Genomic DNA, 72,089 nt, shown 5'->3' on the forward strand with positions numbered 1-72,089 from the left:
TATATATGGGGAGGTACAAGCTCCAACTCGATTTTACAGTGAAAACGGCAGGCACTTCAAACCGGCACTAGGAAACAGACTGAGAATCCAGAGTAAGTGTTTCTCCTGCAACCCGTTCCCTTTGTGCTGGATGAACGAACGTCTCTCCACATGCTCAGTTCTGAGAGATAAGTGTGTGTGAAAGCCGTCATGCACCTAGCTTGAAGGGAACACAAAGTTTCTTTTCAGTTGCCAACTCCACTCCATACATATATATGGGGAGGTACAAGCTCCAACTCGGTTTTACAGTGAAAACGGCAGGCACTTCAAACCGGCACTAGGAAACAGACTGAGAAACCAGAGTAAGTGTTTCTCCTGCAACCCGTTCCCTTTGTGCTGGATGAATGAACGTCTCTCCACATGCCCAGTTCTGAGAGATAAGTGTGTGTGAAAGCCGTCCTGCACCTAGCTTGAAGGGAACACAAAGTTTCTTTTCAGTTGCCAACTCCACTCCGTACATATATATGGGGAGGTACAAGCTCCAACTCGGTTTTACAGTGAAAACGGCAGGCAATTCAAACCGGCACTAGGAAACAGACTGAGAAACCAGAGTTAGTGTTTCTCCTGCAACCCGTTCCCTTTGTGCTGGATGAACGAACGTCTCTCCACATGCTCAGTTCTGAGAGATAAGTGTGTGTGAAAGCCGTCATGCAGCTAGCTTGAAGGGAACACAAAGTTTCTTTTCAGTTGCCAACTCCACTCCATACATATATATGGGGAAGTACAAGCTCCAACTCGGTTTCACAGTGAAAACGGCAGGCACTTCAAACCGGCACTAGGAAACAGACTGAGAAACCAGAGTAAGTGTTTCTCCTGCAACCCGTTCCCTTTGTGCTGGATGAATGAACGTCTCTCCACATGCTCAGTTCTGAGAGATAAGTGTGTGTGAAAGCCGTCCTGCACCTAGCTTGAAGGGAACACAAAGTTTCTTTTCAGTTGCCAACTCCACTCCATACATATATATGGGGAAGTACAAGCTCCAACTCGGTTTTACAGTGAAAACGGCAGGCACTTCAAACCGGCACTAGGAAACAGACTGAGAAACCAGAGTAAGTGTTTCTCCTGCAACCGGTTCCCTTTGTGCTGGATGAACGAACGTCTCTCCACATGCTCAGTTTTGAGAGATAAGTGTGTGTGAAAGCCGTCCTGCACCTAGCTTGAAGGGAACACAAAGTTTCTTTTCAGTTGCCAACTCCACTCCATACATATATATGGGGAGGTACAAGCTCCAACTCGGTTTTACAGTGAAAACGGCAGGCACTTCAAACCGGCACTAGGAAACAGACTGAGAAACCAGAGTAAGTGTTTCTCCTGCAACCCGTTCCCTTTGTGCTGGATGAACGAACGTCTCTCCACATGCTCAGTTCTGAGAGATAAGTGTGTGTGAAAGCCGTCCTGCACCTAGCTTGAAGGGAACACAAAGTTTCTTTTCAGTTGCCAACTCCACCCCATACATATATATGGGGAGGTACAAGCTCCAACTCGGTTTTACAGTGAAAACGGCAGGCACTTCAAACCGGAACTAGGAAACAGACTGAGAAACCAGAGTAAGGGTTTCTCCTGCAACCCGTTCCCTTTGTGCTGGATGAACGAACATCTCTCCACATGCTCAGTTCTGAGAGATAAGTGTGTGTGAAAGCCGTCCTGCACCTAGCTTGAAGGGAACACAAAGTTTCTTTTCAGTTGCCAACTCCACTCCATACATATATATGGGGAGGTACAAGCTCCAACTCGGTTTTACAGTGAAAACGGCAGGCACTTCAAACCGGCACTAGGAAACAGACTGAGAAACCAGAGTAAGTGTTTCTCCTGCAACCCGTTCCTTTTGTGCTGGATGAACGATCGTCTCTCCACATGCTAAGTTCTGAGAGATAAGTGTGTGTGAAAGCCGTCCTGCACCTAGCTTGAAGGGAACACAAAGTTTCTTTTCAGTTGCCAACTCCACTCCATACATATATATGGGGAGGTACAAGCTCCAACTCGGTTTTACAGTGAAAACGGCAGGCACTTCAAACCGGCACTAGGAAACAGACTGAGAAACCAGAGTAAGTGTTTCTCCTGCAACCGGTTCCCTTTGTGCTGGATGAACGAACGTCTCTCCACATGCTCAGTTCTGAGAGATAAGTGTGTGTGAAAGCCGTCCTGCACCTAGCTTGAAGGGAACACAAAGTTTCTTTTCAGTTGCCAACTCCACTCCATACATATATATGGGGAGGTACAAGCTCCAACTCGGTTTTACAGTGAAAACGGCAGGCACTTCAAACCGGCACTAGGAAACAGACTGAGAAACCAGAGTAAGTGTTTCTCCTGCAACCCGTTCCCTTTGTGCTGGATGAACGAACGTCTCTCCACATGCTCAGTTCTGAGAGATAAGTGTGTGTGAAAGCCGTCATGCAGCTAGCTTGAAGGGAACACAAAGTTTCTTTTCAGTTGCCAACTCCACTCCATACATATATATGGGGAGGTACAAGCTCCAACTCGGTTTCACAGTGAAAACGGCAGGCACTTCAAACCGGCACTAGGAAACAGACTGAGAAACCAGAGTAAGTGTTTCTCCTGCAACCCGTTCCCTTTGTGCTGGATGAACGAACGTCTCTCCACATGCTCAGTTCTGAGATATAAGTGTGTGTGAAAGCCGTCCTGCACCTAGCTTGAAGGGAACACAAAGTTTCTTTTCAGTTGCCAACTCCACTCCATACATATATATGGGGAGGAACAAGCTCCAACTCGGTTTTACAGTGAAAACGGCAGGCACTTCAAACCGGCACTAGGAAACAGACTGAGAAACCAGAGTAAGTGTTTCTCCTGCAACCCGTTCCCTTTGTGCTGGATGAATGAACGTCTCTCCACATGCTCAGTTCTGAGAGATAAGTGTGTGTGAAAGCCGTCCTGCACCTAGCTTGAAGGGAACACAAAGTTTCTTTTCAGTTGCCAACTCCACTCCATACATATATATGGGGAGGTACAAGCTCCAACTCGGTTTTACAGTGAAAACGGCAGGCACTTCAAACCGGCACTAGGAAACAGACTGAGAAACCAGAGTAAGTGTTTCTCCTGCAACCCGTTCCCTTTGTGCTGGATGAACGAACGTCTCTCCACATGCTCAGTTCTGAGAGATAAGTGTGTGTGAAAGCCGTCCTGCACCTAGCTTGAAGGGAACACAAAGTTTCTTTTCAGTTGCCAACTCCACTCCATACATATATATGGGGAGGTACAAGCTCCAACTCGGTTTTACAGTGAAAACGGCAGGCACTTCAAACCGGCACTAAGAAACAGACTGAGAAACCAGAGTAAGTGTTTCTCCTGCAACCCGTTCCCTTTGTGCTGGATGAACGAACGTCTCTCCACATGCTCAGTTCTGAGAGATAAGTGTGTGTGAAAGCCGTCCTGCACCTAGCTTGAAGGGAACACAAAGTTTCTTTTCAGTTGCCAACTCCACTCCATACATATATATGGGGAGGTACAAGCTCCAACTCGGTTTTACAGTGAAAACGGCAGGCACTTCAAACCGGCACTAGGAAACAGACTGAGAAACCAGAGTAAGTGTTTCTCCTGCAACCGGTTCCCTTTGTGCTGGATGAATGAACGTCTCTCCACATGCTCAGTTCTGAGAGATAAGTGTGTGTGAAAGCCGTCCTGCACCTAGCTTGAAGGGAACACAAAGTTTCTTTTCAGTTGCCAACTCCACTCCATACATATATATGGGGAGGTACAAGCTCCAACTCGGTTTTACAGTGAAAACGGCAGGCACTTCAAACCGGCACTAGGAAACAGACTGAGAAACCAGAGTAAGTGTTTCTCCTGCAACCGGTTCCCTTTGTGCTGGATGAACGAACGTCTCTCCACATGCTCAGTTCTGAGAGATAAGTGTGTGTGAAAGCCGTCCTGCACCTAGCTTGAAGGGAACACAAAGTTTCTTTTCAGTTGCCAACTCCACTCCATACATATATATGGGGAGGTACAAGCTCCAACTCGGTTTTACAGTGAAAACGGCAGGCACTTCAAACCGGCACTAGGAAACAGACTGAGAAACCAGAGTAAGTGTTTCTCCTGCAACCGGTTCCCTTTGTGCTGGATGAACGAACGTCTCTCCACATGCTCAGTTCTGAGAGATAAGTGTCTGTGAAAGCCGTCCTGCACCTAGCTTGAAGGGAACACAAAGTTTCTTTTCAGTTGCCAACTCCACTCCATACATATATATGGGGAGGTACAAGCTCCAACTCGGTTTTACAGTGAAAACGGCAGGCACTTCAAACCGGCACTAGGAAACAGACTGAGAATCCAGAGTAAGTGTTTCTCCTGCAACCCGTTCCCTTTGTGCTGGATGAACGAATGTCTCTCCACATGCACAGTTCTGAGAGATAAGTGTGTGTGAAAGCCGTCCTGCACCTAGCTTGAAGGGAACACAAAGTTTCTTTTCAGTTGCCAACTCCACTCCATACATATATATGGGGAGGTACAAGCTCCAACTCGGTTTTACAGTGAAAACGGCAGGCACTTCAAACCGGCACTAGGAAACAGACTGAGAAACCAGAGTAAGTGTTTCTCCTGCAACCGGTTCCCTTTGTGCTGGATGAACGAACGTCTCTCCACATGCTCAGTTCTGAGAGATAAGTGTGTGTGAAAGCCGTCCTGCACCTAGCTTGAAGGGAACACAAAGTTTCTTTTCAGTTGCCAACTCCACTCCATACATATATATGGGGAGGTACAAGCTCCAACTCGGTTTTACAGTGAAAACGGCAGGCACTTCAAACCGGCACTAGGAAACAGACTGAGAATCCAGAGTAAGTGTTTCTCCTGCAACCCGTTCCCTTTGTGCTGGATGAACGAACGTCTCTCCACATGCTCAGTTCTGAGAGATAAGTGTGTGTGAAAGCCGTCCTGCACCTAGCTTGAAGGGAACACAAAGTTTCTTTTCAGTTGCCAACTCCACTCCATACATATATATGGGGAGGTACAAGCTCCAACTCGGTTTTACAGTGAAAACGGCAGGCACTTCAAACCGGCACTAGGAAACAGACTGAGAAACCAGAGTAAGTGTTTCTCCTGCAACCGGTTCCCTTTGTGCTGGATGAACGAACGTCTCTCCACATGCTCAGTTCTGAGAGATAAGTGTGTGTGAAAGCCGACCTTCACCTAGCTTGAAGGGAAAACGAAGTTTCTTTTTAGTTGCCAACTCCACTCCATACATATATATGGGGAGGTACAAGCTCCAACTCGGTTTTACAGTGAAAACGGCAGGCACTTCAAACCGGCACTAGGAAACAGACTGAGAATCCAGAGTAAGTGTTTCTCCTGCAACCCGTTCCCTTTGTGCTGGATGAACGAACGTCTCTCCACATGCTCAGTTCTGAGAGATAAGTGTGTGTGAAAGCCGTCCTGCACCTAGCTTGAAGGGAACACAAAGTTTCTTTTCAGTTGCCAACTCCACTCCATACATATATATGGGGAGGTACAAGCTCCAACTCGGTTTTACAGTGAAAACGGCAGGCACTTCAAACCGGCACTAGGAAACAGACTGAGAAACCAGAGTAAGTGTTTCTCCTGCAACCGGTTCCCTTTGTGCTGGATGAACGATCGTCTCTCCACATGCTCAGTTCTGAGAGATAAGTGTGTGTGAAAGCCTACCTTCACCTAGCTTGAAGGGAACACGAAGTTTCTTTTCAGTTGCCAACTCCACTCCATACATATATATGGGGAGGTACAAGCTCCAACTCGGTTTTACAGTGAAAACGGCAGGCACTTCAAACCGGCACTAGGAAATAGACTGAGAAACCAGAGAAAGTGTTTCTCCAGCAACCCGTTCCCTTTGTGCTGGATGAACGAAAGTCTCTCCACATGCTCAGTTCTGAGAGATAAGTGTGTGTGAAAGCCGTCCTGCACCTAGCTTGAAGGGAACACAAAGTTTCTTTTCAGTTGCCAACTCCACTCCATACATATATATGGGGAGGTACAAGCTCCAACTCGGTTTTACAGTGAAAACGGCAGGCACTTCATACCGGCACTAGGAAACAGACTGAGAAACCAGAGTAAGTGTTTCACCTGCAACCCGTTCCGTTTGTGCTGGATGAACGAACGTCTCTCCACATGCTTAGTTCTGAGAGATAAGTGTGTGTGAAAGCCGTCCTGCACCTAGCTTGAAGGGAACACAAAGTTTCTTTTCAGTTGCCAACTCCACTCCATACATATATATGGGGAGGTACAAGCTCCAACTCGGTTTTACAGTGAAAACGGCAGGCACTTCAAACCAGCACTAGGAAACAGACTGAGAAACCAGAGTAAGTGTTTCTCCTGCAACCGGTTCCCTTTGTGCTGGATGAACGAACGTCTCTCCACATGCTCAGTTCTGAGAGATACGTGTGTGTGAAAGCCGTCCTGCACCTAGCTTGAAGGGAACACAAAGTTTCTTTTCAGTTGCCAACTCCACTCCATACATATATATGGGGAGGTACAAGCTCCAACTCGGTTTTACAGTGAAAACGGCAGGCACTTCAAACCGGCACTAGGAAACAGACTGAGAAACCAGAGTAAGTGTTTCTCCTGCAACCGGTTCCCTTTGTGCTGGATGAACGAACGTCTCTCCACATGCTCAGTTTTGAGAGATACGTGTGTGTGAAAGCCGTCCTGCACCTAGCTTGAAGGGAACACAAAGTTTCTTTTCAGTTGCCAACTCCACTCCATACATATATATGGGGAGGTACAAGCTCCAACTCGGTTTTACAGTGAAAACGGCAGGCACTTCAAACCGGCACTAGGAAACAGACTGAGAAACCAGAGTAAGTGTTTCTCCTGCAACCGGTTCCCTTAGTGCTGGATGAACGAACGTCTCTCCACATGCTCAGTTCTGAGAGATACGTGTGTGTGAAAGCCGTCCTGCACCTAGCTTGAAGGGAACACAAAGTTTCTTTTCAGTTGCCAACTCCACTCCATACATATATATGGGGAGGTACAAGCTCCAACTCGGTTTTACAGTGAAAACGGCAGGCACTTCAAACCGGCACTAGGAAACAGACTGAGAAACCAGAGTAAGTGTTTCTCCTGCAACCGGTTCCCTTTGTGCTGGATGAACGAACGTCTCTCCACATGCTCAGTTCTGAGAGATAAGTGTGTGTGAAAGCCGTCCTGCACCTAGCTTGAAGGGAACACAAAGTTTCTTTTCAGTTGCCAACTCCACTCCATACATATATATGGGGAGGTACAAGCTCCAACTCGGTTTTACAGTGAAAACGGCAGGCACTTCAAACCGGCACTAGGAAACAGACTGAGAAACCAGAGTAAGTGTTTCTCCTGCAACCGGTTCCCTTTGTGCTGGATGAACGAACGTCTCTCCACATGCTCAGTTCTGAGAGATACGTGTGTGTGAAAGCCGTCCTGCACCTAGCTTGAAGGGAACACAAAGTTTCTTTTCAGTTGCCAACTCCACTCCATACATATATATGGGGAGGTACAAGCTCCAACTCGGTTTTACAGTGAAAACGGCAGGCACTTCAAACCGGCACTAGGAAACAGACTGAGAAACCAGAGTAAGTGTTTCTCCTGCAACCGGTTCCCTTTGTGCTGGATGAACGAACGTCTCTCCACATGCTCAGTTCTGAGAGATAAGTGTCTGTGAAAGCCGTCCTGCACCTAGCTTGAAGGGAACACAAAGTTTCTTTTCAGTTGCCAACTCCACTCCATACATATATATGGGGAGGTACAAGCTCCAACTCGGTTTTACAGTGAAAACGGCAGGCACTTCAAACCGGCACTAGGAAACAGACTGAGAATCCAGAGTAAGTGTTTCTCCTGCAACCCGTTCCCTTTGTGCTGGATGAACGAATGTCTCTCCACATGCACAGTTCTGAGAGATAAGTGTGTGTGAAAGCCGTCCTGCACCTAGCTTGAAGGGAACACAAAGTTTCTTTTCAGTTGCCAACTCCACTCCATACATATATATGGGGAGGTACAAGCTCCAACTCGGTTTTACAGTGAAAACGGCAGGCACTTCAAACCGGCACTAGGAAACAGACTGAGAAACCAGAGTAAGTGTTTCTCCTGCAACCGGTTCCCTTTGTGCTGGATGAACGAACGTCTCTCCACATGCTCAGTTCTGAGAGATAAGTGTGTGTGAAAGCCGTCCTGCACCTAGCTTGAAGGGAACACAAAGTTTCTTTTCAGTTGCCAACTCCACTCCATACATATATATGGGGAGGTACAAGCTCCAACTCGGTTTTACAGTGAAAACGGCAGGCACTTCAAACCGGCACTAGGAAACAGACTGAGAATCCAGAGTAAGTGTTTCTCCTGCAACCCGTTCCCTTTGTGCTGGATGAACGAACGTCTCTCCACATGCTCAGTTCTGAGAGATAAGTGTGTGTGAAAGCCGTCCTGCACCTAGCTTGAAGGGAACACAAAGTTTCTTTTCAGTTGCCAACTCCACTCCATACATATATATGGGGAGGTACAAGCTCCAACTCGGTTTTACAGTGAAAACGGCAGGCACTTCAAACCGGCACTAGGAAACAGACTGAGAAACCAGAGTAAGTGTTTCTCCTGCAACCGGTTCCCTTTGTGCTGGATGAACGAACGTCTCTCCACATGCTCAGTTCTGAGAGATAAGTGTGTGTGAAAGCCGACCTTCACCTAGCTTGAAGGGAAAACGAAGTTTCTTTTTAGTTGCCAACTCCACTCCATACATATATATGGGGAGGTACAAGCTCCAACTCGGTTTTACAGTGAAAACGGCAGGCACTTCAAACCGGCACTAGGAAACAGACTGAGAATCCAGAGTAAGTGTTTCTCCTGCAACCCGTTCCCTTTGTGCTGGATGAACGAACGTCTCTCCACATGCTCAGTTCTGAGAGATAAGTGTGTGTGAAAGCCGTCCTGCACCTAGCTTGAAGGGAACACAAAGTTTCTTTTCAGTTGCCAACTCCACTCCATACATATATATGGGGAGGTACAAGCTCCAACTCGGTTTTACAGTGAAAACGGCAGGCACTTCAAACCGGCACTAGGAAACAGACTGAGAAACCAGAGTAAGTGTTTCTCCTGCAACCGGTTCCCTTTGTGCTGGATGAACGAACGTCTCTCCACATGCTCAGTTCTGAGAGATAAGTGTGTGTGAAAGCCTACCTTCACCTAGCTTGAAGGGAACACGAAGTTTCTTTTCAGTTGCCAACTCCACTCCATACATATATATGGGGAGGTACAAGCTCCAACTCGGTTTTACAGTGAAAACGGCAGGCACTTCAAACCGGCACTAGGAAATAGACTGAGAAACCAGAGAAAGTGTTTCTCCAGCAACCCGTTCCCTTTGTGCTGGATGAACGAAAGTCTCTCCACATGCTCAGTTCTGAGAGATAAGTGTGTGTGAAAGCCGTCCTGCACCTAGCTTGAAGGGAACACAAAGTTTCTTTTCAGTTGCCAACTCCACTCCATACATATATATGGGGAGGTACAAGCTCCAACTCGGTTTTACAGTGAAAACGGCAGGCACTTCATACCGGCACTAGGAAACAGACTGAGAAACCAGAGTAAGTGTTTCACCTGCAACCCGTTCCGTTTGTGCTGGATGAACGAACGTCTCTCCACATGCTTAGTTCTGAGAGATAAGTGTGTGTGAAAGCCGTCCTGCACCTAGCTTGAAGGGAACACAAAGTTTCTTTTCAGTTGCCAACTCCACTCCATACATATATATGGGGAGGTACAAGCTCCAACTCGGTTTTACAGTGAAAACGGCAGGCACTTCAAACCAGCACTAGGAAACAGACTGAGAAACCAGAGTAAGTGTTTCTCCTGCAACCGGTTCCCTTTGTGCTGGATGAACGAACGTCTCTCCACATGCTCAGTTCTGAGAGATACGTGTGTGTGAAAGCCGTCCTGCACCTAGCTTGAAGGGAACACAAAGTTTCTTTTCAGTTGCCAACTCCACTCCATACATATATATGGGGAGGTACAAGCTCCAACTCGGTTTTACAGTGAAAACGGCAGGCACTTCAAACCGGCACTAGGAAACAGACTGAGAAACCAGAGTAAGTGTTTCTCCTGCAACCGGTTCCCTTTGTGCTGGATGAACGAACGTCTCTCCACATGCTCAGTTTTGAGAGATACGTGTGTGTGAAAGCCGTCCTGCACCTAGCTTGAAGGGAACACAAAGTTTCTTTTCAGTTGCCAACTCCACTCCATACATATATATGGGGAGGTACAAGCTCCAACTCGGTTTTACAGTGAAAACGGCAGGCACTTCAAACCGGCACTAGGAAACAGACTGAGAAACCAGAGTAAGTGTTTCTCCTGCAACCGGTTCCCTTAGTGCTGGATGAACGAACGTCTCTCCACATGCTCAGTTCTGAGAGATACGTGTGTGTGAAAGCCGTCCTGCACCTAGCTTGAAGGGAACACAAAGTTTCTTTTCAGTTGCCAACTCCACTCCATACATATATATGGGGAGGTACAAGCTCCAACTCGGTTTTACAGTGAAAACGGCAGGCACTTCAAACCGGCACTAGGAAACAGACTGAGAAACCAGAGTAAGTGTTTCTCCTGCAACCGGTTCCCTTTGTGCTGGATGAACGAACGTCTCTCCACATGCTCAGTTCTGAGAGATAAGTGTGTGTGAAAGCCGTCCTGCACCTAGCTTGAAGGGAACACAAAGTTTCTTTTCAGTTGCCAACTCCACTCCATACATATATATGGGGAGGTACAAGCTCCAACTCGGTTTTACAGTGAAAACGGCAGGCACTTCAAACCGGCACTAGGAAACAGACTGAGAAACCAGAGTAAGTGTTTCTCCTGCAACCCGTTCCCTTTGTGCTGGATGAACGAACGTCTCTCCACATGCTCAGTTCTGAGAGATACGTGTGTGTGAAAGCCGTCCTGCACCTAGCTTGAAGGGAACACAAAGTTTCTTTTCAGTTGCCAACTCCACTCCATACATATATATGGGGAGGTACAAGCTCCAACTCGGTTTTACAGTGAAAACGGCAGGCACTTCAAACCGGCACTAGGAAACAGACTGAGAAACCAGAGTAAGTGTTTCTCCTGCAACCGGTTCCCTTTGTGCTGGATGAACGAACGTCTCTCCACATGCTCAGTTCTGAGAGATATGTGTGTGTGAAAGCCGTCCTGCAACTAGTTTGAAGGGAACACAAAGTTTCTTTTCAGTTGCCAACGCCACTCCATACATATATATGGGGAGGTACAAGCTCCAACTCGGTTTTACAGTGAAAACGGCAGGCACTTCAAACCGGCACTAGGAAACAGACTGAGAAACCAGAGTAAGTGTTTCTCCTGCAACCCGTTCCCTTTGTGCTGGATGAACGAACGTCTCTCCACATGCTCAGTTCTGAGATATAAGTGTGTGTGAAAGCCGTCCTGCACCTAGATTGAAGGGAACACAAAGTTTCTTTTCAGTTGCCAACTCCACTCCATACTTATATATGGGGAGGAACAAGCTCCAACTCGGTTTTACAGTGAAAACGGCAGGCACTTCAAACCGGCACTAGGAAACAGACTGAGAAACCAGAGTAAGTGTTTCTCCTGCAACCCGTTCCCTTTGTGCTGGATGAATGAACGTCTCTCCACATGCTCAGTTCTGAGAGATAAGTGTGTGTGAAAGCCGTCCTGCACCTAGCTTGAAGGGAACACAAAGTTTCTTTTCAGTTGCCAACTCCACTCCATACATATATATGGGGAGGTACAAGCTCCAACTCGGTTTTACAGTGAAAACGGCAGGCACTTCAAACCGGCACTAGGAAACAGACTGAGAAACCAGAGTAAGTGTTTCTCCTGCAACCGGTTCCCTTAGTGCTGGATGAACGAACGTCACTCCACATGCTCAGTTTTGAGAGATAAGTGTGTGTGAAAGCCGTCCTGCACCTAGCTTGAAGGGAACACAAAGTTTCTTTTCAGTTGCCAACTCCACTCCATACATATATATGGGGAGGTACAAGCTCCAACTCGGTTTTACAGTGAAAACGGCAGGCACTTCAAACCGGCACTAGGAAACAGACTGAGAAACCAGAGTAAGTGTTTCTCCTGCAACCGGTTCCCTTTGTGCTGGATGAAGGAACGTCTCTCCACATGCTCAGTTCTGAGAGATAAGTGTGTGTGAAAGCCGTCCTGCACCTAGCTTGTAGGGAACACAAAGTTTCTTTTCAGTTGCCAACTCCACTATATACATATACATGGGGAGGTACAAGCTCCAACTCGGTTTTACAGTGAAAACGGCAGGCACTTCAAACCGGCACTAGGAAACAGACTGAGAAACCAGAGTAAGTGTTTCTCCTGCAACCCGTTCCCTTTGTGCTGGATGAACGAACTTCTCTCCACATGCTCAGTTCTGAGAGATAAGTGTGTGTGAAAGCCGTCCTGCACCTAGCTTGAAGGGAACACAAAGTTTCTTTTCAGTTGCCAACTCCACTATATACATATACATGGGGAGGTACAAGCTCCAACTCGGTTTTACAGTGAAAACGGCAGGCACTTCAAACCGGCACTAGGAAACAGACTGAGAAACCAGAGTAAGGGTTTCTCCTGCAACCCGTTCCCTTTGTGCTGGATGAACGAACGTCTCTCCACATGCTCAGTTCTGAGAGATAAGTGTGTGTGAAAGCCGTCCTGAACCTAGCTTGAAGGGAACACAAAGTTTCTTTTCAGTTGCCAACTTCACTCCATACATATATATGGGGAGGTACAAGCTCCAACTCGGTTTTACAGTGAAAACGGCAGGCACTTCAAACCGGCACTAGGAAACAGTCTAAGAAACCAGAGTAAGTGTTTCACCTGCAACCCGTTCCGTTTGTGCTGGATGAACGAACGTCTCTCCACATGCTTAGTTCTGAGAGATAAGTGTGTGTGAAAGCCGTCCTGCACCTAGCTTGAAGGGAACACAAAGTTTCTTTTCAGTTGCCAACTCCACTCCATACATATATATGGGGAGGTACAAGCTCCAACTCGGTTTTACAGTGAAAACGGCAGGCACTTCAAACCGGCACTAGGAAACAGACTGAGAAACCAGAGTAAGTGTTTCTCCTGCAACCCGTTCCCTTTGTGCTGGATGAACGAACGTCTCTCCACATGCTCAGTTCTGAGAGATAAGTGTGTGTGAAAGCCGTCCTGCACCTAGCTTGAAGGGAACACAAAGTTTCTTTTCAGTTGCCAACTCCACTCCATACATATATATGGGGAGGTACAAGCTCCAACTCGGTTTTACAGTGAAAACGGCAGGCACTTCAAACCGGCACTAGGAAACAGACTGAGAAACCAGAGTAAGTGTCTCACCTGCAACCCGTTCCGTTTGTGCTGGATGAACGAACGTCTCTCCACATGCTCAGTTCTGAGAGATAAGTGTGTGTGAAAGCCGTCCTGCACCTAGCTTGAAGGGAACACAAAGTTTCTTTTCAGTTGCCAACTCCACTCCATACATATATATGGGGAGGTACAAGCTCCAACTCGGTTTTACAGTGAAAACGGCAGGCACTTCAAACCAGCACTAGGAAACAGACTGAGAAACCAGAGTAAGTGTTTCTCCTGCAACCGGTTCCCTTTGTGCTGGATGAACGAACGTCTCTCCACATGCTCAGTTCTGAGAGATACGTGTGTGTGAAAGCCGTCCTGCACCTAGCTTGAAGGGAACACAAAGTTTCTTTTCAGTTGCCAACTCCACTCCATACATATATATGGGGAGGTACAAGCTCCAACTCGGTTTTACAGTGAAAACGGCAGGCACTTCAAACCGGCACTAGGAAACAGACTGAGAAACCAGAGTAAGTGTTTCTCCTGCAACCGGTTCCCTTAGTGCTGGATGAACGAACGTCTCTCCACATGCTCAGTTCTGAGAGATACGTGTGTGTGAAAGCCGTCCTGCACCTAGCTTGAAGGGAACACAAAGTTTCTTTTCAGTTGCCAACTCCACTCCATACATATATATGGGGAGGTACAAGCTCCAACTCGGTTTTACAGTGAAAACGGCAGGCACTTCAAACCGGCACTAGGAAACAGACTGAGAAACCAGAGTAAGTGTTTCTCCTGCAACCGGTTCCCTTTGTGCTGGATGAACGAACGTCTCTCCACATGCTCAGTTCTGAGAGATAAGTGTGTGTGAAAGCCGTCCTGCACCTAGCTTGAAGGGAACACAAAGTTTCTTTTCAGTTGCCAACTCCACTCCATACATATATATGGGGAGGTACAAGCTCCAACTCGGTTTTACAGTGAAAACGGCAGGCACTTCAAACCGGCACTAGGAAACAGACTGAGAAACCAGAGTAAGTGTTTCTCCTGCAACCCGTTCCCTTTGTGCTGGATGAACGAACGTCTCTCCACATGCTCAGTTCTGAGAGATACGTGTGTGTGAAAGCCGTCCTGCACCTAGCTTGAAGGGAACACAAAGTTTCTTTTCAGTTGCCAACTCCACTCCATACATATATATGGGGAGGTACAAGCTCCAACTCGGTTTTACAGTGAAAACGGCAGGCACTTCAAACCGGCACTAGGAAACAGACTGAGAAACCAGAGTAAGTGTTTCTCCTGCAACCGGTTCCCTTTGTGCTGGATGAACGAACGTCTCTCCACATGCTCAGTTCTGAGAGATATGTGTGTGTGAAAGCCGTCCTGCAACTAGTTTGAAGGGAACACAAAGTTTCTTTTCAGTTGCCAACGCCACTCCATACATATATATGGGGAGGTACAAGCTCCAACTCGGTTTTACAGTGAAAACGGCAGGCACTTCAAACCGGCACTAGGAAACAGACTGAGAAACCAGAGTAAGTGTTTCTCCTGCAACCCGTTCCCTTTGTGCTGGATGAACGAACGTCTCTCCACATGCTCAGTTCTGAGATATAAGTGTGTGTGAAAGCCGTCCTGCACCTAGATTGAAGGGAACACAAAGTTTCTTTTCAGTTGCCAACTCCACTCCATACTTATATATGGGGAGGAACAAGCTCCAACTCGGTTTTACAGTGAAAACGGCAGGCACTTCAAACCGGCACTAGGAAACAGACTGAGAAACCAGAGTAAGTGTTTCTCCTGCAACCCGTTCCCTTTGTGCTGGATGAATGAACGTCTCTCCACATGCTCAGTTCTGAGAGATAAGTGTGTGTGAAAGCCGTCCTGCACCTAGCTTGAAGGGAACACAAAGTTTCTTTTCAGTTGCCAACTCCACTCCATACATATATATGGGGAGGTACAAGCTCCAACTCGGTTTTACAGTGAAAACGGCAGGCACTTCAAACCGGCACTAGGAAACAGACTGAGAAACCAGAGTAAGTGTTTCTCCTGCAACCGGTTCCCTTAGTGCTGGATGAACGAACGTCACTCCACATGCTCAGTTTTGAGAGATAAGTGTGTGTGAAAGCCGTCCTGCACCTAGCTTGAAGGGAACACAAAGTTTCTTTTCAGTTGCCAACTCCACTCCATACATATATATGGGGAGGTACAAGCTCCAACTCGGTTTTACAGTGAAAACGGCAGGCACTTCAAACCGGCACTAGGAAACAGACTGAGAAACCAGAGTAAGTGTTTCTCCTGCAACCGGTTCCCTTTGTGCTGGATGAAGGAACGTCTCTCCACATGCTCAGTTCTGAGAGATAAGTGTGTGTGAAAGCCGTCCTGCACCTATCTTGTAGGGAACACAAAGTTTCTTTTCAGTTGCCAACTCCACTATATACATATACATGGGGAGGTACAAGCTCCAACTCGGTTTTACAGTGAAAACGGCAGGCACTTCAAACCGGCACTAGGAAACAGACTGAGAAACCAGAGTAAGTGTTTCTCCTGCAACCCGTTCCCTTTGTGCTGGATGAACGAACTTCTCTCCACATGCTCAGTTCTGAGAGATAAGTGTGTGTGAAAGCCGTCCTGCACCTAGCTTGAAGGGAACACAAAGTTTCTTTTCAGTTGCCAACTCCACTATATACATATACATGGGGAGGTACAAGCTCCAACTCGGTTTTACAGTGAAAACGGCAGGCACTTCAAACCGGCACTAGGAAACAGACTGAGAAACCAGAGTAAGTGTCTCACCTGCAACCCGTTCCGTTTGTGCTGGATGAACGAACGTCTCTCCACATGCTCAGTTCTGAGAGATAAGTGTGTGTGAAAGCCGTCCTGCACCTAGCTTGAAGGGAACACAAAGTTTCTTTTCAGTTGCCAACTCCACCCCATACATATATATGGGGAGGTACAAGCTCCAACTCGGTTTTACAGTGAAAACCGCAGGCACTTCAAACCGGCACTAGGAAACAGACTGAGAAACCAGAGTAAGTGTTTCTCCTGCAACCGGTTCCCTTTGTGCTGGATGAACGAACGTCTCTCCACATGCTCAGTTCTGAGAGATAAGTGTGTGTGAAAGCCGTCCTGCACCTAGCTTGAAGGGAACACAAAGTTTCTTTTCAGTTGCCAACTCCACTCCATACATATATATGGGGAGGTACAAGCTCCAACTCGGTTTTACAGTGAAAACGGCAGGCACTTCAAACCGGCACTAGGAAACAGACTGAGAAACCAGAGTAAGTGTTTCTCCTGCAACCCGTTCCCTTTGTGCTGGATGAACGAACGTCTCTCCACATGCTCAGTTCTGAGAGATACGTGTGTGTGAAAGCCGTCCTGCACCTAGCTTGAAGGGAACACAAAGTTTCTTTTCAGTTGCCAACTCCACTCCATACATATATATGGGGAGGTAAAAGCTCCAACTCGGTTTTACAGTGAAAACGGCAGGCACTTCAAACCGGCACTAGGAAACAGACTGAGAAACCAGAGTAAGTGTTTCTCCTGCAACCGGTTCCCTTTGTGCTGGATGAACGAACGTCTCTCCACATGCTCAGTTCTGAGAGATATGTGTGTGTGAAAGCCGTCCTGCAACTAGCTTGAAGGGAACACAAAGTTTCTTTTCAGTTGCCAACGCCACTCCATACATATATATGGGGAGGTACAAGCTCCAACTCGGTTTTACAGTGAAAACGGCAGGCACTTCAAACCGGCACTAGGAAACAGACTGAGAAACCAGAGTAAGTGTTTCTCCTGCAACCCGTTCCCTTTGTGCTGGATGAACGAACGTCTCTCCACATGCTCAGTTCTGAGATATAAGTGTGTGTGAAAGCCGTCCTGCACCTAGCTTGAAGGGAACACAAAGTTTCTTTTCAGTTGCCAACTCCACTTCATACTTATATATGGGGAGGAACACGCTCCAACTCGGTTTTACAGTGAAAACGGCAGGCACTTCAAACCGGCACTAGGAAACAGACTGAGAAACCAGAGTAAGTGTTTCTCCTGCAACCCGTTCCCTTTGTGCTGGATGAATGAACGTCTCTCCACATGCTCAGTTCTGAGAGATAAGTGTGTGTGAAAGCCGTCCTGCACCTAGCTTGAAGGGAACACAAAGTTTCTTTTCAGTTGCCAACTCCACTCCATACATATATATGGGGAGGTACAAGCTCCAACTCGGTTTTACAGTGAAAACGGCAGGCACTTCAAACCGGCACTAGGAAACAGACTGAGAAACCAGAGTAAGTGTTTCTCCTGCAACCGGTTCCCTTAGTGCTGGATGAACGAACGTCACTCCACATGCTCAGTTTTGAGAGATAAGTGTGTGTGAAAGCCGTCCTGCACCTAGCTTGAAGGGAACACAAAGTTTCTTTTCAGTTGCCAACTCCACTCCATACATATATATGGGGAGGTACAAGCTCCAACTCGGTTTTACAGTGAAAACGGCAGGCACTTCAAACCGGCACTAGGAAACAGACTGAGAAACCAGAGTAAGTGTTTCTCCTGCAATCGGTTCCCTTTGTGCTGGATGAACGAACGTCTCTCCACATGCTCAGTTCTGAGAGATAAGTGTGTGTGAAAGCCGTCCTGCACCTAGCTTGTAGGGAACACAAAGTTTCTTTTCAGTTGCCAACTCCACCGCATACATATATATGGGGAGGTACAAGCTCCAACTCGGTTTTACAGTGAAAACGGCAGGCACTTCAAACCGGCACTAGGAAACAGACTGAGAAACCAGAGTAAGTGTTTCTCCTGCAACCCGTTGCCTTTGTGCTGGATGAACGAACGTCTCTCCACATGCTCAGTTCTGAGAGATAAGTGTGTGTGAAAGCCGTCCTGCACCTAGCTTGAAGGGAACACAAAGTTTCTTTTCATTTGCCAACTCCACTCCATACATATATATGGGGAGGTACAAGCTCCAACTCGGTTTTACAGTGAAAACGGCAGGCACTTCAAACCGGCACTAGGAAACAGACTGAGAATCCAGAGTAAGTGTTTCTCCTGCAACCCGTTCCGTTTGTGCTGGATGAACGAACGTCTCTCCACATGCTCAGTTCTGAGAGATAAGTGTGTGTGAAAGCCGTCCTGCACCTAGCTTGAAGGGAACACAAAGTTTCTTTTCAGTTGCCAACTCCACTCCATACATATATATGGGGAGGTACAAGCTCCAACTCGGTTTTACAGTGAAAACGGCAGGCACTTCAAACCGGCACTAGGAAACAGACTGAGAAACCAGAGTAAGTGTTTCTCCTGCAACCCGTTCCCTTTGTGCTGGATGAACGAACGTCTCTCCACATGCTCAGTTCTGAGAGATAAGTGTGTGTGAAAGCCGTCCTGCACCTAGCTTGAAGGGAACACAAAGTTTCTTTTCAGTTGCCAACTCCACTATATACATATACATGGGGAGGTACAAGCTCCAACTCGGTTTTACAGTGAAAACGGCAGGCACTTCAAACCGGCACTAGGAAACAGACTGAGAAACCAGAGTAAGGGTTTCTCCTGCAACCCGTTCCCTTTGTGCTGGATGAACGAACGTCTCTCCACATGCTCAGTTCTGAGAGATAAGTGTGTGTGAAAGCCGTCCTGCACCTAGCTTGAAGGGAACACAAAGTTTCTTTTCAGTTGCCAACTCCACTCCATACATATATATGGGGAGGTACAAGCACCAACTCGGTTTTACAGTGAAAACGGCAGGCACTTCAAACCGGCACTAGGAAACAGACTGAGAAACCAGAGTAAGTGTTTCTCCTGCAACCCGTTCCCTTTGTGCTGGATGAACGAACGTCTCTCCACATGCTCAGTTCTGAGAGATAAGTGTGTGTGAAAGCCGTCCTGCACCTAGCTTGAAGGGAACACAAAGTTTCTTTTCAGTTGCCAACTCCACTCCATACATATATATGGGGAGGTACAAGCTCCAACTCGGTTTTACAGTGAAAACGGCAGGCACTTCAAACCGGCACTAGGAAACAGACTGAGAAACCAGAGTAAGTGTTTCTCCTGCAACCCGTTCCGTTTGTGCTGGATGAACGAACGTCTCTCCACATGCTCAGTTCTGAGAGATAAGTGTGTGTGAAAGCCGTCCTGCACCTAGCTTGAAGGGAACACAAAGTTTCTTTTCAGTTGCCAACTCCACTCCATACATATATATGGGGAGGTACAAGCTCCAACTCGGGTTTACAGTGAAAACGGCAGGCACTTCAAACCGGCACTAGGAAACCGACTGAGAAACCAGAGTAAGTGTTTCTCCTGCAACCCGTTCCCTTTGTGCTGAATGAACGAACGTCTCTCCACATGCTCAGTTCTGAGAGATAAGTGTGTGTGAAAGCCGTCCTGCACCTAGCTTGAAGGGAACACAAAGTTTCTTTTCAGTTGCCAACTCCACTCCATACATATATATGGGGAGGTACAAGCTCCAACTCGGTTTTACAGTGAAAACGGCAGGCACTTCAAACCGGCACTAGGAAACAGACTGAGAAACCAGAGTAAGTGTTTCTCCTGCAACCCGTTCCCTTTGTGCTGGATGAATGAACGTCTCTCCACATGCTCAGTTCTGAGAGATAAGTGTGTGTGAAAGCCGTCCTGCACCTAGCTTGAAGGGAACACAAAGTTTCTTTTCAGTTGCCAACTCCACCCCATACATATATATGGGGAGGTACAAGCTCCAACTCGGTTTTACAGTGAAAACGGCAGGCACTTCAAACCGGCACTAGGAAACAGACTGAGAAACCAGAGTAAGTGTTTCTCCTGCAACCCGTTCCCTTTGTGCTGGATGAACGAACGTCTCTCCACATGCTCAGTTCTGAGAGATAAGTGTGTGTGAAAGCCGTCCTGCACCTAGCTTGAAGGGAACACAAAGTTTCTTTTCAGTTGCCAACTCCACCCCATACATATATATGGGGATGTACAAGCTCCAACTCGGTTTTACAGTGAAAACGGCAGGCACTTCAAACCGGCACTAGGAAACAGACTGAGAAACCAGAGTAAGTGTTTCTCCTGCAACCGGTTCCCTTTGTGCTGGATGAACGAACGTCTCTCCACATGCTCAGTTTTGAGAGATAAGTGTGTGTGAAAGCCGTCCTGCACCTAGCTTGAAGGGAACAAAAAGTTTCTTTTCAGTTGCCAACTCCACTCCATACATATATATGGGGAGGTACAAGCTCCAACTCGGTTTTACAGTGAAAACGGCAGGCACTTCAAACCGGCACTAGGAAACAGACTGAGAAACCAGAGTAAGTGTTTCTCCTGCAATCGGTTCCCTTTGTGCTGGATGAACGAACGTCTCTCCACATGCTCAGTTCTGAGAGATAAGTGTGTGTGAAAGCCGTCCTGCACCTAGCTTGAAGGGAACACAAAGTTTCTTTTCAGTTGCCAACTCCACTCCATACATATATATGGGGAGGTGCAAGCTCCAACTCGGTTTTACAGTGAAAACGGCAGGCACTTCAAACCGGCACTAGGAAACAGACTGAGAAACCAGAGTAAGTGTTTCTCCTGCAACCCGTTCCGTTTGTGCTGGATGAACGAACGTCTCTCCACATGCTCAGTTCTGAGAGATAAGTGTGTGTGAAAGCCGTCCTGCACCTAGCTTGAAGGGAACACAAAGTTTCTTTTCAGTTGCCAACTCCACTCCATACATATAAATGGGGAGGTACAAGCTCCAACTCGGTTTTACAGTGGAAACGGCAGGCACTTCAAACCAGCACTAGGAAACAGACTGAGAAACCAGAGTAAGTGTTTCTCCTGCAACCCGTTCCCTTTGTGCTGGATGAACGAACATCTCTCCACATGCTCAGTTCTGAGAGATAAGTGTGTGTGAAAGCCGTCCTGCACCTAGCTTGAAGGGAACATAAAGTTCCTTTTCAGTAGCCAACTCCACTCCATACATATATATGGGGAGGTACAAGCTCCAACTCGGTTTTACAGTGAAATCGGTAGGCACTTCAAACCGGCACTAGGAAACAGACTGAGAAACCAGAGTAAGTGTTTCTCCTGCAACCGGTTCCCTTTGTGCTGGATGAACGAACGTCTCTCCACATGCTCAGTTCTGAGAGATAAGTGTGTGTGAAAGCCGTCCTGCACCTAGCTTGAAGGGAACACAAAGTTTCTTTTCAGTTGCCAACTCCACTCCATACATATATATGGGGAGGTACAAGCTCCAACTCGGTTTTACAGTGAAAACGGCAGGCACTTCAAACCAGCACTAGGAAACAGACTGAGAAACCAGAGTAAGTGTTTCTCCTGCAACCCGTTCCCTTTGTGCTGGATGAACGAACGTCTCTCCACATGCTCAGTTCTGAGAGATAAGTGTGTGTGAAAGCCGTCCTGCACCTAGCTTGAAGGGAACATAAAGTTCCTTTTCAGTAGCCAACTCCACTCCATACATATATATGGGGAGGTACAAGCTCCAACTCGGTTTTACAGTGAAAACGGCAGGCACTTCAAACCGGCACTAGGAAACAGACTGAGAAACCAGAGTAAGTGTTTCTCCTGCAACCGGTTCCCTTTGTGCTGGATTAACGAACGTCTCTCCACATGCTCAGTTCTGAGAGATATGTGTGTGTGAAAGCCGTCCTGCACCTAGCTTGAAGGGAACACAAAGTTTCTTTTCAGTTGCCAACTCCACTCCATACATATATATGGGGAGGTACAAGCTCCAACTCGGTTTAACAGTGAAAACGGCAGGCACTTCAAACCGGCACTAGGAAACAGACTGAGAAACCAGAGTAAGTGTCTCACCTGCAACCCGTTCCGTTTGTGCTGGATGAACGAACGTCTCTCCACATGCTTAGTTCTGAGAGATAAGTGTGTGTGAAAGCCGTCCTGCACCTAGCTTGAAGGGAACACAAAGTTTCTTTTCAGTTGCCAACTCCACTCCATACATATATATGGGGAGGTACAAGCTCCAACTCGGGTTTACAGTGAAAACGGCAGGCACTTCAAACCGGCACTAGGAAACAGACTGAGAAACCAGAGTAAGTGTTTCTCCTGCAACCCGTTCCCTTTGTGCTGGATGAACGAACGTCTCTCCACATGCTCAGTTCTGAGAGATAAGTGTGTGTGAAAGCCGTCCTGCACCTAGCTTGAAGGGAACACAAAGTTTCTTTTCAGTTGCCAACTCCACTCCATACATATATATGGGGAGGTACAAGCTCCAACTCGGTTTTACAGTGAAAACGGCAAGCACTTCAAACCGGCACTAGGAAACAGACTGAGAAACCAGAGTAAGTGTTTCTCCTGCAACCCGTTCCCTTTGTGCTGGATGAACGAACGTCTCTCCACATGCTCAGTTCTGAGAGATAAGTGTGTGTGAAAGCCGTCCTGCACCTAGCTTGAAGGGAACACAAAGTTTCTTTTCAGTTGCCAACTCCACCCCATACATATATATGGGGAGGTACAAGCTCCAACTCGGTTTTACAGTGAAAACGGCAGGCACTTCAAACCGGCACTAGGAAACAGACTGAGAAACCAGAGTAAGTGTTTCTCCTGCAACCCGTTCCCTTTGTGCTGGATGAACGAACGTCTCTCCACATGCTCAGTTCTGAGAGATAAGTGTGTGTGAAAGCCGTCCTGCACCTAGCTTGAATGGAACACAAAGTTTCTTTTCAGTTGCCAACTCCACTCCATACATATATATGGGGAGGTACAAGCTCCAACTCGGTTTTACAGTGAAAACGGCAGGCACTTCAAACCGGCACTAGGAAACAGACTGAGAAACCAGAGTAAGTGTTTCTCCTGCAACCCGTTCCCTTTGTGCTGGATGAACGAACGTCTCTCCACATGCTCAGTTCTGAGAGATAAGTGTGTGTGAAAGCCGTCCTGCACCTAGCTTGAAGGGAACACAAAGTTTCTTTTCAGTTGCCAACTCCACTCCATACATATATATGGGGAGGTACAAGCTCCAACTCGGTTTTACAGTGAAAACGGCAGGCACTTCAAACCAGCACTAGGAAACAGACTGCGAAACCAGAGTAAGTGTTTCTCCTGCAACCCGTTCCCTTTGTGCTGGATGAACGAACGTCTCTCCACATGCTCAGTTCTGAGAGATAAGTGTGTGTGAAAGCCGTCCTGCACCTAGCTTGAAGGGAACATAAAGTTCCTTTTCAGTAGCCAACTCCACTCCATACATATATATGGGTAGGTACAAGCTCCAACTCGGTTTTACAGTGAAAACGGCAGGCACTTCAAACCGGCACTAGGAAACAGACTGAGAAACCAGAGTAAGTGTTTCTCCTGCAACCGGTTCCCTTTGTGCTGGATGAACGAACGTCTCTCCACATGCTCAGTTCTGAGAGATAAGTGTGTGTGAAAGCCGTCCTGCACCTAGCTTGAAGGGAACACAAAGTTTCTTTTCAGTTGCCAACTCCACTCCATACATATATATGGGGAGGTACAAGCTCCAACTCGGTTTAACAGTGAAAACGGCAGGCACTTCAAACCGGCACTAGGAAACAGACTGAGAAACCAGAGTAAGTGTCTCACCTGCAACCCGTTCCGTTTGTGCTGGATGAACGAACGTCTCTCCACATGCTTAGTTCTGAGAGATAAGTGTGTGTGAAAGCCGTCCTGCACCTAGCTTGAAGGGAACACAAAGTTTCATTTCAGTTGCCAACTGCACTCCATACATATATATGGGGAGGTACAAGCTCCAACTCGGTTTTACAGTGAAAACGGCAGGCACTTCAAACCGGCACTAGGAAACCGACTGAGAAACCAGAGTAAGTGTTTCTCCTGCAACCCGTTCCCTTTGTGCTGGATGAACGAACGTCTCTCCACATGCTCAGTTCTGAGAGATAAGTGTGTGTGAAAGCCGTCCTGCACCTAGCTTGAAGGGAACACAAAGTTTCTTTTCAGTTGCCAACTCCACTCCATACATATATATGGGGAGGTACAAGCTCCAACTCGGTTTTACAGTGAAAACGGCAGGCACTTCAAACCGGCACTAGGAAACAGACTGAGAAACCAGAGTAAGTGTCTCTCCTGCAACCCGTTCCCTTTGTGCTGGATGAACGAACGTCTCTCCACATGCTCAGTTCTGAGAGATAAGTGTGTGTGAAAGCCGTCCTGCACCTAGCTTGAAGGGAACACAAAGTTTCTTTTCAGTTGCCAACTCCATCCCATACATATATATGGGGAGGTACAAGCTCCAACTCGGTTTTACAGTGAAAACGGCAGGCACTTCAAACCGGCACTAGGAAACAGACTGAGAAACCAGAGTAAGTGTTTCTCCTGCAACCCGTTCCCTTTGTGCTGGATGAACGAACGTCTCTCCACATGCTCAGTTCTGAGAGATAAGTGTGTGTGAAAGCCGTCCTGCACCTAGCTTGAAGGGAACACAAAGTTTCTTTTCAGTTGCCAACTCCACTCCATACATATATATGGGGAGGTACAAGCTCCAACTCGGTTTTACAGTGAAAACGGCAGGCACTTCAAACCGGCACTAGGAAACAGACTGAGAAACAAGAGTAAGTGTTTCTCCTGCAACCCGTTCCCTTTGTGCTGGATGAACGAACGTCTCTCCACATGCTTAGTTCTGAGAGATAAGTGTGTGTGAAAGCCGTCCTGCACCTAGCTTGAAGGGAACACAAAGTTTCTTTTCAGTTGCCAACTCCACTCCATACATATATATGGGGAGGTACAAGCTCCAACTCGATTTTACAGTGAAAACGGCAGGCACTTCAAACCGGCACTAGGAAACAGACTGAGAAACCAGAGTAAGTGTTTCTCCTGCAACCCGTTCCCTTTGTGCTGGATGAACGAACGTCTCTCCACATGCTCAGTTCTGAGAGATAAGCGTGTGTGAAAGCCGTCCTGCACCTAGCTTGAAGGGAACACAAAGTTTCTTTTCAGTTGCCAACTCCACTCCATACATATATATGGGGAGGTACAAGCTCCAACTCGGTTTTACAGTGAAAATGGCAGGCACTTCAAACCGGCACTAGGAAACAGACTGAGAAACCAGAGTAAGTGTTTCTCCTGCAACCGGTTCCCTTTGTGCTGGATGAACGAACGTCTCTCCACATGCTCAGTTCTGAGAGATAAGTGTGTGTGAAAGCCGTCCTGCACCTAGCTTGAAGGGAACACAAAGTTTCTTTTCAGTGGCCAACTCCACTCCATACATATATATGGGGAGGTACAAGCTCCAACTCGGTTTTACAGTGAAAACGGCAGGCACTTCAAACCGGCACTAGGAAACAGACTGAGAAACCAGAGTAAGTGTTTCTCCTGCAACCGGTTCCCTTTGTGCTGGATGAACGAACGTCTCTCCACATGCTCAGTTCTGAGAGATAAGTGTGTGTGAAAGCCGTCCTGCACCTAGCTTGAAGGGAACACAAAGTTTCTTTTCAGTTGCCAACTCCACTCCATACATATATATGGGGAGGTACAAGCTCCAACTCGGTTTTACAGTGAAAACGGCAGGCACTTCAAACCAGCACTAGGAAACAGACTGCGAAACCAGAGTAAGTGTTTCTCCTGCAACCCGTTCCCTTTGTGCTGGATGAACGAACGTCTCTCCACATGCTCAGTTCTGAGAGATAAGTGTGTGTGAAAGCCGTCCTGCACCTAGCTTGAAGGGAACATAAAGTTCCTTTTCAGTAGCCAACTCCACTACATACATATATATGGGTAGGTACAAGCTCCAACTCGGTTTTACAGTGAAAACGGCAGGCACTTCAAACCGGCACTAGGAAACAGACTGAGAAACCAGAGTAAGTGTTTCTCCTGCAACCGGTTCCCTTTGTGCTGGATGAACGAACGTCTCTCCACATGCTCAGTTCTGAGAGATAAGTGTGTGTGAAAGCCGTCCTGCACCTAGCTTGAAGGGAACACAAAGTTTCTTTTCAGTTGCCAACTCCACTCCATACATATATATGGGGAGGTACAAGCTCCAACTCGGTTTAACAGTGAAAACGGCAGGCACTTCAAACCGGCACTAGGAAACAGACTGAGAAACCAGAGTAAGTGTCTCACCTGCAACCCGTTCCGTTTGTGCTGGATGAACGAACGTCTCTCCACATGCTTAGTTCTGAGAGATAAGTGTGTGTGAAAGCCGTCCTGCACCTAGCTTGAAGGGAACACAAAGTTTCATTTCAGTTGCCAACTGCACTCCATACATATATATGGGGAGGTACAAGCTCCAACTCGGTTTTACAGTGAAAACGGCAGGCACTTCAAACCGGCACTAGGAAACCGACTGAGAAACCAGAGTAAGTGTTTCTCCTGCAACCCGTTCCCTTTGTGCTGGATGAACGAACGTCTCTCCACATGCTCAGTTCTGAGAGATAAGTGTGTGTGAAAGCCGTCCTGCACCTAGCTTGAAGGGAACACAAAGTTTCTTTTCAGTTGCCAACGCCACTCCATACATATATATGGGGAGGTACAAGCTCCAACTCGGTTTTACAGTGAAAACGGCAGGCACTTCAAACCGGCACTAGGAAACAGACTGAGAAACCAGAGTAAGTGTTTCTCCTGCAACCCGTTCCCTTTGTGCTGGATGAACGAACGTCTCTCCACATGCTCAGTTCTGAGAGATAAGTGTGTGTGAAAGCCGTCCTGCACCTAGCTTGAAGGGAACACAAAGTTTCTTTTCAGTTGCCAACTCCACCCCATACATATATATGGGGAGGTACAAGCTCCAACTCGGTTTTACAGTGAAAACGGCAGGCACTTCAAACCGGCACTAGGAAACAGACTGAGAAACCAGAGTAAGTGTTTCTCCTGCAACCCGTTCCCTTTGTGCTGGATGAACGAACGTCTCTCCACATGCTCAGTTCTGAGAGATAAGTGTGTGTGAAAGCCGTCCTGCACCTAGCTTGAAGGGAACACAAAGTTTCTTTTCAGTTGCCAACTCCACTCCATACATATATATGGGGAGGTACAAGCTCCAACTCGGTTTTACAGTGAAAACGGCAGGCACTTCAAACCGGCACTAGGAAACAGACTGAGAAACAAGAGTAAGTGTTTCTCCTGCAACCCGTTCCCTTTGTGCTGGATGAACGAACGTCTCTCCACATGCTTAGTTCTGAGAGATAAGTGTGTGTGAAAGCCGTCCTGCACCTAGCTTGAAGGGAACACAAAGTTTCTTTTCAGTTGCCAACTCCACTCCATACATATATATGGGGAGGTACAAGCTCCAACTCGGTTTTACAGTGAAAACGGCAGGCACTTCAAACCGGCACTAGGAAACAGACTGAGAAACCAGAGTAAGTGTTTCTCCTGCAACCCGTTCCCTTTGTGCTGGATGAACGAACGTCTCTCCACATGCTCAGTTCTGAGAGATAAGCGTGTGTGAAAGCCGTCCTGCACCTAGCTTGAAGGGAACACAAAGTTTCTTTTCAGTTGCCAACTCCACTCCATACATATATATGGGGAGGTACAAGCTCCAACTCGGTTTTACAGTGAAAACGGCAGGCACTTCAAACCGGCACTAGGAAACAGACTGAGAAACCAGAGTAAGTGTTTCTCCTGCAACCGGTTCCCTTTGTGCTGGATGAACGAACGTCTCTCCACATGCTCAGTTCTGAGAGATAAGTGTGTGTGAAAGCCGTCCTGCACCTAGCTTGAAGGGAACACAAAGTTTCTTTTCAGTGGCCAACTCCACTCCATACATATATATGGGGAGGTACAAGCTCCAACTCGGTTTTACAGTGAAAACGGCAGGCACTTCAAACCGGCACTAGGAAACAGACTGAGAAACCAGAGTAAGTGTTTCACCTGCAACCCGTTCCGTTTGTGCTGGATGAACGAACGTCTCTCCACATGCTTAGTTCTGAGAGATAAGTGTGTGTGAAAGCCGTCCTGCACCTAGCTTGAAGGGAACACAAAGTTTCTTTTCAGTTGCCAACTCCACTCCATACATATATATGGGGAGGTACAAGCTCCAACTCGGTTTTACAGTGAAAACGGCAGGCACTTCAAACCGGCACTAGGAAACCGACTGAGAAACCAGAGTAAGTGTTTCTCCTGCAACCCGTTCCCTTTGTGCTGGATGAACGAACGTCTCTCCACATGCTCAGTTCTGAGAGATAAGTGTGTGTGAAAGCCGTCCTGCACCTAGCTTGAAGGGAACACAAAGTTTCTTTTCAGTTGCCAACTCCACTCCATACATATATATGGGGAGGTACAAGCTCCAACTCGGTTTTACAGTGAAAACGGCAGGCACTTCAAACCGGCACTAGGAAACAGACTGAGAAACCAGAGTAAGTGTTTCTTCTGCAACCCGTTCCGTTTGTGCTGGATGAACGAACGTCTCTCCACATGCTCAGTTCTGAGAGATAAGTGTGTGTGAAAGCCGTCCTGCACTTAGCTTGAAGGGAACACAAAGTTTCTTTTCAGTTGCCAACTCCACTCCATACATATATATGGGGAGGTACAAGCTCCAACTCGATTTTACAGTGAAAACGGCAGGCACTTCAAACCGGCACTAGGAAACAGACTGAGAAACCAGAGTAAGTGTTTCTCCTGCAACCGGTTCCCTTTGTGCTGGATGAACAAAGTCTCTCCACATGCTCAGTTCTGAGAGATAAGTGTGTGTGAAAGCCGTCCTGCACCTAGCTTGAAGGGAACACAAAGTTTCTTTTCAGTTGCCAACTCCACTCCATACATATATATGGGGAGGTACAAGCTCCAACTCGGTTTTACAGTGAAAACGGCAGGCACTTCAAACCGGCACTAGGAAACAGACTGAGAAACCAGAGTAAGTGTTTCTCCTGCAACCGGTTCCCATTGTGCTGGATGAACGAACGTCTCTCCACATGCTCAGTTCTGAGAGATAAGTGTGTGTGAAAGCCGTCCTGCACTTAGATTGAAGGGAACACAAAGTTTCTTTTCAGTTGCCAACTCCACTCCATACATATATATGGGGAGGTACAAGCTCCAACTCGGTTTTACAGTGAAAACGGCAGGCACTTCAAACCGGCACTAGGAAACAGACTGAGAATCCAGAGTAAGTGTTTCTCCTGAAACCCGTTCCTTTTGTGCTGGATGAACGAACGTCTCTCCACATGCTCAGTTCTGAGAGATAAGTGTGTGTGAAAGCCGTCCTGCACCTAGCTTGTAGGGAACACAAAGTTTCTTTTCAGTTGCCAACTCCACTCCATACATATATATGGGGAGGTACAAGCTCCAACTCTGTTTTACAGTGAAAACGGCAGGCACTTCAAACCGGCACTAGGAAACAGACTGAGAAACCAGAGTAAGTGTTTCTCCTGCAACCGGTTCCCTTTGTGCTGGATGAATGAACATCTCTCCACATGCTCAGTTCTGAGAGATAAGTGTGTGTGAAAGCCGTCCTGCACCTAGCTTGAAGGGAACACAAAGTTTCTTTTCAGTTGCCAACTCCACTCCATACATATATATGGGGAGGTACAAGCTCCAACTCGGTTTTACAGTGAAAACGGCAGGCACTTCAAACCGGCACTAGGAAACAGACTGAGAAACCAGAGTAAGTGTTTCTCCTGCAACCGGTTCCCTTTGTGCTGGATGAACGAACGTCTCTCCACATGCTCAGTTTTGAGAGATACGTGTGTGTGAAAGCCGTCCTGCACCAAGCTTGAAGGGAACACAAAGTTTCTTTTCAGTTGCCAACTCCACTCCATACATATATATGGGGAGGTACAAGCTCCAACTCGGTTTTACAGTGAAAACTGCAGGCACTTCAAACCGGCACTAGGAAACAGACTGAGAAACCAGAGTAAGTGTTTCTCCTGCAACCCGTTCCCTTTGTGCTGGATGAACGAACGTCTCTCCATATGCTCAGTTCTGAGAGATAAGTGTGTGTGAAAGCCGTCATGCACCTAGGTTGAAGGGAACACAAAGTTTCTTTTTATTTGCCAACTCCACTCCATACATATATATGGGGAGGTACAAGCTCCAACTCGGTTTTACAGTGAAAACGGCAGGCACTTCAAACCGGCACTAGGAAACAGACTGAGAAACCAGAGTAAGTGTTTCTCCTTCAACCCGTTCCCTTTGTGCTGGATGAACGAACGTCTCTCCACATGCTCAGTTCTGAGAGATACGTGTGTGTGAAAGCCGTCCTGCACCTAGCTTGAAGGGAACACAAAGTTTCTTTTCAGTTGCCAACTCCACTCCATACATATATATGGGGAGGTACAAGCTCCAACTCGGTTTTACAGTGAAAACGGCAGGCACTTCAAACCGGCACTAGGAAACAGACTGAGAAACCAGAGTAAGTGTTTCTCCTGCAACCGGTTCCCTTTGTGCTGGATGAACGAACGTCTCTCCACATGCTCAGTTTTGAGAGATAAGTGTGTGTGAAAGCCGTCCTGCACCTAGCTTGAAGGGAACACAAAGTTTCTTTTCAGTTGCCAACTCCACTCCATACATATATATGGGGAGGTACAAGCTCCAACTCGGTTTTACAGTGAAAACGGCAGGCACTTCAAACCGGCACTAGGAAACCGACTGAGAAACCAGAGTAAGTGTTTCTCCTGCAACCCGTTCCCTTTGTGCTGGATGAACGAACGTCTCTCCACATGCTCAGTTCTGAGAGATAAGTGTGTGTGAAAGCCGTCCTGCACCTAGCTTGAAGGGAACACAAAGTTTCTTTTCAGTTGCCAACTCCACCCCATACATATATATGGGGAGGTACAAGCTCCAACTCTGTTTTACAGTGAAAACGGCAGGCACTTCAAACCGGTACTAGGAAACAGACTGAGAAACCAGAGTAAGTGTTTCTCCTGCAACCCGTTCCCTTTGTGCTGGATGAACGAACGTCTCTCCACATGCTTAGTTCTGAGAGATAAGTGTGTGTGAAAGCCGTCCTGCACCTAGCTTGAAGGGAACACAAAGTTTCTTTTCAGTTGCCAACTCCACTCCATACATATATATGGGGAGGTACAAGCTCCAACTCGGTTTTACAGTGAAAACGGCAGGCACTTCAAACCGGCACTAGGAAACAGACTGAGAAACCAGAGTAAGTGTTTCTCCTGCAACCCGTTCCCTTTGTGCTGGATGAACGAACGTCTCTCCACATGCTCAGTTCTGAGAGATAAGTGTGTGTGAAAGCCGTCCTGCACCTAGCTTGAAGGGAACACAAAGTTTCTTTTCAGTTGCCAACTCCACCCCATACATATATATGGGGAGGTACAAGCTCCAACTCTGTTTTACAGTGAAAACGGCAGGCACTTCAAACCGGTACTAGGAAACAGACTGAGAAACCAGAGTAAGTGTTTCTCCTGCAACCCGTTCCCTTTGTGCTGGATGAACGAACGTCTCTCCACATGCTTAGTTCTGAGAGATAAGTGTGTGTGAAAGCCGTCCTGCACCTAGCTTGAAGGGAACACAAAGTTTCTTTTCAGTTGCCAACTCCACTCCATACATATATATGGGGAGGTACAAGCTCCAACTCGGTTTTACAGTGAAAACGGCAGGCACTTCAAACCGGCACTAGGAAACAGACTGAGAAACCAGAGTAAGTGTTTCTCCTGCAACCCGTTCCCTTTGTGCTGGATGAACGAACGTCTCTCCACATGCTCAGTTCTGAGAGATAAGTGTGTGTGAAAGCCGTCCTGCACCTAGCTTGAAGGGAACACAAAGTTTCTTTTCAGTTGCCAACTCCACTCCATACATATATATGGGGAGGTACAAGCTCCAACTCGGTTTTACAGTGAAAACGGCAGGCACTTCAAACCGGCACTAGGAAACAGACTGAGAAACCAGAGTAAGTGTTTCTCCTGCAACCGGTTCCCTTTGTGCTGGATGAACGAACGTCTCTCCACATGCTCAGTTTTGAGAGATAAGTGTGTGTGAAAGCCGTCCTGCACCTAGCTTGAAGGGAACACAAAGTTTCTTTTCAGTTGCCAACTCCACTCCATACATATATATGGGGAGGTACAAGCTCCAACTCGGTTTTACAGTGAAAACGGCAGGCACTTCAAACCGGCACTAGGAAACAGACTGAGAAACCAGAGTATGTGTTTCTCCTGCAACCCGTTCCCTTTGTGCTGGATGAACGAACGTCTCTCCACATGCTCAGTTCTGAGAGATAAGTGTGTGTGAAAGCCGTCCTGCACCTAGCTTGAAGGGAACACAAAGTTTCTTTTCAGTTGCCAAATCCACCCCATACATATATATGGGGAGGTACAAGCTCCAACTCTGTTTTACAGTGAAAACGGCAGGCACTTCAAACCGGTACTAGGAAACAGACTGAGAAACCAGAGTAAGTGTTTCTCCTGCAACCCGTTCCCTTTGTGCTGGATGAACGAACGTCTCTCCACATGCTTAGTTCTGAGAGATAAGTGTGTGTGAAAGCCGTCCTGCACCTAGCTTGAAGGGAACACAAAGTTTCTTTTCAGTTGCCAACTCCACTCCATACATATATATGGGGAGGTACAAGCTCCAACTCGGTTTTACAGTGAAAACGGCAGGCACTTCAAACCGGCACTAGGAAACAGACTGAGAAACCAGAGTAAGTGTTTCTCCTGCAACCCGTTCCCTTTGTGCTGGATGAACGAACGTCTCTCCACATGCTCAGTTCTGAGAGATAAGTGTGTGTGAAAGCCGTCCTGCACCTAGCTTGAAGGGAACACAAAGTTTCTTTTCAGTTGCCAACTCCACCCCATACATATATATGGGGAGGTACAAGCTCCAACTCTGTTTTACAGTGAAAACGGCAGGCACTTCAAACCGGTACTAGGAAACAGACTGAGAAACCAGAGTAAGTGTTTCTCCTGCAACCCGTTCCCTTTGTGCTGGATGAACGAACGTCTCTCCACATGCTTAGTTCTGAGAGATAAGTGTGTGTGAAAGCCGTCCTGCACCTAGCTTGAAGGGAACACAAAGTTTCTTTTCAGTTGCCAACTCCACTCCATACATATATATGGGGAGGTACAAGCTCCAACTCGGTTTTACAGTGAAAACGGCAGGCACTTCAAACCGGCACTAGGAAACAGACTGAGAAACCAGAGTAAGTGTTTCTCCTGCAACCCGTTCCCTTTGTGCTGGATGAACGAACGTCTCTCCACATGCTCAGTTCTGAGAGATAAGTGTGTGTGAAAGCCGTCCTGCACCTAGCTTGAAGGGAACACAAAGTTTCTTTTCAGTTGCCAACTCCACCCCATACATATATATGGGGAGGTACAAGCTCCAACTCTGTTTTACAGTGAAAACGGCAGGCACTTCAAACCGGTACTAGGAAACAGACTGAGAAACCAGAGTAAGTGTTTCTCCTGCAACCCGTTCCCTTTGTGCTGGATGAACGAACGTCTCTCCACATGCTTAGTTCTGAGAGATAAGTGTGTGTGAAAGCCGTCCTGCACCTAGCTTGAAGGGAACACAAAGTTTCTTTTCAGTTGCCAACTCCACTCCATACATATATATGGGGAGGTACAAGCTCCAACTCGGTTTTACAGTGAAAACGGCAGGCACTTCAAACCGGCACTAGGAAACCGACTGAGAAACCAGAGTAAGTGTTTCTCCTGCAACCCGTTCCCTTTGTGCTGGATGAACGAACGTCTCTCCACATGCTCAGTTCTGAGAGATAAGTGTGTGTGAAAGCCGTCCTGCACCTAGCTTGAAGGGAACACAAAGTTTCTTTTCAGTTGCCAACTCCACTCCATACATATATATGGGGAGGTACAAGCTCCAACTCGGTTTTACAGTGAAAACGGCAGGCACTTCAAACCGGCACTAGGAAACAGACTGAGAAACCAGAGTAAGTGTTTCTCCTGCAACCCGTTCCCTTTGTGCTGGATGAACGAACGTCTCTCCACATGCTCAGTTCTGAGAGATAAGTGTGTGTGAAAGCCGTCCTGCACCTAGCTTGAAGGGAACACAAAGTTTCTTTTCAGTTGCCAACTCCACTCCATACATATATATGGGGAGGTACAAGCTCCAACTCGGTTTTACAGTGAAAACGGCAGGCACTTCAAACCGGCACTAGGAAACAGACTGAGAAACCAGAGTAAGTGTTTCTCCTGCAACCCGTTCCCTTTGTGCTGGATGAACGAACGTCTCTCCACATGCTCAGTTCTGAGAGATACGTGTGTGTGAAAGCCGTCTTGCACCTAGCTTGAAGGGAACACAAAGTTTCTTTTCAGTTGCCAACACCACTCCATACATATATATGGGGAGGTACAAGCTCCAACTCGGTTTTACAGTGAAAACGGCAGGCACTTCAAACCGGCACTAGGAAACAGACTGAGAAACCAGAGTAAGTGTTTCTCCTGCAACCGGTTCCCTTTGTGCTGGATGAACGAACGTCTCTCCACATGCTCAGTTCTGAGAGATAAGTGTGTGTGAAAGCCGTCCTGCACCTAGCTTGAAGGGAACACAAAGTTTCTTTTCAGTTGCCAACTCCACTCCATACATATATATGGGGAGGTACAAGCTCCAACTCGGTTTTACAGTGAAAACGGCAGGCACTTCAAACCGGCACTAGGAAACAGACTGAGAAACCAGAGTACGTGTTTCACCTGCAACGCGTTCCGTTTGTGCTGGATGAACGAACGTCTCTCCACATGCTTAGTTCTGAGAGATAAGTGTGTGTGAAAGCCGTCCTGCACCTAGCTTGAAGGGAACACAAAGTTTCTTTTCAGTTGCCAACTCCACTCCATACATATATATGGGGAGGTACAAGCTCCAACTCGGTTTTACAGTGAAAACGGCAGGCACTTCAAACCGGCACTAGGAAACAGACTGAGAAACCAGAGTAAGTGTTTCACCTGCAACCCGTTCCCTTTGTGCTGGATGAACGAACGTCTCTCCACATGCTCAGTTCTGAGAGATAAGTGTGTGTGAAAGCCGTCCTGCACCTAGCTTGAAGGGAACACAAAGTTTCTTTTCAGTTGCCAACTCCACTCCATACATATATATGGGGAGGTACAAGCTCCAACTCGGTTTTACAGTGAAAACGGCAGGCACTTCAAACCGGCACTAGGAAACAGACTGAGAAACCAGAGTAAGTGTTTCTCCTGCAACCGGTTCCCTTTGTGCTGGATGAACGAACGTCTCTCCACATGCTCAGTTCTGAGAGATAAGTGTGTGTGAAAGCCGTCCTGCAACTAGCTTGAAGGGAACACAAAGTTTCTTTTCAGTTGCCAAATCCACTCCATACATATATATGGGGAGGTACAAGCTCCAACTCGGTTTTACAGTGAAAACGGCAGGCACTTCAAACCGGCACTAGGAAACAGACTGAGAAACCAGAGTACGTGTTTCACCTGCAACGCGTTCCGTTTGTGCTGGATGAACGAACGTCTCTCCACATGCTTAGTTCTGAGAGATAAGTGTGTGTGAAAGCCGTCCTGCACCTAGCTTGAAGGGAACACAAAGTTTCTTTTCAGTTGCCAACTCCACTCCATACATATATATGGGGAGGTACAAGCTCCAACTCTGTTTTACAGTGAAAACGGCAGGCACTTCAAACCGGCACTAGGAAACAGACTGAGAAACCAGAGTAAGTGTTTCACCTGCAACCCGTTCCCTTTGTGCTGGATGAACGAACGTCTCTCCACATGCTCAGTTCTGAGAGATAAGTGTGTGTGAAAGCCGTCCTGCACCTAGCTTGAAGGGAACACAAAGTTTCTTTCAGTTGCCAACTCCACTCCATACATATATATGGGGAGGTACAAGCTCCAACTCGGTTTTACAGTGAAAACGACAGGCACTTCAAACCGGCACTAGGAAACAGACTGAGAAACCAGAGTAAGTGTTTCTCCTGCAACCGGTTCCCTTTGTGCTGGATGAACGAACGTCTCTCCACATGCTCAGTTCTGAGAGATAAGTGTGTGTGAAAGCCGTCCTGCACCTAGCTTGAAGGGAACACAAAGTTTCTTTTCAGTTGCCAACTCCACTCCATACATATATATGGGGAGGTACAAGCTCCAACTCGGTTTTACAGTGAAAAAGGCAGGCACTTCAAACCGGCACTAGGAAACAGACTGAGAAACCAGAGTAAGTGTTTCTCCTGCAACCCGTTCCCTTTGTGCTGGATGAACGAACGTCTCTCCACATGCTCAGTTCTGAGAGATAAGTGTGTGTGAAAGCCGTCCTGCACCTAGCTTGAAGGGAACACAAAGTTTCTTTTCAGTTGCCAACTCCACTCCATACATATATATGGGGAGGTACAAGCTCCAACTCGGTTTTACAGTGAAAACGGCAGGCACTTCAAACCGGCACTAGGAAACAGACTGAGAAACCAGAGTAAGTGTCTCACCTGCAACCCGTTCCGTTTGTGCTGGATGAACGAACGTCTCTCCACATGCTCAGTTCTGAGAGATAAGTGTGTGTGAAAGCCGTCCTGCACCTAGCTTGAAGGGAACACAAAGTTTCTTTTCAGTTGCCAACTCCACTCCATACATATATATGGGGAGGTACAAGCTCCAACTCGGTTTTACAGTGAAAACGGCAGGCACTTCAAACCGGCACTAGGAAACCGACTGAGAAACCAGAGTAAGTGTTTCTCCTGCAACCCGTTCCCTTTGTGCTGGATGAACGAACGTCTCTCCACATGCTCAGTTCTGAGAGATAAGTGTGTGTGAAAGCCGTCCTGCACCTAGCTTGAAGGGAACACAAAGTTTCTTTTCAGTTGCCAACTCCACTCCATACATATATATGGGGAGGTACAAGCTCCAACTCGGTTTTACAATGAAAACGGCAGGCACTTCAAACCGGCACTAGGAAACAGACTGAGAAACCAGAGTAAGTGTCTCACCTGCAACCCGTTCCCTTTGTGCTGGATGAACGAACGTCTCTCCACATGCTCAGTTCTGAGAGATACGTGTGTGTGAAAGCCGTCTTGCACCTAGCTTGAAGGGAACACAAAGTTTCTTTTCAGTTGCCAACACCACTCCATACATATATATGGGGAGGTACAAGCTCCAACTCGGTTTTACAGTGAAAACGGCAGGCACTTCAAACCGGCACTAGGAAACAGACTGAGAAACCAGAGTAAGTGTTTCTCCTGCAACCGGTTCCCTTTGTGCTGGATGAACGAACGTCTCTCCACATGCTCAGTTCTGAGAGATAAGTGTGTGTGAAAGCCGTCCTGCACCTAGCTTGAAGGGAACACAAAGTTTCTTTTCAGTTGCCAACTCCACTCCATACATATATATGGGGAGGTACAAGCTCCAACTCGGTTTTACAGTGAAAACGGCAGGCACTTCAAACCGGCACTAGGAAACAGACTGAGAAACCAGAGTACGTGTTTCACCTGCAACGCGTTCCGTTTGTGCTGGATGAACGAACGTCTCTCCACATGCTTAGTTCTGAGAGATAAGTGTGTGTGAAAGCCATCCTGCACCTAGCTTGAAGGGAACACAAAGTTTCTTTTCAGTTGCCAACTCCACTCCATACATATATATGGGGAGGTACAAGCTCCAACTCGGTTTTACAGTGAAAACGGCAGGCACTTCAAACCGGCACTAGGAAACAGACTGAGAAACCAGAGTAAGTGTTTCACCTGCAACCCGTTCCCTTTGTGCTGGATGAACGAACGTCTCTCCACATGCTCAGTTCTGAGAGATAAGTGTGTGTGAAAGCCGTCCTGCACCTAGCTTGAAGGGAACACAAAGTTTCTTTTCAGTTGCCAACTCCACTCCATACATATATATGGGGAGGTACAAGCTCCAACTCGGTTTTACAGTGAAAACGGCAGGCACTTCAAACCGGCACTAGGAAACAGACTGAGAAACCAGAGTAAGTGTTTCTCCTGCAACCCGTTCCCTTTGTGCTGGATGAACGAACGTCTCTCCACATGCTCAGTTCTGAGAGATAAGTGTGTGTGAAAGCCGTCCTGCACCTAGCTTGAAGGGAACACAAAGTTTCTTTTCAGTTGCCAACTCCACTCCATACATATATATGGGGAGGTACAAGCTCCAACTCGGTTTTACAGTGAAAACGGCAGGCACTTCAAACCGGCACTAGGAAACAGACTGAGAAACCAGAGTAAGTGTTTCTCCTGCAACCCGTTCCCTTTGTGCTGGATGAACGAACGTCTCTCCACATGCTCAGTTCTGAGAGATAAGTGTGTGTGAAAGCCGTCCTGCACCTAGCTTGAAGGGAACACAAAGTTTCTTTTCAGTTGCCAACTCCACTCCATACATATATATGGGGAGGTACAAGCTCCAACTCGGTTTTACAGTGAAAACGGCAGGCACTTCAAACCGGCACTAGGAAACAGACTGAGAAACCAGAGGAAGTGTTTCTCCTGCAACCCGTTCAGTTTGTGCTGGATGAACGAACGTCTCTCCACATGCTCAGTTTTGAGAGATAAGTGTGTGTGAATGCCGTCCTGCACCCAGCTTGAAGGGAACACAAAGTTTCTTTTCAGTTGCCAACTTCACTCCATACATATATATGGGGAGGTACAAGCTCCAACTCGGTTTTACAGTGAAAACGGCAGGCACTTCAAACCGGCACTAGGAAACAGACTGAGAAACCAGAGTAAGTGTTTCTCCTGCAACCGGTTCCCTTTGTGCTGGATGAACGAACGTCTCTCCACATGCTCAGTTCTGAGAGATAAGTGTGTGTGAAAGCCGTCCTGCACCTAGCTTGAAGGGAACACAAAGTTTCTTTTCAGTTGCCAACTCCACTCCATACATATATATGGGGAGGTACAAGCTCCAACTCGGTTTTACAGTGAAAACGGCAGGCACTTCAAACCGGCACTAGGAAACAGACTGAGAAACCAGAGTAAGTGTTTCTCCTGCAACCCGTTCCCTTTGTGCTGGATGAACGAACGTCTCTCCACATGCTCAGTTCTGAGAGATAAGTGTGTGTGAAAGCCGTCCTGCACCTAGCTTGAAGGGAACACAAAGTTTCTTTTCAGTTGCCAACTCCACTCCATACATATATATGGGGAGGTACAAGCTCCAACTCGGTTTTACAGTGAAAACGGCAGGCACTTCAAACCGGCACTAGGAAACAGACTGAGAAACCAGAGGAAGTGTTTCTCCTGCAACCCGTTCAGTTTGTGCTGGATGAACGAACGTCTCTCCACATGCTCAGTTTTGAGAGATAAGTGTGTGTGAATGCCGTCCTGCACCCAGCTTGAAGGGAACACAAAGTTTCTTTTCAGTTGCCAACTTCACTCCATACATATATATGGGGAGGTACAAGCTCCAACTCGGTTTTACAGTGAAAACGGCAGGCACTTCAAACCGGCACTAGGAAACAGACTGAGAAACCAGAGTAAGTGTTTCTCCTGCAACCCGTTCCGTTTGTGCTGGATGAACGAACGTCTCTCCACATGCTCAGTTCTGAGAGATAAGTGTGTGTGAAAGCCGTCCTGCACCTAGCTTGAAGGGAACACAAAGTCTCTTTTCAGTTGCCAACTCCACTCCATACATATATATGGGGAGGTACAAGCTCCAACTCGGTTTTACAGTGAAAACGGCAGGCACTTCAAACCGGCACTAGGAAACAGACTGAGAAACCAGAGTAAGTGTTTCTCCTGCAACCCGTTCCCTTTGTGCTGGATGAACGAACGTCTCTCCACATGCTCAGTTCTGAGAGATAAGTGTGTGTGAAAGCCGTCCTGCACCTAGCTTGAAGGGAACACAAAGTTTCTTTTCAGTTGCCAACTCCACTCCATACATATATATGGGGAGGTACAAGCTCCAACTCGGTTTTACAGTGAAAACGGCAGGCACTTCAAACCGGCACTAGGAAACAGACTGAGAAACCAGAGTAAGTGTTTCTCCTGCAACCCGTTCCCTTTGTGATGGATGAACGAACGTCTCTCCATATGCTCAGTTCTGAGAGATAAGTGTGTGTGAAAGTCGTCATGCACCTAGGTTGAAGGGAACACAAAGTTTCTTTTCAGTTGCCAACTCCACTCCATACATATATATGGGGAGGTACAAGCTCCAACTCGGTTTTACAGTGAAAACGGCAGGCACTTCAAACCGGCACTAGGAAACAGACTGAGAAACAAGAGTAAGTGTTTCTCCAGCAACCCGTTCCCTTTGTGCTGGATGAACGAAAGTCTCTCCACATGCTCAGTTCTGAGATATAAGTGTGTGTGAAAGCCGTCCTGCACCTAGCTTGAAGGGAACACAAAGTTTCTTTTCAGTTGCCAACTCCACTCCATACATATATATCGGGAGGTACAAGCTCCAACTCGGTTTTACAGTGAAAACGGCAGGCACTTCAAACCGGCACTAGGAAACAGACTGAGAAACCAGAGTAAGTGTTTCTCCTGCAACCCGTTCCCTTTGTGCTGGATGAATGAACGTCTCTCCACATGCTCAGTTCTGAGAGATAAGTGTGTGTGAAAGCCGTCCTGCACCTAGCTTGAAGGGAACACAAAGTTTCTTTTCAGTTGCCAACTCCACTCCATACATATATATGGGGAGGTACAAGCTCCAACTCGGTTTTACAGTGAAAACGGCAGGCACTTCAAACCGGCACTAGGAAACAGACTGAGAAACCAGAGTAAGTGTTTCTCCTGCAACCGGTTCCCTTTGTGCTGGATGAACGAACGTCTCTCCACATGCTCAGTTCTGAGAGATAAGTGTGTGTGAAAGCCGTCCTGCACCTAGCTTGAAGGGAACACAAAGTTTCTTTTCAGTTGCCAACTCCACTCCATACATATATATGGGGAGGTACAAGCTCCAACTCGGTTTTACAGTGAAAACGGCAGGCACTTCAAACCGGCACTAGGAAACAGACTGAGAAACCAGAGGAAGTGTTTCTCCTGCAACCGGTTCCCTTTGTGCTGGATGAACGAACGTCTCTCCACATGCTCAGTTCTGAGAGATAAGTGTGTGTGAAAGCCGTCCTGCACCTAGCTTGAAGGGAACACAAAGTTTCTTTTCAGTTGCCAACTCCACTCCATACATATATATGGGGAGGTACAAGCTCCAACTCGGTTTTACAGTGAAAACGGCAGGCACTTCAAACCGGCACTAGGAAACAGACTGAGAAACCAGAGTAAGTGTTTCTCCTGCAACCCGTTCTCTTTGTGCTGGATGAACGAACGTCTCTCCACATGCTCAGTTCTGAGAGATAAGTGTGTGTGAAAGCCGTCCTGCACCTAGCTTGAAGGGAACACAAAGTTTCTTTTCAGTTGCCAACTCCACTCCATACATATATATGGGGAGGTACAAGCTCCAACTCGGTTTTACAGTGAAAACGGCAGGCACTTCAAACCGGCACTAGGAAACAGACTGAGAAACCAGAGGAAGTGTTTCTCCTGCAACCCGTTCCGTTTGTGCTGGATGAACGAACGTCTCTCCACATGCTCAGTTTTGAGAGATAAGTGTGTGTGAAAGCCGTCCTGCACCTAGCTTGAAGGGAACACAAAGTTTCTTTTCAGTTGCCAACTCCACTCCATACATATATATGGGGAGGTACAAGCTCCAACTCGGTTTTACAGTGAAAACGGCAGGCACTTCAAACCGGCACTAGGAAACAGACTGAGAAACCAGAGTAAGTGTTTCTCCTGCAACCCGTTCCCTTTGTGCTGGATGAACGAACGTCTCTCCACATGCTCAGTTCTGAGAGATACGTGTGTGTGAAAGCCGTCTTGCACCTAGCTTGAAGGGAACACAAAGTTTCTTTTCAGTTGCCAACACCACTCCATACATATATAAGGGGAGGTACAAGCTCCAACTCGGTTTTACAGTGAAAACGGCAGGCACTTCAAACCGGCACTAGGAAACAGACTGAGAAACCAGAGTAAGTGTTTCTCCTGCAACCGGTTCCCTTTGTGCTGGATGAACGAACGTCTCTCCACATGCTCAGTTCTGAGAGATAAGTGTGTGTGAAAGCCGTCCTGCACCTAGCTTGAAGGGAATACAAAGTTTCTTTTCAGTTGCCAACTCCACTCCATACATATATATGGGGAGGTACAAGCTCCAACTCGGTTTTACAGTGAAAACGGCAGGCACTTCAAACCGGCACTAGGAAACAGACTGAGAAACCAGAGGAAGTGTTTCTCCTGCAACCCGTTCCCTTTGTGCTGGATGAACGAACGTCTCTCCACATGCTCAGTTCTGAGAGATAAGTGTGTGTGAAAGCCGTCCTGCACCTAGCTTGAAGGGAACACAAAGTTTCTTTTCAGTTGCCAACTCCACTCCATACATATATATGGGGAGGTACAAGCTCCAACTCGGTTTTACAGTGAAAACGGCAGGCACTTCAAACCGGCACTAGGAAACAGACTGAGAAACCAGAGTAAGTGTTTCTCCTGCAACCCGTTCCCTTTGTGCTGGATGAACGAACGTCTCTCCACATGCTCAGTTCTGAGAGATACGTGTGTGTGAAAGCCGTCTTGCACCTAGCTTGAAGGGAACACAAAGTTTCTTTTCAGTTGCCAACACCACTCCATACATATATAAGGGGAGGTACAAGCTCCAACTCGGTTTTACAGTGAAAACGGCAGGCACTTCAAACCGGCACTAGGAAACAGACTGAGAAACCAGAGTAAGTGTTTCTCCTGCAACCGGTTCCCTTTGTGCTGGATGAACGAACGTCTCTCCACATGCTCAGTTCTGAGAGATAAGTGTGTGTGAAAGCCGTCCTGCACCTAGCTTGAAGGGAATACAAAGTTTCTTTTCAGTTGCCAACTCCACTCCATACATATATATGGGGAGGTACAAGCTCCAACTCGGTTTTACAGTGAAAACGGCAGGCACTTCAAACCGGCACTAGGAAACAGACTGAGAAACCAGAGGAAGTGTTTCTCCTGCAACCCGTTCCCTTTGTGCTGGATGAACGAACGTCTCTCCACATGCTCAGTTCTGAGAGATAAGTGTGTGTGAAAGCCGTCCTGCACCTAGCTTGAAGGGAACACAAAGTTTCTTTTCAGTTGCCAACTCCACTCCATACATATATATGGGGAGGTACAAGCTCCAACTCGGTTTTACAGTGAAAACGGCAGGCACTTCAAACCGGCACTAGGAAACAGACTGAGAAACCAGAGTAAGTGTTTCTCCTGCAACCCGTTCCCTTTGTGCTGGATGAACGAACGTCTCTCCACATGCTCAGTTCTGAGAGATAAGTGTGTGTGAAAGCCGTCCTGCACCTAGCTTGAAGGGAACACAAAGTTTCTTTTCAGTTGCCATCTTCACTCCATACATATATATGGGGAGGTACAAGCTCCAACTCGGTTTTACAGTGAAAACGGCAGGCACTTCAAACCGGCACTAGGAAACAGACTAAGAAACCAGAGTAAGTGTTTCTCCTGCAAACGGTTCCCTTTGTGCTGGATGAACGAACGTCTCTCCACATGCTCAGTTCTGAGAGATAAGTGTGTGTGAAAGCCGTCCTGCACCTAGCTTGAAGGGAACACAAAGTTTCTTTTCAGTTGCCAACTCCACTCCATACATATATATGGGGAGGTACAAGCTCCAACTCGGTTTTACAGTGAAAACGGCAGGCACTTCAAACGGCACTAGGAAACAGACTGAGAAACCAGAGTAAGTGTTTCTCCTGCAACCCGTTCCCTTTGTGCTGGATGAACGAACGTCTCTCCACATGCTCAGTTCTGAGAGATAAGTGTGTGTGAAAGCCGTCCTGCACCTAGCTTGAAGGGAACACAAAGTTTCTTTTCAGTTGCCAACTCCACTCCATACATATATATGGGGAGGTACAAGCTCCAACTCGGTTTTACAGTGAAAATGGCAGGCACTTCAAACCGGCACTAGGAAACAGACTGAGAAACCAGAGTAAGTGTTTCTCCTGCAACCCGTTCCCTTTGTGCTGGATGAACGAACGTCTCTCCACATGCTCAGTTCTGAGAGATACGTGTGTGTGAAAGCCGTCTTGCACCTAGCTTGAAGGGAACACAAAGTTTCTTTTCGGTTGCCAACACCACTCCATACATATATAAGGGGAGGTACAAGCTCCAACTCGGTTTTACAGTGAAAACGGCAGGCACTTCAAATCGGCACTAGGAAACAGACTGAGGAACCAGAGTAAGTGTTTCTCCTGCAATCGGTTCCCTTTGTGCTGGATGAACGAACGTCTTTCCACATGCTCAGTTCTGAGAGATAAATGTGTGTGAAAGCCGTCCTGCAACTAGCTTGAAGGGAACACAAAGTTTCTTTTCAGTTGCCAACTCCACTCCATACATATATATGGGGAGGTACAAGCTCCAACTCGGTTTTACAGTGAAAACGGCAGGCACTTCAAACAGGCACTAGGAAACAGACTGAGAAACCAGAGTACGTGTTTCACCTGCAACCCTTCCGTTTGTGCTGGATGAACGAACGTCTCTCCACATGCTTAGTTCTGAGAGATAAGTGTGTGTGAAAGCCGTCGTGCACCTAGCTTGAAGGGAACACAAAGTTTCTTTTCAGTTGCCAACTCCACTCCATACATATATATGGGGAGGTACAAGCTCCAACTCGGTTTTACAGTGAAAACGGCAGGCACTTCAAACCGGCACTAGGAAACAGACTGAGAAACCAGAGTAAGTGTTTCTCCTGCAACCGGTTCCCTTTGTGCTGGATGAACGAACGTCTCTCCACATGCTCAGTTCTGAGAGATAAGTGTGTGTGAAAGCCGTCCTGCACCTAGCTTGAAGGGAACACAAAGTTTCTTTTCAGTTGCCAACTCCACTCCATACATATATATGGGGAGGTACAAGCTCCAACTCGGTTTTACAGTGAAAACGGCAGGCACTTCAAACCGGCACTAGGAAACAGACTGAGAAACCAGAGTACGTGTTTCACCTGCAACCCGTTCCGTTTGTGCTGGATGAACGAACGTCTCTCCACATGCTTAATTCTGAGAGATAAGTGTGTGTGAAAGCCGTCCTGCACCTAGCTTGAAGGGAACACAAAGTTTCTTTTCAGTTGCCAACTCCACTCCATACATATATATGGGGAGGTACAAGCTCCAACTCGGTTTTACAGTGAAAACGGCAGGCACTTCAAACCGGCACTAGGAAACAGACTGAGAAACCAGAGTAAGTGTTTCACCTGCACCCCGTTCCCTTTGTGCTGGATGAACGAACGTCTCTCCACATGCTCAGTTCTGAGAGATAAGTGTGTGTGAAAGCCGTCCTGCACCTAGCTTGAAGGGAACACAAAGTTTCTTTTCAGTTGCCAACTCCACTCCATACATATATATGGGGAGGTACAAGCTCCAACTCGGTTTTACAGTGAAAACGGCAGGCACTTCAAACCGGCACTAGGAAACAGACTGAGAAACCAGAGTAAGTGTTTCTCCTGCAACCGGTTCCCTTTGTGCTGGATGAACGAACGTCTCTCCACATGCTCAGTTCTGAGAGATAAGTGTGTGTGAAAGCCGACATGCACCTAGCTTGAAGGGAACACAAAGTTTCTTTTCAGTTGCCAACTCCACTCCATACATATATATGGGGAGGTACAAGCTCCAACTCGGTTTTACAGTGAAAACGGCAGGCACTTCAAACCGGCACTAGGAAACAGACTGAGAAACCAGAGTAAGTGTTTCTCCTGCAACCCGTTCCCTTTGTGCTGGATGAACGAACGTCTCTCCACATGCTCAGTTCTGAGAGATAAGTGTGTGTGAAAGCCGTCCTGCACCTAGCTTGAAGGGAACACAAAGTTTCTTTTCAGTTGCCAACTGCACTCCATACATATATATGGGGAGGTACAAGCTCCAACTCGGTTTTACAGTGAAAACGGCAGGCACTTCAAACCGGCACTAGGAAACAGACTGAGAAACCAGAGTAAGTGTTTCTCCTGCAACCGGTTCCCTTTGTGCTGGATGAACGAACGTCTCTCCACATGCTCAGTTCTGAGAGATAAGTGTGTGTGAAAGCCGTCCTGCACCTAGCTTGAAGGGAACACAAAGTTTCTTTTCAGTTGCCAACTCCACTCCATACATATATATGGGGAGGTACAAGCTCCAACTCGGTTTTACAGTGAAAACGGCAGGCACTTCAAACTGGCACTAGGAAACAGACTGAGAAATCAGAGGAAGTGTTTCTCCTGCAACCCGTTCCGTTTGTGCTGGATGAACGAACGTCTCTCCACATGCTCAGTTTTGAGAGATAAGTGTGTGTGAATGCCGTCCTGCACCCAGCTTGAAGGGAACACAAAGTTTCTTTTCAGTTGCCAACTTCACTCCATACATATATATGGGGAGGTACAAGCTCCAACTCGGTTTTACAGTGAAAACGGCAGGCACATCAAACCGGCACTAGGAAACAGAACGAGAAACCAGAGTAAGTGTTTCTCCTGCAACCCGTTCCCTTTGTGCTGGATGAACGAACGTCTCTCCACATGCTCAGTTCTGAGAGATAAGTGTGTGTGAAAGCCGTCCTGCACCTAGCTTGAAGGGAACACAAAGTTTCTTTTCAGTTGCCAACTCCACTCCATACATATATATGGGGAGGTACAAGCTCCAACTCGGTTTTACAGTGAAAACGGCAGGCACTTCAAACCGGCACTAGGAAACAGACTGAGAAACCAGAGTAAGTGTTTCTCCTGCAACCGGTTCCCTTTGTGCTGGATGAACGAACGTCTCTCCACATGCTCAGTTCTGAGAGATAAGTGTGTGTGAAAGCCGTCCTGCACCTAGCTTGAAGGGAACACAAAGTTTCTTTTCAGTTGCCAACTCCACTCCATACATATATATGGGGAGGTACAAGCTCCAACTCGGTTTTACAGTGAAAACGGCAGGCACTTCAAACCGGCACTAGGAAACAGACTGAGAAATCAGAGGAAGTGTTTCTCCTGCAACCCGTTCCGTTTGTGCTGGATGAACGAACGTCTCTCCACATGCTCAGTTTTGAGAGATAAGTGTGTGTGAATGCCGTCCTGCACCCAGCTTGAAGGGAACACAAAGTTTCTTTTCAGTTGCCAAATTCACTCCATACATATATATGGGGAGGTACAAGCTCCAACTCGGTTTTACAGTGAAAACGGCAGGCACTTCAAACCGGCACTAGGAAACAGACTGAGAAACCAGAGTACGTGTTTCACCTGCAACCCGTTCCGTTTGTGCTGGATGAACGAACGTCTCTCCACATGCTTAGTTCTGAGAGATAAGTGTGTGTGAAAGCCGTCCTGCACCTAGCTTGAAGGGAACACAAAGTTTCTTTTCAGTTGCCAACTCCACTCCATACATATATATGGGGAGGTACAAGCTCCAACTCGGTTTTACAGTGAAAACGGCAGGCACTTCAAACCGGCACTAGGAAACAGACTGAGAAACCAGAGTAAGTGTTTCACCTGCACCCCGTTCCCTTTGTGCTGGATGAACGAACGTCTCTCCACATGCTCAGTTCTGAGAGATAAGTGTGTGTGAAAGCCGTCCTGCACCTAGCTTGAAGGGAACACAAAGTTTCTTTTCAGTTGCCAACTCCACTCCATACATATATATGGGGAGGTACAAGCTCCAACTCGGTTTTACAGTGAAAACGGCAGGCACTTCAAACCGGCACTAGGAAACAGACTGAGAAACCAGAGTAAGTGTTTCACCTGCACCCCGTTCCCTTTGTGCTGGATGAACGAACGTCTCTCCACATGCTCAGTTCTGAGAGATAAGTGTGTGTGAAAGCCGTCCTGCACCTAGCTTGAAGGGAACACAAAGTTTCTTTTCAGTTGCCAACTCCACTCCATACATATATATGGGGAGGTACAAGCTCCAACTCGGTTTTACAGTGAAAACGGCAGGCACTTCAAACCGGCACTAGGAAACAGACTGAGAAACCAGAGTAAGTGTTTCTCCTGCAACCGGTTCCCTTTGTGCTGGATGAACGAACGTCTCTCCACATGCTCAGTTCTGAGAGATAAGTGTGTGTGAAAGCCGACCTGCACCTAGCTTGAAGGGAACACAAAGTTTCTTTTCAGTTGCCAACTCCACTCCATACATATATATGGGGAGGTACAAGCTCCAACTCGGTTTTACAGTGAAAACGGCAGGCACTTCAAACCGGCACTAGGAAACAGACTGAGAAACCAGAGTAAGTGTTTCTCCTGCAACCCGTTCCCTTTGTGCTGGATGAACGAACGTCTCTCCACATGCTCAGTTCTGAGAGATAAGTGTGTGTGAAAGCCGTCCTGCACCTAGCTTGAAGGGAACACAAAGTTTCTTTTCAGTTGCCAACTCCACTCCATACATATATATGGGGAGGTACAAGCTCCAACTCGGTTTTACAGTGAAAACGGCAGGCACTTCAAACCGGCACTAGGAAACAGACTGAGAAACCAGAGTAAGTGTTTCTCCTGCAACCGGTTCCCTTTGTGCTGGATGAACGAACGTCTCTCCACATGCTCAGTTCTGAGAGATAAGTGTGTGTGAAAGCCGTCCTGCACCTAGCTTGAAGGGAACACAAAGTTTCTTTTCAGTTGCCAACTCCACTCCATACATATATATGGGGAGGTACAAGCTCCAACTCGGTTTTACAGTGAAAACGGCAGGCACTTCAAACCGGCACTAGGAAACAGACTGAGAAATCAGAGGAAGTGTTTCTCCTGCAACCCGTTCCGTTTGTGCTGGATGAACGAACGTCTCTCCACATGCTCAGTTCTGAGAGATAAGTGTGTGTGAAAGCCGTCCTGCACCTAGCTTGAAGGGAACACAAAGTTTCTTTTCAGTTGCCAACTCCACTCCATACATATATATGGGGAGGTACAAGCTCCAACTCGGTTTTACAGTGAAAACGGCAGGCACTTCAAACCGGCACTAGGAAACAGACTGAGAAATCAGAGGAAGTGTTTCTCCTGCAACCCGTTCCGTTTGTGCTGGATGAACGAACGTCTCTCCACATGCTCAGTTTTGAGAGATAAGTGTGTGTGAATGCCGTCCTGCACCCAGCTTGAAGGGAACACAAAGTTTCTTTTCAGTTGCCAAATTCACTCCATACATATATATGGGGAGGTACAAGCTCCAACTCGGTTTTACAGTGAAAACGGCAGGCACTTCAAACCGGCACTAGGAAACAGACTGAGAAACCAGAGTACGTGTTTCACCTGCAACCCGTTCCGTTTGTGCTGGATGAACGAACGTCTCTCCACATGCTTAGTTCTGAGAGATAAGTGTGTGTGAAAGCCGTCCTGCACCTAGCTTGAAGGGAACACAAAGTTTCTTTTCAGTTGCCAACTCCACTCCATACATATATATGGGGAGGTACAAGCTCCAACTCGGTTTTACAGTGAAAACGGCAGGCACTTCAAACCGGCACTAGGAAACAGACTGAGAAACCAGAGTAAGTGTTTCACCTGCACCCCGTTCCCTTTGTGCTGGATGAACGAACGTCTCTCCACATGCTCAGTTCTGAGAGATAAGTGTGTGTGAAAGCCGTCCTGCACCTAGCTTGAAGGGAACACAAAGTTTCTTTTCAGTTGCCAACTCCACTCCATACATATATATGGGGAGGTACAAGCTCCAACTCGGTTTTACAGTGAAAACGGCAGGCACTTCAAACCGGCACTAGGAAACAGACTGAGAAACCAGAGTAAGTGTTTCACCTGCACCCCGTTCCCTTTGTGCTGGATGAACGAACGTCTCTCCACATGCTCAGTTCTGAGAGATAAGTGTGTGTGAAAGCCGTCCTGCACCTAGCTTGAAGGGAACACAAAGTTTCTTTTCAGTTGCCAACTCCACTCCATACATATATATGGGGAGGTACAAGCTCCAACTCGGTTTTACAGTGAAAACGGCAGGCACTTCAAACCGGCACTAGGAAACAGACTGAGAAACCAGAGTAAGTGTTTCTCCTGCAACCGGTTCCCTTTGTGCTGGATGAACGAACGTCTCTCCACATGCTCAGTTCTGAGAGATAAGTGTGTGTGAAAGCCGACCTGCACCTAGCTTGAAGGGAACACAAAGTTTCTTTTCAGTTGCCAACTCCACTCCATACATATATATGGGGAGGTACAAGCTCCAACTCGGTTTTACAGTGAAAACGGCAGGCACTTCAAACCGGCACTAGGAAACAGACTGAGAAACCAGAGTAAGTGTTTCTCCTGCAACCCGTTCCCTTTGTGCTGGATGAACGAACGTCTCTCCACATGCTCAGTTCTGAGAGATAAGTGTGTGTGAAAGCCGTCCTGCACCTAGCTTGAAGGGAACACAAAGTTTCTTTTCAGTTGCCAACTCCACTCCATACATATATATGGGGAGGTACAAGCTCCAACTCGGTTTTACAGTGAAAACGGCAGGCACTTCAAACCGGCACTAGGAAACAGACTGAGAAACCAGAGTAAGTGTTTCTCCTGCAACCGGTTCCCTTTGTGCTGGATGAACGAACGTCTCTCCACATGCTCAGTTCTGAGAGATAAGTGTGTGTGAAAGCCGTCCTGCACCTAGCTTGAAGGGAACACAAAGTTTCTTTTCAGTTGCCAACTCCACTCCATACATATATATGGGGAGGTACAAGCTCCAACTCGGTTTTACAGTGAAAACGGCAGGCACTTCAAACCGGCACTAGGAAACAGACTGAGAAATCAGAGGAAGTGTTTCTCCTGCAACCCGTTCCGTTTGTGCTGGATGAACGAACGTCTCTCCACATGCTCAGTTTTGAGAGATAAGTGTGTGTGAATGCCGTCCTGCACCCAGCTTGAAGGGAACACAAAGTTTCTTTTCAGTTGCCAACTTCACTCCATACATATATATGGGGAGGTACAAGCTCCAACTCGGTTTTACAGTGAAAACGGCAGGCACTTCAAACCGGCACTAGGAAACAGACTGAGAAACCAGAGTAAGTGTTTCTCCTGCAACCCGTTCCCTTTGTGCTGGATGAACGAACGTCTCTCCACATGCTCAGTTCTGAGAGATAAGTGTGTGTGAAAGCCGTCCTGCACCTAGCTTGAAGGGAACACAAAGTTTCTTTTCAGTTGCCAACTCCACTCCATACATATATATGGGGAGGTACAAGCTCCAACTCGGTTTTACAGTGAAAACGGCAGGCACTTCAAACCGGCACTAGGAAACAGACTGAGAAACCAGAGTAAGTGTTTCTCCTGCAACCCGTTCCCTTTGTGCTGGATGAACGAACGTCTCTCCACATGCTCAGTTCTGAGAGATAAGTGTGTGTGAAAGCCGTCCTGCACCTAGCTTGAAGGGAACACAAAGTTTCTTTTCAGTTGCCAACTCCACTCCATACATATATATGGGGAGGTACAAGCTCCAACTCGGTTTTACAGTGAAAACGGCAGGCACTTCAAACCGGCACTAGGAAACAGACTGAGAAACCAGAGTAAGTGTTTCTCCTGCAACCCGTTCCCTTTGTGCTGGATGAACGAACGTCTCTCCACATGCTCAGTTCTGAGAGATACGTGTGTGTGAAAGCCGTCTTGCACCTAGCTTGAAGGGAACACAAAGTTTCTTTTCAGTTGCCAACACCACTCCATACATATATAAGGGGAGGTACAAGCTCCAACTCGGTTTTACAGTGAAAACGGCAGGCACTTCAAACCGGCACTAGGAAACAGACTGAGAAACCAGAGTAAGTGTTTCTCCTGCAACCGGTTCCCTTTGTGCTGGATGAACGAACGTCTCTCCACATGCTCAGTTCTGAGAGATAAGTGTGTGTGAAAGCCGTCCTGCAACTAGCTTGAAGGGAACAGAAAGTTTCTTTTCAGTTGCCAACTCCACTCCATACATATATATGGGGAGGTACAAGCTCCAACTCGGTTTTACAGTGAAAACGGCAGGCACTTCAAACCGGCACTAGGAAACAGACTGAGAAACCAGAGTACGTGTTTCACCTGCAACCCGTTCCGTTTGTGCTGGATGAACGAACGTCTCTCCACATGCTTAGTTCTGAGAGATAAGTGTGTGTGAAAGCCGTCCTGCACCTAGCTTGAAGGGAACACAAAGTTTCTTTTCAGTTGCCAACTCCACTCCATACATATATATGGGGAGGTACAAGCTCCAACTCGGTTTTACAGTGAAAACGGCAGGCACTTCAAACCGGCACTAGGAAACAGACTGAGAAACCAGAGTAAGTGTTTCACCTGCAACCCGTTCCCTTTGTGCTGGATGAACGAACGTCTCTCCACATGCTCAGTTCTGAGAGATAAGTGTGTGTGAAAGCCGTCCTGCACCTAGCTTGAAGGGAACACAAAGTTTCTTTTCAGTTGCCAACTCCACTCCATACATATATATGGGGAGGTACAAGCTCCAACTCGGTTTTACAGTGAAAACGGCAGGCACTTCAAACCGGCACTAGGAAACAGACTGAGAAACCAGAGTAAGTGTTTCTCCTGCAACCGGTTCCCTTTGTGCTGGATGAACGAACGTCTCTCCACATGCTCAGTTCTGAGAGATAAGTGTGTGTGAAAGCCGTCCTGCACCTAGCTTGAAGGGAACACAAAGTTTCTTTTCAGTTGCCAACTCCACTCCATACATATATATGGGGAGGTACAAGCTCCAACTCGGTTTTACAGTGAAAACGGCAGGCACTTCAAACCGGCACTAGGAAACAGACTGAGAAACCAGAGTAAGTGTTTCTCCTGCAACCCGTTCTCTTTGTGCTGGATGAACGAACGTCTCTCCACATGCTCAGTTCTGAGAGATAAGTGTGTGTGAAAGCCGTCCTGCACCTAGCTTGAAGGGAACACAAAGTTTCTTTTCAGTTGCCAACTCCACTCCATACATATATATGGGGAGGTACAAGCTCCAACTCGGTTTTACAGTGAAAACGGCAGGCACTTCAAACCGGCACTAGGAAACAGACTGAGAAACCAGAGTAAGTGTTTCTCCTGCAACCCGTTCCCTTTGTGCTGGATGAACGAACGTCTCTCCACATGCTCAGTTCTGAGAGATACGTGTGTGTGAAAGCCGTCTTGCACCTAGCTTGAAGGGAACACAAAGATTCTTTTCAGTTGCCAACACCACTCCATACATATATAAGGGGAGGTACAAGCTCCAACTCGGTTTTACAGTGAAAACGGCAGGCACTTCAAACCGGCACTAGGAAACAGACTGAGAAACCAGAGTAAGTGTTTCTCCTGCAACCGGTTCCCTTTGTGCTGGATGAACGAACGTCTCTCCACATGCTCAGTTCTGAGAGATAAGTGTGTGTGAAAGCCGTCCTGCACCTAGCTTGAAGGGAACACAAAGTTTCTTTTCAGTTGCCAACTCCACTCCATACATATATATGGGGAGGTACAAGCTCCAACTCGGTTTTACAGTGAAAACGGCAGGCACTTCAAACCGGCACTAGGAAACAGACTGAGAAACCAGAGGAAGTGTTTCTCCTGCAACCCGTTCCCTTTGTGCTGGATGAACGAACGTCTCTCCACATGCTCAGTTCTGAGAGATAAGTGTGTGTGAAAGCCGTCCTGCACCTAGCTTGAAGGGAACACAAAGTTTCTTTTCAGTTGCCAACTCCACTCCATACATATATATGGGGAGGTACAAGCTCCAACTCGGTTTTACAGTGAAAACGGCAGGCACTTCAAACCGGCACTAGGAAACAGACTGAGAAACCAGAGTAAGTGTTTCTCCTGCAACCCGTTCCCTTTGTGCTGGATGAACGAACGTCTCTCCACATGCTCAGTTCTGAGAGATAAGTGTGTGTGAAAGCCGTCTTGCACCTAGCTTGAAGGGAACACAAAGTTTCTTTTCAGTTGCCAACACCACTCCATACATATATAAGGGGAGGTACAAGCTCCAACTCGGTTTTACAGTGAAAACGGCAGGCACTTCAAACCGGCACTAGGAAACAGACTGAGAAACCAGAGTAAGTGTTTCTCCTGCAACCGGTTCCCTTTGTGCTGGATGAACGAACGTCTCTCCACATGCTCAGTTCTGAGAGATAAGTGTGTGTGAAAGCCGTCCTGCAACTAGCTTGAAGGGAACACAAAGTTTCTTTTCAGTTGCCAACTCCACTCCATACATATATATGGGGAGGTACAAGCTCCAACTCGGTTTTACAGTGAAAACAGCAGGCACTTCAAACCGGCACTAGGAAACAGACTGAGAGACCAGAGTACGTGTTTCACCTGCAACCCGTTCCGTTTGTGCTGGATGAACGAACGTCTCTCCACATGCTTAGTTCTGAGAGATAAGTGTGTGTGAAAGCCGTCCTGCACCTAGCTTGAAGGGAACACAAAGTTTCTTTTCAGTTGCCAACTCCACTCCATACATATATATGGGGAGGTACAAGCTCCAACTCGGTTTTACAGTGAAAACGGCAGGCACTTCAAACCGGCACTAGGAAACAGACTGAGAAACAAGAGTAAGTGTTTCACCTGCAACCCGTTCCCTTTGTGCTGGATGAACGAACGTCTCTCCACATGCTCAGTTCTGAGAGATAAGTGTGTGTGAAAGCCGTCCTGCACCTAGCTTGAAGGGAACACAAAGTTTCTTTTAAGTTGCCAACTCCACTCCATACATATATATGGGGAGGTACAAGCTCCAACTCGGTTTTACAGTGAAAACGGCAGGCACTTCAAACCGGCACTAGGAAACAGACTGAGAAACCAGAGTAAGTGTTTCTCCTGCAACCGGTTCCCTTTGTGCTGGATGAACGAACGTCTCTCCACATGCTCAGTTCTGAGAGATAAGTGTGTGTGAAAGCCGTCCTGCACCTAGCTTGAAGGGAACACAAAGTTTCTTTTCAGTTGCCAACTCCACTCCATACATATATATGGGGAGGTACAAGCTCCAACTCGGTTTTACAGTGAAAACGGCAGGCACTTCATCCCGGCACTAGGAAACAGACTGAGAAACCAGAGTAAGTGTTTCTCCTGCAACCCGTTCCCTTTGTGCTGGATGAACGAACGTCTCTCCACATGCTCAGTTCTGAGAGATAACTGTGTGTGAAAGCCGTCCTGCACCTAGCTTGAAGGGAACACAAAGTTTCTTTTCAGTTGCCAACTCCACTCCATACATATATATGGGGAGGTACAAGCTCCAACTCGGTTTTACAGTGAAAACGGCAGGCACTTCAAACCGGCACTAGGAAACAGACTGAGAAACCAGAGTAAGTGTTTCTCCTGCAACCCGTTCCCTTTGTGCTGGATGAACGAACGTCTCTCCACATGCTCAGTTCTGAGAGATAAGTGTGTGTGAAAGCCGTCCTGCACCTAGCTTGAAGGGAACACAAAGTTTCTTTTCAGTTGCCAACTCCACTCCATACATATATATGGGGAGGTACAAGCTCCAACTCGGTTTTACAGTGAAAACGGCAGGCACTTCAAACCGGCACTAGGAAACAGACTGAGAAACCAGAGTAAGTGTTTCTCCTGCAACCCGTTCCGTTTGTGCTGGATGAACGAACGTCTCTCCACATGCTCAGTTTTGAGAGATAAGTGTGTGTGAATGCCGTCCTGCACCCAGCTTGAAGGGAACACAAAGTTTCTTTTCAGTTGCCAACTTCACTCCATACATATATATGGGGAGGTACAAGCTCCAACTCGGTTTTACAGTGAAAACGGCAGGCACTTCAAACCGGCACTAGGAAACAGACTGAGAAACCAGAGTAAGTGTTTCTCCTGCAACCGGTTCCCTTTGTGCTGGATGAACGAACGTCTCTCCACATGCTCATTTCTGAGAGATAAGTGTGTGTGAAAGCCGTCCTGCACCTAGCTTGAAGGGAACACAAAGTTTCTTTTCAGTTGCCAACTCCACTCCATACGTATATATGGGGAGGTACAAGCTCCAACTCGGTTTTACAGTGAAAACGGCAGGCACTTCAAACCGGCACTAGGAAACAGACTGAGAAACCAGAGTAAGTGTTTCTCCTGCAACCCGTTCCCTTTGTGCTGGATGAACGAACGTCTCTCCACATGCTCAGTTCTGAGAGATAAGTGTGTGTGAAAGCCGTCCTGCACCTAGCTTGAAGGGAACACAAAGTTTCTTTTCAGTTGCCAACTCCACTCCATACATATTTATGGGGAGGTACAAGCTCCAACTCGGTTTTACAGTGAAAACGGCAGGCACTTCAAACCGGCACTAGGAAACAGACTGAGAAACCAGAGTACTTGTTTCACCTGCAACCCGTTCCGTTTGTGCTGGATGAACGAACGTCTCTCCACATGCTTAGTTCTGAGAGATAAGTGTGTGTGAAATCCGTCCTGCACCTAGCTTGAAGGGAACACAAAGTTTCTTTTCAGTTGCCAACTCCACTCCATACATATTTATGGGGAGGTACAAGCTCCAACTCGGTTTTACAGTGAAAACGGCAGGCACTTCAAACCGGCACTAGGAAACAGACTGAGAAACCAGAGTAAGTGTTTCACCTGCAACCCGTTCCCTTTGTGCTGGATGAACGAACGTCTCTCCACATGCTCAGTTCTGAGAGATAAGTGTGTGTGAAAGCCGTCCTGCACCTAGCTTGAAGGGAACACAAAGTTTCTTTTCAGTTGCCAACTCCACTCCATACATATATATGGGGAGGTACAAGCTCCAACTCGGTTTTACAGTGAAAACGGCAGGCACTTCAAACCGGCACTAGGAAACAGACTGAGAAACCAGAGTAAGTGTTTCTCCTGCAACCGGTTCCCTTTGTGCTGGATGAACGAACGTCTCTCCACATGCTCAGTTCTGAGAGATAAGTGTGTGTGAAAGCCGTCCTGCACCTAGCTTGAAGGGAACACAAAGTTTCTTTTCAGTTGCCAACTCCACTCCATACATATATATGGGGAGGTACAAGCTCCAACTCGGTTTTACAGTGAAAACGGCAGGCACTTCAAACCGGCACTAGGAAACAGACTGAGAAACCAGAGTAAGTGTTTCTCCTGCAACCCGTTCCCTTTGTGCTGGATGAACGAACGTCTCTCCACATGCTCAGTTCTGAGAGATAAGTGTGTGTGAAAGCCGTCCTGCACCTAGCTTGAAGGGAACACAAAGTTTCTTTTCAGTTGCCAACTCCACTCCATACATATATATGGGGAGGTACAAGCTCCAACTCGGTTTTACAGTGAAAACGGCAGGCACTTCAAACCGGCACTAGGAAACAGACTGAGAAACCAGAGTAAGTGTTTCTCCTGCAACCCGTTCCCTTTGTGCTGGATGAACGAACGTCTCTCCACATGCTCAGTTCTGAGAGATAAGTGTGTGTGTAAGCCGTCCTGCACCTAGCTTGAAGGGAACACAAAGTTTCTTTTCAGTTGCCAACTCCACTCCATACATATATATGGGGAGGTACAAGCTCCAACTCGGTTTTACAGTGAAAACGGCAGGCACTTCAAACCGGCACTAGGAAACAGACTGAGAAACCAGAGTAAGTGTTTCTCCTGCAACCCGTTCCCTTTGTGCTGGATGAACGAACGTCTCTCCACATGCTCAGTTCTGAGAGATAAGTGTGTGTGAAAGCCGTCCTGCACATAGCTTGAAGGGAACACAAAGTTTCTTTTCAGTTGCCAACTCCACTCCATACATATATATGGGGAGGTACAAGCTCCAACTCGGTTTTACAGTGAAAACGGCAGGCACTTCAAACCGGCACTAGGAAACAGACTGAGAAACCAGAGTAAGTGTTTCTCCTGCAACCCGTTCCCTTTGTGCTGGATGAACGAACGTCTCTCCACATGCTCAGTTCTGAGAGATAAGTGTGTGTGAAAGCCGTCCTGCACCTAGCTTGAAGGGAACACAAAGTTTCTTTTCAGTTGCCAACTCCACTCCATACATATATATGGGGAGGTACAAGCTCCAACTCGGTTTTACAGTGAAAACGGCAGGCACTTCAAACCAGCACTAGGAAACAGACTGAGAAACCAGAGTAAGTGTTTCTCCTGCAACCCGTTCCCTTTGTGCTGGATGAACGAACGTCTCTCCACATGCTCAGTTCTGAGAGATAAGTGTGTGTGAAAGCCGTCCTGCACCTAGCTTGAAGGGAACATAAAGTTCCTTTTCAGTAGCCAACTCCACTCCATACATATATATGGGGAGGTACAAGCTCCAACTCGGTTTTACAGTGAAAACGGCAGGCACTTCAAACCGGCACTAGGAAACAGACTGAGAAACCAGAGTAAGTGTTTCTCCTGCAACCGGTTCCGTTTGTGCTGGATTAACGAACGTCTCTCCACATGCTCAGTTCTGAGAGATATGTGTGTGTGAAAGCCGTCCTGCACCTAGCTTGAAGGGAACACAAAGTTTCTTTTCAGTTGCCAACTCCACTCCATACATATATATGGGGAGGTACAAGCTCCAACTCGGTTTAACAGTGAAAACGGCAGGCACTTCAAACCGGCACTAGGAAACAGACTGAGAAACCAGAGTAAGTGTCTCACCTGCAACCCGTTCCGTTTGTGCTGGATGAACGAACGTCTCTCCACATGCTTAGTTCTGAGAGATAAGTGTGTGTGAAAGCCGTCCTGCACCTAGCTTGAAGGGAACACAAAGTTTCTTTTCAGTTGCCAACTCCACTCCATACATATATATGGGGAGGTACAAGCTCCAACTCGGGTTTACAGTGAAAACGGCAGGCACTTCAAACCGGCACTAGGAAACAGACTGAGAAACCAGAGTAAGTGTTTCTCCTGCAACCCGTTCCCTTTGTGCTGGATGAACGAACGTCTCTCCACATGCTCAGTTCTGAGAGATAAGTGTGTGTGAAAGCCGTCCTGCACCTAGCTTGAAGGGAACACAAAGTTTCTTTTCAGTTGCCAACTCCACTCCATACATATATATGGGGAGGTACAAGCTCCAACTCGGTTTTACAGTGAAAACGGCAGGCACTTCAAACCGGCACTAGGAAACAGACTGAGAAACCAGAGTAAGTGTTTCACCTGCAACCCGTTCCCTTTGTGCTGGATGAACGAACGTCTCTCCACATGCTCAGTTCTGAGAGATAAGTGTGTGTGAAAGCCGTCCTGCACCTAGCTTGAAGGGAACACAAAGTTTCTTTTCAGTTGCCAACTCCACTCCATACATATATATGGGGAGGTACAAGCTCCAACTCAGTTTTACAGTGAAAACGGCAGGCACTTCAAACCGGCACTAGGAAACAGACTGAGAAACCAGAGTAAGTGTTTCTCCTGCAACCCGTTCCCTTTGTGCTGGATGAACGAACGTCTCTCCACATGCTCAGTTCTGAGAGATACGTGTGTGTGAAAGCCGTCTTGCACCTAGCTTGAAGGGAACACAAAGTTTCTTTTCAGTTGCCAACACCACTCCATACATATATAAGGGGAGGTACAAGCTCCAACTCGGTTTTACAGTGAAAACGGCAGGCACTTCAAACCGGCACTAGGAAACAGACTGAGAAACCAGAGTAAGTGTTTCTCCTGCAACCGGTTCCCTTTGTGCTGGATGAACGAACGTCTCTCCACATGCTCAGTTCTGAGAGATAAGTGTGTGTGAAAGCCGTCCTGCACCTAGCTTGAAGGGAACACAAAGTTTCTTTTCAGTTGCCAACTCCACTCCATACATATATATGGGGAGGTACAAGCTCCAACTCGGTTTTACAGTGAAAACGGCAGGCACTTCAAACCGGCACTAGGAAACAGACTGAGAAACCAGAGGAAGTGTTTCTCCTGCAACCCGTTCCCTTTGTGCTGGATGAACGAACGTCTCTCCACATGCTCAGTTCTGAGAGATAAGTGTGTGTGAAAGCCGTCCTGCACCTAGCTTGAAGGGAACACAAAGTTTCTTTTCAGTTGCCAACTCCACTCCATACATATATATGGGGAGGTACAAGCTCCAACTCGGTTTTACAGTGAAAACGGCAGGCACTTCAAACCGGCACTAGGAAACAGACTGAGAAACCAGAGTAAGTGTTTCTCCTGCAACCCGTTCCCTTTGTGCTGGATGAACGAACGTCTCTCCACATGCTCAGTTCTGAGAGATAAGTGTGTGTGAAAGCCGTCCTGCACCTAGCTTGAAGGGAACACAAAGTTTCTTTTCAGTTGCCAACTCCAATCCATACATATATATGGGGAGGTACAAGCTCCAACTCGGTTTTACAGTGAAAACGGCAGGCACTTCAAACCGGCACTAGGAAACAGACTGAGAAACCAGAGTAAGTGTTTCTCCTGCAACCCGTTCCCTTTGTGCTGGATGAACGAAAGTCTCTCCACATGCTCAGTTCTGAGAGATACGTGTGTGTGAAAGCCGTCTTGCACCTAGCTTGAAGGGAACACAAAGTTTCTTTTCAGTTGCCAACACCACTCCATACATATATAAGGGGAGGTACAAGCTCCAACTCGGTTTTACAGTGAAAACGGCAGGCACTTCAAACCGGCACTAGGAAACAGACTGAGAAACCAGAGTAAGTGTTTCTCCTGCAACCCGTTCCCTTTGTGCTGGATGAACGAACGTCTCTCCACATGCTCAGTTCTGAGAGATAAGTGTGTGTGAAAGCCGTCCTGCACCTAGCTTGAAGGGAACACAAAGTTTCTTTTCAGTTGCCAACTCCACTCCATACATATATATGGGGAGGTACAAGCTCCAACTCGGTTTTACAGTGAAAACGGCAGGCACTTCAAACTGGTACTAGGAAACAGACTGAGAAACCAGAGTAAGTGTTTCTCCTGCAACCCGTTCCCTTTGTGCTGGATGAACGAACGTCTCTCCACATGCTCAGTTCTGAGAGATAAGTGTGTGTGAAAGCCGTCCTGCACCTAGCTTGAAGGGAACACAAAGTTTCTTTTCAGTTGCCAACTCCACTCCATACATATATATGGGGAGGTACAAGCTCCAACTCGGTTTTACAGTGAAAACGGCAGGCATTTCAAACCGGCACTTGGAAACAGACTGAGAAACCAGAGGAAGTGTTTCTCCTGCAACCCGTTCCGTTTGTGCTGGATGAACGAACGTCTCTCCACATGCTCAGTTTTGAGAGATAAGTGTGTGTGAAAGCCGTCCTGCACCTAGCTTGAAGGGAACACAAAGTTTCTTTTCAGTTGCCATCTTCACTCCATACATATATATGGGGAGGTACAAGCTCCAACTCGGTTTTACAGTGAAAACGGCAGGCACTTCAAACCGGCACTAGGAAACAGACTAAGAAACCAGAGTAAGTGTTTCTCCTGCAACCGGTTCCCTTTGTGCTGGATGAACGAACGTCTCTCCACATGCTCAGTTCTGAGAGATAAGTGTGTGTGAAAGCCGTCCTGCACCTAGCATGAAGGGAACACAAAGTTTCTTTTCAGTTGCCAACTCCACTCCATACATATATATGGGGAGGTACAAGCTCCAACTCGGTTTTACAGTGAAAACGGCAGGCACTTCAAACGGCACTAGGAAACAGACTGAGAAACCAGAGTAAGTGTTTCTCCTGCAACCCGTTCCCTTTGTGCTGGATGAACGAACGTCTCTCCACATGCTCAGTTCTGAGAGATAAGTGTGTGTGAAAGCCGTCCTGCACCTAGCTTGAAGGGAACACAAAGTTTCTTTTCAGTTGCCAACTCCACTCCATACATATATATGGGGAGGTACAAGCTCCAACTCGGTTTTACAGTGAAAACGGCAGGCACTTCAAACCGGCACTAGGAAACAGACTGAGAAACCAGAGTAAGTGTTTCTCCTGCAACCCGTTCCCTTTGTGCTGGATGAACGAACGTCTCTCCACATGCTCAGTTCTGAGAGATACGTGTGTGTGAAAGCCGTCTTGCACCTAGCTTGAAGGGAACACAAAGTTTCTTTTCGGTTGCCAACACCACTCCATACATATATAAGGGGAGGTACAATCTCCAACTCGGTTTTACAGTGAAAACGGCAGGCACTTCAAACCGGCACTAGGAAACAGACTGAGAAACCAGAGTAAGTGTTTCTCCTGCAATCGGTTCCCTTTGTGCTGGATGAACGAACGTCTTTCCACATGCTCAGTTCTGAGAGATAAATGTGTGTGAAAGCCGTCCTGCAACTAGCTTGAAGGGAACACAAAGTTTCTTTTCAGTTGCCAACTCCACTCCATACATATATATGGGGAGGTACAAGCTCCAACTCGGTTTTACAGTGAAAACGGCAGGCACTTCAAACCGGCACTAGGAAACAGACTGAGAAACCAGAGTAAGTGTTTCACCTGCAACCCGTTCCCTTTGTGCTGGATGAACGAACGTCTCTCCACATGCTCAGTTCTGAGAGATAAGTGTGTGTGAAAGCCGTCCTGCACCTAGCTTGAAGGGAACACAAAGTTTCTTTTCAGTTGCCAACTCCACTCCATACATATATATGGGGAGGTACAAGCTCCAACTCGGTTTTACAGTGAAAACGGCAGGCACTTCAAACCGGCACTAGGAAACAGACTGAGAAACCAGAGTAAGTGTTTCTCCTGCAACCGGTTCCCTTTGTGCTGGATGAACGAACGTCTCTCCACATGCTCAGTTCTGAGAGATAAGTGTGTGTGAAAGCCGTCCTGCACCTAGCTTGAAGGGAACACAAAGTTTCTTTTCAGTTGCCAACTCCACTCCATACATATATATGGGGAGGTACAAGCTCCAACTCGGTTTTACAGTGAAAACGGCAGGCACTTCAAACCGGCACTAGGAAACAGACTGAGAAACCAGAGTAAGTGTTTCTCCTGCAACCGGTTCCCTTTGTGCTGGATGAACGAACGTCTCTCCACATGCTCAGTTCTGAGAGATAAGTGTGTGTGAAAGCCGTCCTGCACCTAGCTTGAAGGGAACACAAAGTTTCTTTTCAGTTGCCAACTCCACTCCATACATATATATGGGGAGGTACAAGCTCCAACTCGGTTTTACAGTGAAAACGGCAGGCACTTCAAACCGGCACTAGGAAACAGACTGAGAAACCAGAGTAAGTGTTTATCCTGCAACCCGTTCCCTTTGTGCTGGATGAACGAACGTCTCTCCACATGCTCAGTTCTGAGAGATAAGTGTGTGTGTAAGCCGTCCTGCACCTAGCTTGAAGGGAACACAAAGTTTCTTTTCAGTTGCCAACTCCACTCCATACATATATATGGGGAGGTACAAGCTCCAACTCGGTTTTACAGTGAAAACGGCAGGCACTTCAAACCGGCACTAGGAAACAGACTGAGAAACCAGAGTAAGTGTTTCTCCTGCAACCCGTTCCCTTTGTGCTGGATGAACGAACGTCTCTCCACATGCTCAGTTCTGAGAGATAAGTGTGTGTGAAAGCCGTCCTGCACATAGCTTGAAGGGAACACAAAGTTTCTTTTCAGTTGCCAACTCCACTCCATACATATATATGGGGAGGTACAAGCTCCAACTCGGTTTTACAGTGAAAACGGCAGGCACTTCAAACCGGCACTAGGAAACAGACTGAGAAACCAGAGTAAGTGTTTCTCCTGCAACCCGTTCCCTTTGTGCTGGATGAACGAACGTCTCTCCACATGCTCAGTTCTGAGAGATAAGTGTGTGTGAAAGCCGTCCTGCACCTAGCTTGAAGGGAACACAAAGTTTCTTTTCAGTTGCCAACTCCACTCCATACATATATATGGGGAGGTACAAGCTCCAACTCGGTTTTACAGTGAAAACGGCAGGCACTTCAAACCAGCACTAGGAAACAGACTGAGAAACCAGAGTAAGTGTTTCTCCTGCAACCCGTTCCCTTTGTGCTGGATGAACGAACGTCTCTCCACATGCTCAGTTCTGAGAGATAAGTGTGTGTGAAAGCCGTCCTGCACCTAGCTTGAAGGGAACATAAAGTTCCTTTTCAGTAGCCAACTCCACTCCATACATATATATGGGGAGGTACAAGCTCCAACTCGGTTTTACAGTGAAAACGGCAGGCACTTCAAACCGGCACTAGGAAACAGACTGAGAAACCAGAGTAAGTGTTTCTCCTGCAACCGGTTCCCTTTGTGCTGGATTAACGAACGTCTCTCCACATGCTCAGTTCTGAGAGATATGTGTGTGTGAAAGCCGTCCTGCACCTAGCTTGAAGGGAACACAAAGTTTCTTTTCAGTTGCCAACTCCACTCCATACATGTATATGGGGAGGTACAAGCTCCAACTCGGTTTAACAGTGAAAACGGCAGGCACTTCAAACCGGCACTAGGAAACAGACTGAGAAACCAGAGTAAGTGTCTCACCTGCAACCCGTTCCGTTTGTGCTGGATGAACGAACGTCTCTCCACATGCTTAGTTCTGAGAGATAAGTGTGTGTGAAAGCCGTCCTGCACCTAGCTTGAAGGGAACACAAAGTTTCTTTTCAGTTGCCAACTCCACTCCATACATATATATGGGGAGGTACAAGCTCCAACTCGGGTTTACAGTGAAAACGGCAGGCACTTCAAACCGGCACTAGGAAACAGACTGAGAAACCAGAGTAAGTGTTTCTCCTGCAACCCGTTCCCTTTGTGCTGGATGAACGAACGTCTCTCCACATGCTCAGTTCTGAGAGATAAGTGTGTGTGAAAGCCGTCCTGCACCTAGCTTGAAGGGAACATAAAGTTCCTTTTCAGTAGCCAACTCCACTCCATACATATATATGGGGAGGTACAAGCTCCAACTCGGTTTTACAGTGAAAACGGCAGGCACTTCAAACCGGCACTAGGAAACAGACTGAGAAACCAGAGTAAGTGTTTCTCCTGCAACCGGTTCCCTTTGTGCTGGATTAACGAACGTCTCTCCACATGCTCAGTTCTGAGAGATATGTGTGTGTGAAAGCCGTCCTGCACCTAGCTTGAAGGGAACACAAAGTTTCTTTTCAGTTGCCAACTCCACTCCATACATATATATGGGGAGGTACAAGCTCCAACTCGGTTTAACAGTGAAAACGGCAGGCACTTCAAACCGGCACTAGGAAACAGACTGAGAAACCAGAGTAAGTGTCTCACCTGCAACCCGTTCCGTTTGTGCTGGATGAACGAACGTCTCTCCACATGCTTAGTTCTGAGAGATAAGTGTGTGTGAAAGCCGTCCTGCACCTAGCTTGAAGGGAACACAAAGTTTCTTTTCAGTTGCCAACTCCACTCCATACATATATATGGGGAGGTACAAGCTCCAACTCGGGTTTACAGTGAAAACGGCAGGCACTTCAAACCGGCACTAGGAAACAGACTGAGAAACCAGAGTAAGTGTTTCTCCTGCAACCCGTTCCCTTTGTGCTGGATGAACGAACGTCTCTCCACATGCTCAGTTCTGAGAGATAAGTGTGTGTGAAAGCCGTCCTGCACCTAGCTTGAAGGGAACACAAAGTTTCTTTTCAGTTGCCAACTCCACTCCATACATATATATGGGGAGGTACAAGCTCCAACTCGGTTTTACAGTGAAAACGGCAGGCACTTCAAACCGGCACTAGGAAACAGACTGAGAAACCAGAGTAAGTGTTTCACCTGCAACCCGTTCCCTTTGTGCTGGATGAACGAACGTCTCTCCACATGCTCAGTTCTGAGAGATAAGTGTGTGTGAAAGCCGTCCTGCACCTAGCTTGAAGGGAACACAAAGTTTCTTTTCAGTTGCCAACTCCACTCCATACATATATATGGGGAGGTACAAGCTCCAACTCAGTTTTACAGTGAAAACGGCAGGCACTTCAAACCGGCACTAGGAAACAGACTGAGAAACCAGAGTAAGTGTTTCTCCTGCAACCCGTTCCCTTTGTGCTGGATGAACGAACGTCTCTCCACATGCTCAGTTCTGAGAGATACGTGTGTGTGAAAGCCGTCTTGCACCTAGCTTGAAGGGAACACAAAGTTTCTTTTCAGTTGCCAACACCACTCCATACATATATAAGGGGAGGTACAAGCTCCAACTCGGTTTTACAGTGAAAACGGCAGGCACTTCAAACCGGCACTAGGAAACAGACTGAGAAACCAGAGTAAGTGTTTCTCCTGCAACCGGTTCCCTTTGTGCTGGATGAACGAACGTCTCTCCACATGCTCAGTTCTGAGAGATAAGTGTGTGTGAAAGCCGTCCTGCACCTAGCTTGAAGGGAACACAAAGTTTCTTTTCAGTTGCCAACTCCACTCCATACATATATATGGGGAGGTACAAGCTCCAACTCGGTTTTACAGTGAAAACGGCAGGCACTTCAAACCGGCACTAGGAAACAGACTGAGAAACCAGAGGAAGTGTTTCTCCTGCAACCCGTTCCCTTTGTGCTGGATGAACGAACGTCTCTCCACATGCTCAGTTCTGAGAGATAAGTGTGTGTGAAAGCCGTCCTGCACCTAGCTTGAAGGGAACACAAAGTTTCTTTTCAGTTGCCAACTCCACTCCATACATATATATGGGGAGGTACAAGCTCCAACTCGGTTTTACAGTGAAAACGGCAGGCACTTCAAACCGGCACTAGGAAACAGACTGAGAAACCAGAGTAAGTGTTTCTCCTGCAACCCGTTCCCTTTGTGCTGGATGAACGAACGTCTCTCCACATGCTCAGTTCTGAGAGATAAGTGTGTGTGAAAGCCGTCCTGCACCTAGCTTGAAGGGAACACAAAGTTTCTTTTCAGTTGCCAACTCCAATCCATACATATATATGGGGAGGTACAAGCTCCAACTCGGTTTTACAGTGAAAACGGCAGGCACTTCAAACCGGCACTAGGAAACAGACTGAGAAACCAGAGTAAGTGTTTCTCCTGCAACCCGTTCCCTTTGTGCTGGATGAACGAACGTCTCTCCACATGCTCAGTTCTGAGAGATACGTGTGTGTGAAAGCCGTCTTGCACCTAGCTTGAAGGGAACACAAAGTTTCTTTTCAGTTGCCAACACCACTCCATACATATATAAGGGGAGGTACAAGCTCCAACTCGGTTTTACAGTGAAAACGGCAGGCACTTCAAACCGGCACTAGGAAACAGACTGAGAAACCAGAGTAAGTGTTTCTCCTGCAACCCGTTCCCTTTGTGCTGGATGAACGAACGTCTCTCCACATGCTCAGTTCTGAGAGATAAGTGTGTGTGAAAGCCGTCCTGCACCTAGCTTGAAGGGAACACAAAGTTTCTTTTCAGTTGCCAACTCCACTCCATACATATATATGGGGAGGTACAAGCTCCAACTCGGTTTTACAGTGAAAACGGCAGGCACTTCAAACTGGTACTAGGAAACAGACTGAGAAACCAGAGTAAGTGTTTCTCCTGCAACCCGTTCCCTTTGTGCTGGATGAACGAACGTCTCTCCACATGCTCAGTTCTGAGAGATAAGTGTGTGTGAAAGCCGTCCTGCACCTAGCTTGAAGGGAACACAAAGTTTCTTTTCAGTTGCCAACTCCACTCCATACATATATATGGGGAGGTACAAGCTCCAACTCGGTTTTACAGTGAAAACGGCAGGCATTTCAAACCGGCACTTGGAAACAGACTGAGAAACCAGAGGAAGTGTTTCTCCTGCAACCCGTTCCGTTTGTGCTGGATGAACGAACGTCTCTCCACATGCTCAGTTTTGAGAGATAAGTGTGTGTGAAAGCCGTCCTGCACCTAGCTTGAAGGGAACACAAAGTTTCTTTTCAGTTGCCATCTTCACTCCATACATATATATGGGGAGGTACAAGCTCCAACTCGGTTTTACAGTGAAAACGGCAGGCACTTCAAACCGGCACTAGGAAACAGACTAAGAAACCAGAGTAAGTGTTTCTCCTGCAACCGGTTCCCTTTGTGCTGGATGAACGAACGTCTCTCCACATGCTCAGTTCTGAGAGATAAGTGTGTGTGAAAGCCGTCCTGCACCTAGCTTGAAGGGAACACAAAGTTTCTTTTCAGTTGCCAACTCCACTCCATACATATATATGGGGAGGTACAAGCTCCAACTCGGTTTTACAGTGAAAACGGCAGGCACTTCAAACCGGCACTAGGAAACAGACTAAGAAACCAGAGTAAGTGTTTCTCCTGCAACCCGTTCCCTTTGTGCTGGATGAACGAACGTCTCTCCACATGCTCAGTTCTGAGAGATAAGTGTGTGTGAAAGCCGTCCTGCACCTAGCTTGAAGGGAACACAAAGTTTCTTTTCAGTTGCCAACTCCACTCCATACATATATATGGGGAGGTACAAGCTCCAACTCGGTTTTACAGTGAAAACGGCAGGCACTTCAAACCGGCACTAGGAAACAGACTGAGAAACCAGAGTAAGTGTTTCACCTGCAACCCGTTCCCTTTGTGCTGGATGAACGAACGTCTCTCCACATGCTCAGTTCTGAGAGATAAGTGTGTGTGAAAGCCGTCCTGCACCTAGCTTGAAGGGAACACAAAGTTTCTTTTCAGTTGCCAACTCCACTCCATACATATATATGGGGAGGTACAAGCTCCAACTCAGTTTTACAGTGAAAACGGCAGGCACTTCAAACCGGCACTAGGAAACAGACTGAGAAACCAGAGTAAGTGTTTCTCCTGCAACCCGTTCCCTTTGTGCTGGATGAACGAACGTCTCTCCACATGCTCAGTTCTGAGAGATACGTGTGTGTGAAAGCCGTCTTGCACCTAGCTTGAAGGGAACACAAAGTTTCTTTTCAGTTGCCAACACCACTCCATACATATATAAGGGGAGGTACAAGCTCCAACTCGGTTTTACAGTGAAAACGGCAGGCACTTCAAACCGGCACTAGGAAACAGACTGAGAAACCAGAGTAAGTGTTTCTCCTGCAACCGGTTCCCTTTGTGCTGGATGAACGAACGTCTCTCCACATGCTCAGTTCTGAGAGATAAGTGTGTGTGAAAGCCGTCCTGCACCTAGCTTGAAGGGAACACAAAGTTTCTTTTCAGTTGCCAACTCCACTCCATACATATATATGGGGAGGTACAAGCTCCAACTCGGTTTTACAGTGAAAACGGCAGGCACTTCAAACCGGCACTAGGAAACAGACTGAGAAACCAGAGGAAGTGTTTCTCCTGCAACCCGTTCCCTTTGTGCTGGATGAACGAACGTCTCTCCACATGCTCAGTTCTGAGAGATAAGTGTGTGTGAAAGCCGTCCTGCACCTAGCTTGAAGGGAACACAAAGTTTCTTTTCAGTTGCCAACTCCACTCCATACATATATATGGGGAGGTACAAGCTCCAACTCGGTTTTACAGTGAAAACGGCAGGCACTTCAAACCGGCACTAGGAAACAGACTGAGAAACCAGAGTAAGTGTTTCTCCTGCAACCCGTTCCCTTTGTGCTGGATGAACGAACGTCTCTCCACATGCTCAGTTCTGAGAGATAAGTGTGTGTGAAAGCCGTCCTGCACCTAGCTTGAAGGGAACACAAAGTTTCTTTTCAGTTGCCAACTCCAATCCATACATATATATGGGGAGGTACAAGCTCCAACTCGGTTTTACAGTGAAAACGGCAGGCACTTCAAACCGGCACTAGGAAACAGACTGAGAAACCAGAGTAAGTGTTTCTCCTGCAACCCGTTCCCTTTGTGCTGGATGAACGAACGTCTCTCCACATGCTCAGTTCTGAGAGATACGTGTGTGTGAAAGCCGTCTTGCACCTAGCTTGAAGGGAACACAAAGTTTCTTTTCAGTTGCCAACACCACTCCATACATATATAAGGGGAGGTACAAGCTCCAACTCGGTTTTACAGTGAAAACGGCAGGCACTTCAAACCGGCACTAGGAAACAGACTGAGAAACCAGAGTAAGTGTTTCTCCTGCAACCCGTTCCCTTTGTGCTGGATGAACGAACGTCTCTCCACATGCTCAGTTCTGAGAGATAAGTGTGTGTGAAAGCCGTCCTGCACCTAGCTTGAAGGGAACACAAAGTTTCTTTTCAGTTGCCAACTCCACTCCATACATATATATGGGGAGGTACAAGCTCCAACTCGGTTTTACAGTGAAAACGGCAGGCACTTCAAACTGGTACTAGGAAACAGACTGAGAAACCAGAGTAAGTGTTTCTCCTGCAACCCGTTCCCTTTGTGCTGGATGAACGAACGTCTCTCCACATGCTCAGTTCTGAGAGATAAGTGTGTGTGAAAGCCGTCCTGCACCTAGCTTGAAGGGAACACAAAGTTTCTTTTCAGTTGCCAACTCCACTCCATACATATATATGGGGAGGTACAAGCTCCAACTCGGTTTTACAGTGAAAACGGCAGGCATTTCAAACCGGCACTTGGAAACAGACTGAGAAACCAGAGGAAGTGTTTCTCCTGCAACCCGTTCCGTTTGTGCTGGATGAACGAACGTCTCTCCACATGCTCAGTTTTGAGAGATAAGTGTGTGTGAAAGCCGTCCTGCACCTAGCTTGAAGGGAACACAAAGTTTCTTTTCAGTTGCCATCTTCACTCCATACATATATATGGGGAGGTACAAGCTCCAACTCGGTTTTACAGTGAAAACGGCAGGCACTTCAAACCGGCACTAGGAAACAGACTAAGAAACCAGAGTAAGTGTTTCTCCTGCAACCGGTTCCCTTTGTGCTGGATGAACGAACGTCTCTCCACATGCTCAGTTCTGAGAGATAAGTGTGTGTGAAAGCCGTCCTGCACCTAGCATGAAGGGAACACAAAGTTTCTTTTCAGTTGCCAACTCCACTCCATACATATATATGGGGAGGTACAAGCTCCAACTCGGTTTTACAGTGAAAACGGCAGGCACTTCAAACGGCACTAGGAAACAGACTGAGAAACCAGAGTAAGTGTTTCACCTGCAACCCGTTCCCTTTGTGCTGGATGAACGAACGTCTCTCCACATGCTCAGTTCTGAGAGATAAGTGTGTGTGAAAGCCGTCCTGCACCTAGCTTGAAGGGAACACAAAGTTTCTTTTCAGTTGCCAACTCCACTCCATACATATATATGGGGAGGTACAAGCTCCAACTCGGTTTTACAGTGAAAACGGCAGGCACTTCAAACCGGCACTAGGAAACAGACTGAGAAACCAGAGTAAGTGTTTCTCCTGCAACCCGTTCCCTTTGTGCTGGATGAACGAACGTCTCTCCACATGCTCAGTTCTGAGAGATACGTGTGTGTGAAAGCCGTCTTGCACCTAGCTTGAAGGGAACACAAAGTTTCTTTTCGGTTGCCAACACCACTCCATACATATATAAGGGGAGGTACAAGCTCCAACTCGGTTTTACAGTGAAAACGGCAGGCACTTCAAACCGGCACTAGGAAACAGACTGAGAAACCAGAGTAAGTGTTTCTCCTGCAATCGGTTCCCTTTGTGCTGGATGAACGAACGTCTTTCCACATGCTCAGTTCTGAGAGATAAATGTGTGTGAAAGCCGTCCTGCAACTAGCTTGAAGGGAACACAAAGTTTCTTTTCAGTTGCCAACTCCACTCCATACATATATATGGGGAGGTACAAGCTCCAACTCGGTTTTACACTGAAAACGGCAGGCACTTCAAACAGGCACTAGGAAACAGACTGAGAAACCAGAGTACGTGTTTCACCTGCAACCCTTCCGTTTGTGCTGGATGAACGAACGTCTCTCCACATGCTTAGTTCTGAGAGATAAGTGTGTGTGAAAGCCGTCGTGCACCTAGCTTGAAGGGAACACAAAGTTTCTTTTCAGTTGCCAACTCCACTCCATACATATATATGGGGAGGTACAAGCTCCAACTCGGTTTTACAGTGAAAACGGCAGGCACTTCAAACCGGCACTAGGAAACAGACTGAGAAACCAGAGTAAGTGTTTCTCCTGCAACCGGTTCCCTTTGTGCTGGATGAACGAACGTCTCTCCACATGCTCAGTTCTGAGAGATAAGTGTGTGTGAAAGCCGTCCTGCACCTAGCTTGAAGGGAACACAAAGTTTCTTTTCAGTTGCCAACTCCACTCCATACATATATATGGGGAGGTACAAGCTCCAACTCGGTTTTACAGTGAAAACGGCAGGCACTTCAAACCGGCACTAGGAAACAGACTGAGAAACCAGAGTACGTGTTTCACCTGCAACCCGTTCCGTTTGTGCTGGATGAACGAACGTCTCTCCACATGCTTAATTCTGAGAGATAAGTGTGTGTGAAAGCCGTCCTGCACCTAGCTTGAAGGGAACACAAAGTTTCTTTTCAGTTGCCAACTCCACTCCATACATATATATGGGGAGGTACAAGCTCCAACTCGGTTTTACAGTGAAAACGGCAGGCACTTCAAACCGGCACTAGGAAACAGACTGAGAAACCAGAGTAAGTGTTTCACCTGCACCCCGTTCCCTTTGTGCTGGATGAA

This window comes from Vicugna pacos, chromosome 11, assembly GCF_048564905.1.
Source record: "Vicugna pacos chromosome 11, VicPac4, whole genome shotgun sequence".
Taxonomy (NCBI): domain Eukaryota; kingdom Metazoa; phylum Chordata; class Mammalia; order Artiodactyla; family Camelidae; genus Vicugna; species Vicugna pacos.